General features: G+C 45.5%; 3 protein-coding genes across 13 annotated transcripts in view; all 3 read right to left on the reverse strand.

Moving 5' to 3' along the window:
* Positions 1 to 11218: 11218 nt before the first annotated feature.
* On the reverse strand, positions 11219 to 26280 carry uckl1b (uridine-cytidine kinase 1-like 1b). 5 transcript variants are annotated; one of them, XM_076166302.1, is made up of 16 exons: positions 26170 to 26280; positions 21242 to 21435; positions 20347 to 20453; positions 19086 to 19256; positions 18578 to 18649; positions 17869 to 18058; positions 17718 to 17779; positions 15578 to 15597; positions 14624 to 14722; positions 14123 to 14216; positions 13641 to 13703; positions 13407 to 13529; positions 13134 to 13241; positions 12891 to 13047; positions 12694 to 12796; positions 11219 to 12646 (listed from the first exon to the last, which is right to left on the reverse strand). In XM_076166302.1, the coding sequence occupies exons 1-15, from the start codon at positions 26241 to 26243 to the stop codon at positions 12717 to 12719; spliced, it is 1614 nt and encodes a 537-aa protein (XP_076022417.1). In that variant the 5' UTR covers positions 26244 to 26280; the 3' UTR covers positions 11219 to 12646; positions 12694 to 12716. The 5 variants fall into 5 exon arrangements, with proteins under 5 accessions (XP_076022417.1, XP_076022419.1, XP_076022416.1 ...); XM_076166304.1 differs by adding an exon at positions 23312 to 23381 and having other exon boundaries at positions 11219 to 12796; positions 26170 to 26243; XM_076166301.1 differs by having other exon boundaries at positions 11219 to 12796.
* Positions 26281 to 29006: 2726 nt separating this feature from the next.
* On the reverse strand, positions 29007 to 50478 carry znf512b (zinc finger protein 512B). 7 transcript variants are annotated; one of them, XM_076166530.1, is made up of 18 exons: positions 49514 to 50478; positions 47616 to 47750; positions 39635 to 39714; positions 39353 to 39481; positions 38889 to 39070; positions 38518 to 38792; positions 38349 to 38420; positions 37409 to 37543; positions 36860 to 36987; positions 35426 to 35518; positions 33253 to 33351; positions 32489 to 32719; positions 32074 to 32403; positions 31754 to 31855; positions 31613 to 31675; positions 30947 to 31045; positions 30705 to 30788; positions 29007 to 29688 (listed from the first exon to the last, which is right to left on the reverse strand). In XM_076166530.1, the coding sequence occupies exons 2-18, from the start codon at positions 47746 to 47748 to the stop codon at positions 29638 to 29640; spliced, it is 2286 nt and encodes a 761-aa protein (XP_076022645.1). In that variant the 5' UTR covers positions 47749 to 47750; positions 49514 to 50478; the 3' UTR covers positions 29007 to 29637. The 7 variants fall into 7 exon arrangements, with proteins under 7 accessions (XP_076022645.1, XP_076022643.1, XP_076022642.1 ...); XM_076166528.1 differs by having other exon boundaries at positions 29007 to 30788; positions 49514 to 49726; positions 50401 to 50471; XM_076166527.1 differs by having other exon boundaries at positions 29007 to 30788; positions 49514 to 50477.
* A 4017-nt stretch (positions 50479 to 54495) lies between these two features.
* The window catches only part of LOC143013425 (sterile alpha motif domain-containing protein 10-like), a 31304-nt gene continuing 14097 nt past the window's right edge, over positions 54496 to 71702 (reverse strand). Inside the window, exons 2-5 of the mRNA XM_076167048.1 lie at positions 70628 to 70812; positions 64564 to 64732; positions 60284 to 60424; positions 54496 to 55171 (exon numbers count right to left, since the gene is read on the reverse strand). Of these exons, the coding sequence (XP_076023163.1) occupies positions 55149 to 55171; positions 60284 to 60424; positions 64564 to 64732; positions 70628 to 70812 (518 nt within the window). The 3' untranslated portion in view covers positions 54496 to 55148. The remainder of the gene's footprint in view (positions 55172 to 60283; positions 60425 to 64563; positions 64733 to 70627; positions 70813 to 71702) is intronic.

The following is a 71702-nucleotide window of genomic DNA, read 5'->3' on the forward strand; positions in this document are numbered from 1 at the left end:
TGCCTGCCTCAACCCACACGGAAACCAGGGTTGCTATGCTACAATAATATGACCTCTCATCTCCTCTCCTCCGCCACATTTCCTCTCTCCCTTCTCCCTCTCTACGCTCCTGCCGGGAGGCGGAGGAAGGGGTTAACAGCATCCCCGTTCCGCCCCCAACCAGGCCTCTCTGTCTCTTTAATGACCTCTTTGGGCTCGGTGCCGCTGTTTGATTTGACCCCACTGACCGTGCGGGGTCACAACCCCATCCTACACCACAACAAATTATCTCTGACCCTTAAGGAAGGGATAGAATCTGAGTCACCATCCATCTTAGCTTATATCTTCTTATATATACACTACGATAATTGGAGAGAGCCGAGTGTGTGTTTGTATGTTTGTGTGGAGTTGCAATGAGCGCCATTCCTATAATTGCCTCCAGACTTAGCCAAAAACTTAAGTTGAGGGTATTTGCATAGGTGATGAAGAACACACACACACACACACACACACACACTCGAGTTATAGTGGAAAATAAGATAAGATATAATTAAACTTGTAAAACATTGAAAAGAAACTTAGCACAAATGGACCAAAATGAGTTCCTCCTCTTGTGCTGACGCACGAGGGTGAAGCCACGTTTAACGATGTCACAAATTAAAAACAAGCAGAATCTTGACACAAATATTTACGTCATTGATGATGTCATTAACAAGCGTCGCACGCTCGGCTGGTGCTCTTCGTGCCTCTAAAGAATAAAATCAAAATGTAAATGAAATGAAAAGCACCTGATGCAAATGCTGCTCGTTGTAACTCAGCTCAAACATACACACACACACACACACACGCATGCAGTCTGCAATTATATAAGTATATGATCTATCTATCTATCTATCTATCTATCTATCTATCTATCTATCTATCTATCTATCTATCTATCTATCTATCTATCTCTTTCTCCCTATCTATCTATCTATCTATCTATCTCTTTCTCCCTATCTATCTATCTATCTATCTATCTATCTATCTATCTATCTATCTATCTATCTATCTATCTATCTATCTATCTATCTATCTATCTATCTATCTATCTATCTACCTATCTATCTATCTATCTACTTATCTATCTATCTATCTATCTATCTATCTATCTATCTATCTATCTATCTATCTATCTATCTATCTATCTATCTATCTATCTCTCTCTCTCTCTCTCTCTCTCTCTAGCTCTCTATCTAAACAATAGAGATGTAGATGGACACACACTGATCTAAATCTCTGGCTGTTATGGTGAAAGCCTCTACCCAAATCACAATGCCCAGCCAACATCCACTGTTACATCATCCATCTCCAATCCTGCTGCCTTGCCTTGCCTTCCTCCTCCTCCTCCTCCCCCTCTCTCTCTCTCTCTCTTATCTCTGCTGGCCCTGTCTCTGGGGGATCGTTCGTTTTTGTCATAATCACCTTGGAGATTGGGGACCGGTGCCCATGGCAGAGCTGAGGATAGGAAAAGAGGATGGGGGGGCGGTGTGTTGAGATGAGCAGTGGTGGAGGACAGTAGAGAGTGGGGCGGGGGTGAGGGGGTTAGGGGGGGGGGGGGGCTTGATGGCTTGTCTGGCTCAGCCCTGGCTAATGTGAGGGGACATCCTTGGCGTCGCCTTAACCAAACTCGCGCCGCCGATGCCAGGCAGGGCGAGATGGAGAGAATAGACGGATAAAGCGCTCTCCCTTTCAGCGGCAGGCTTCTCCCGCCCGCACTGACAGCATTTGGATGCGCGTGGGGCCCACCGATGTCACACCCTGTAGGTGTTTAAGCTGCTTACTTGCACCAACCCGAGAGAAAGAGATGAGGCAAGAGGAGAGAGAGAGAGAGGGAGAGAGAGAGAGGAGAAGGCGACGGAGAGGGAAAACAGGCGGGAGTTAGAGAACGACGGGGGCGGAGGTCACGGTTGTAGGAGGTTGTAATGTGTGAGTATCCCAGTGTTTGTGGGGTTATTCATCGCTCGTTACTGCATCTCTGAGCGTCCGTCTGCGGCGAACGTGAGCGCGGCCGCTGGACGCTGCACCCACGACGGAAAACTGGAAGAGTCAGGAGTCATCCAGATGATCACATGATTACTTTATGTTCTCCTGCTCCACCCTGCTGACTCCCTCTCCTCTCAGGGTTCAGATAGACTTTTTCTATTCCTTTACTAGATTCTCAAACTCACTGACTGGGAAGGCGTGGGATGCGACAGTGAGGAAGACGTCGGAGGGAGGGGGTGATGAGGGCGGCGGCGGCGGCAGCGATGTTGCGAGAGTTTCAAAATCCCACCTCGCTGTCAGGCTTACGTGTGCTTTAGGCCCTGTGTTTGTCTCTCCCAGTGACAAGGGTGGTGTGAGGGGGTGATGATGACGTGTGTGTGCGTGTGTGTGTGTGTATGGGGGGGGGAGTTGGATGGGGGCAGGGAGTGATAAGACACGAGAAAGGCTTTTGTCAGGATCACTTAGGGCCAGTATGTGAGAATAGAAGCTTTTTCACACACGCACAAGGGAAGGGTCAGAGGGTGACGGCCGGACAAAGACGACTCATAACAACACACACGTTCTACACAGGGGCGTTATCTCAACCCCTCTCTCTCTCTCGTTTCTGTCCTCTCAGCAGCCTTCTTGTTGATGCACGCAGGGTAGGTTCTCAAAGACAGAGACACTCCCCTCCTCAGGTCACCGGCTCTGTTTGTCCTAACCCTCCTCTCGTCCACCCCTCCACCCACACACACACACACACACACACACACGCACACGCACACTCCACTCCTCTTCTCTCCCTCTCCTCCTCGCCTGACCAGCTCTTCTAATTTGGTTTCTAATTTTTTTTCTCTCTCTCTCTCCCTCTACCTCATCTCCTCTCCCTTCAGCTATGTGGGGGTAAAGTACAGCCCATCCCCACTGGCTGTGTTTGTATTTGCTCTGTGTGTGTGTGTGTGTGTGTGTCAGTGTGCGTGCGTGTGTGTGTGTGTGTGTATTTGCACGCCTTGTACTGTATGTAAATCCCCTAAAGTACCCGAGGTTTTTAGCTGCGCTGTCTTTCTTCAAAATGATGATTTAACACCAACGGCCTTTGGGAAAACACAGCCCACATTCTAGTTTACATGCAGAGAAACATATGGGCTTATGTCATGCGCACGTCCACGCACACACACACTCACACACTCACACACACGCACACACATACACAAACACTGGGATGAAAAAAGCTGAGCAGAAAAGATTTGACAGAGTTAAATGTGACTTTTCTTTTTTTGTCATGACATCTGAGGCACCCAGATTTTTTTAAAACGTCAACCTAATAATGTGTGTGTGTGTGTGTGTGTGTGTGTGTGTGTCAGAGAGAGACACAGACAAATTGAGCGCTGTGTGGTGGTAGAGCTTACGGTAAATGGAGACATTTAGGAAAGCAGTAGATAGACAGACACAAACACATGGATCAAAGAGGTTTGAGCATTACAGCACACAGGGGAACAAAAAGAATAGAGAGAGAGGGGTAGAGAGAGGGAGAGAGAGGGAGGGAGAGAGAGAGAGGGGGGAGAGGGAGGCAGAGAGAGAGAGAGAGAGAGAGAGAGAGAGAGAGCATGGGAGTGAAGGTGAATAGAAACCCCAATCAATACAGCATCTAAGAACAGCTTGAGCCAGTGAAGGAGCAGAAAGAGAGAGAGAGAAAGAGAAAGAAAGTGGGTCAAACAATGAGAGGAACGGATGAGTGTTTCCACCCAGGACGGAGAGAGAGTGAGAGAGTGAGAGAGAGACGGAGAGAGAGAGAGAGAGAGAGAGAGAGAGATGGAACAAGAGTGGGGGTCAAGAGAGGAAGGAGAAGAGCGCACCAGCTTCCGACCCCTGCTGACCCCTCAGCCTGGGGAGCACAGGGGGAGGGGAGTGAGGGGTCTTGAGGGAGAGAGAGGTGCTGATATCGATGTGGTCAAGAGATGTGTATGTGTGTGTGTGTGTGTGTGTGTGTGTGTGTGTGAGTTGAAGAGGGTGAGGAGGAGGAGGAGTGAGGGTGAGGGTCAAAGGGGGTGGGGGGTTATCTGAGCATCCAAGGACAGCAGAGAGGCCTTTCCTCCTCTCAGGGAGACGTTCTTCATCACCATAAATCATGTGTGTTTCACCTTCATACTCGTGCACCTGTTTACCTCCTCACACACACACACACACACACACACACACACACACACACAGGTACTCTTCCTCATAACCCAATGCCGGTCCATCGTCTTTTGCACGTTACACACTTTTGGTCCAGATAAAACACGGCAGCAGCTGCTTTACATTCCAGAGCAATTTACACCAAAATCCCCCAGAATTCCCTCTGCCAGGGAGGCGACGATCCGTCACTAACTGAAAGTTAGGAACAGATTGTGTGTGCAGGTGGGATGTGATCCAGGGAGGAACCCTTGGTACCAGTTTGCCCTGATGGTGGCGCTGTCATGTCCACTTTGACTTCTAAACCTCACTTTTTCCCCTCAAAACTGTTTATTTTCTACAATATTTTGGGGCCAATTGTCACCAAATGTTCCATGTAACATAACATGTGTGTGTGTGACAAAGAGAGAAAGAAAGAAACTCACCTATTCATCCATCAGTGTGCTATTCTTCTATAATACTCATCTGTGTAAGAACATATATAAAGGAATTGATCAGAACACATAAAACACCTTTAAATCACTAATAGCACACACACACACACACACACACACACGCGGGGCTCGTCCTCGTGTCCGTCTCGAGCGTCCGTGAGCTCTGGACACTGTAAACTTGACGGGGGCGATAGATTGCAGCTCTGTGCCTAATAAACTGGCACGCTGGTGTAAATCGCCGTCACTCACACACACACTTATCGTGTCTCTATCTGTGTGAAATCGATACATACACACGATGTTCAGTATTAGAAATGCTGAGCGTCGTGGCCGCGGGCAACGCTTCCTCCCTCTGTTGTTTTTCATGTACCTCCATCCTTTCTTACACACCCTCAAATTTGGCTCCCTCTCTCCTTCTCTCCCTCTCTCTCTCTCGCGCTCTCCCTCCCTCCCTCCTTCTTGCCGTCCCTCCTCTCACTCTCTCTCCCTTTCTTCAGCCTCCTCGCAGTCCAGATGGCCTAGCTGCCCCCACACACACACACACACGCACACTCCCCCACACACACTCACTCCATGCACTTCACTCCACCCCACTCCTCCTCTCCCCTACGGGAACAGCACTCCCTTTAGAGGAGAAGAACCCCCCCCCCCCACACACACACACACCACCACCACCACTGTGTTTGCATTTACACACAAACACACACACACACACCTCTCCATCTAATGCATGCGCACACACACACGCATGCACACACTTCACTGTCCCTCCACAGACCACACAGGCTTATGTACGCCCACTCACACACACAAACACACTCACACACACACATTGACACAGAGGAAGATCTCGTTCTGAATTCTCCTCTTCGGCGTCGTGCCTGATGGCAGCGTTGCGGGAATGTCGGCGCTGTAGGTAAAGCCGTGATGCGTGTTGTTGCAATATGTAGCCCGTGACGTTAGATCACAGCGTGACCGCTCGTATGCACAAACACACTCTGTGGATCATCGTCTCTACCTTCCTCTTCCTCCACTGCGCATTATTCACTGTCCTGTCTGGCTCCAACAACAGAGGATCCACCTTTCAGCCGGTGACTCAGCTGTTGCCACACACACGCATGAGCCCTATAGAGCGTCTTTCAAAAAGAGACACACGTGGAGGAAGAAATGCCACCGCCAACTGTCACCACAGAAGAAGAAGAAGACGTGGCGGCTACCTGCTCCTCAAACATGGCCGCCTGCAGGCACGCTAACTTATCTTTATAATTAGACAGGAGAGAGAGAGAGAGAGAGAGAGAGAGAGAGAGAGAGAGAGAGAGAGAGGGGTTGTTTTCAGGGTAGAGAGAGGTGTGACTACTATGAGGGAGCAGGACTATTGTTGGAGAGTGTGTGCGTGTGTGTGTCTGTGTGTGTGTGTGTTTGTGCGTGTGTGTGTGTGTGTGCATTGGCCAGGGAATAGAGGAGAAAGCAGGGAGAGGTTGTGTATGAGCAGGGGGTTTGGTGGTGGTGGTGGTGGTGTGTGTCGATGTGTATGTGTGTGTGTGTGTGTGTGTGTGTGAGGGGGGTATAGGCCAGGGGAGAAGGGTGTGGTTAACGGTTATAGCGCTCACAGGAAGCCGTGAGGCAGGGAAAGAGGAAGTGAACCACCCCCGCTCTGTTCCAAGGCCGCGGCGGCGGCAGCGGCAGCGGCTCTCTCTCCTCGGGCTGAAACATAACTGACCTCAGCACCACACCTTTTAACCCTCACACACACACACACACGCACGCGCACACACACACACACACACACACACACACACACACACACACACACACACACACACACACACACACACACACATGCTGCATTGTTGCCTCTGCTCTTGTACAGTCATTCCTCCTTGTGTGCATCCTGACATCGTAAAACGTGTTTACGGTGTGTGTCAAGCTGCACGTCATTCAGTGTTCAGATCAGTGTGTGTTTCACCTCATACACATCACACGGGTCATATTAACTCATACTTCCATATTTTCACAGCAGAGATACGAGTATTTAAACTTGATTCCTGTGGGTTTGTGTTCATGTCTGAACTGTGAGAGACGGCTCCAGACTCATGCGTCCATTTTTATTTTCAGTGTTGAGAAATGAGTTCAGTAGCTGAGCAGAGTGTTCTTAACTGCAACAAGGAAGAGATGATGATGGTGATGGTGATGATGGTGATGAGGATGATGATGGTGATGATGATGATGAACGCACTGAGGTGTAAAGGTGGAGAAATGTCTTGTGTAATCTTGCAAACAATACTGAAATTCATTTTGCGTTACGGGTGGAACCCAATTCTGACAGCTAGGTCGAGAAATCCAGGATCCAACTCTGCAACGAGTCGGCAGTAAATGTCAAGTGTTTTTGCGGTGAATGTGCACACACAGAACACACGCACACACACATAACACACACACATACAGACGCAAAGGAGCACTGCTTCACATCCACGTCATGTTACAAACATCCTCTAAAACTGTTTTATAATCAGGGTGCAAAAGAGGACAACTACCTGACAATCTGCTTTATTTTTACAATACAATAGGATAAACACACACACACACACATACCCAGGCGCAAACATACACACGCGCACACATACACACACACGCTCACACTCATTCATGCACAGCCCGCTGATCCCAGCCGACTCGGCCCCAAACAGTTCAACCCGAGTGGACTGATTCACAGATACGTCTCTCTCAACTAGCAAGGCAGCAAAGAACTGAAAGCTAGGAGGGCACACACACCATGCACACGCGCACACACACACACACACACACACACACACACACACACACACACACACGGTTAAAGAACAATCATAGGCATTTATATTATTGTTTATATTTTATTGGGTAGAGAATAATTCCAGTTGTCATGTTGTGAACAAATTGGTGCATTACAGTAAATCTCCCCTCCTGCAGCTTGAGTGTGTGATGTCACACGCATCAGCGTGACCGGTTGCCACTCTGACCCCCGTCACCATAGCTGCGCATAATGTTACCTTGGTGACCAGGTTTAATCTCTCCGCAGAGAGCTGGATCCCAATCTGACCTTTAACCCCCGACCAAAGAGGGGTCACAGGGGTCACACACTCCTCTGGTTCATTCCCCCGCACGTCCGTTTTCGCCTCCGTATGCGTTTGTCAAATGAGTCTTCACGGGTGACAGGATGATGATGTCACCGTCAATGATACATATTCACATATTTACAGAGAAACTGATCAGCTTATAACCAATCTGAATATCCTGGAGTGTGTGTGTGAGTGTCTGTGTGTGTGCGTGCATGTGTGTGTGTGTGTGAATACGAAGGGTATCCATCAGACGAGTCATTTCAGGAGAATCTGGATGTAATGGCGGTTAAGTGCTTTCTTATCTCGCAGGGAAACATTTGCTAGAACATTTTCTGGGGAAAAAATGAAACTGGAACCCGCTCACCAAATGAAGCACAAACTGAAGAAATGCACTTTTTCTCTGTGTTAGATTTGTGCCGTTTCACCTCGTGTTCGTTTTTATTTCTAAATTTGAGATTGAAGTACAAATGAATCTCAGTTAGAGGTCAGGTACGCAAGCGCGGCTCTACAGAATTATAGAAATGGAAATAACCTTTTGATATCTATTCGTATACATATATTACTAATGTCCTCCCTGAAACTGAGTGTCCCCGACCTCGCCTCTGCACAGTTAGTGAAAATATATTTTTTGTTATAGAATTATTAGACAATTCAGAACACAAAGTGATACAAAAATGTGTGTGTCTGCTTTTCTATCCTAATAATGACAACAAATCAAATCACGCACATCCAGTACACATGGAACCAAATCAGACATTCTTTGGATAAATGAATCTCCAGCTGCTAAAAGCAAAAAAAAAGGAGGATTTTTCAAGATGTTCAAAAATTATTTTTAAAACGAAGTGAAATCTGTTCATCGTGTTAAACCACAACATCTGGATGAGTGATTTACCGTTGAGATTAAAATTGAAATGATTGAGCTGCAGTCTGTGGTTAGTAGGAACATTGCTCCCTCTACTGGTGAGCAGGCAGAACTGTCATCTGAACCCGCGTGTGAACATCGCAGAGCTCCAAAACGACAAATGCAATCAAGGCAAATCAACAATAAAAAATAAATATGATTCACGCAAATGCACAACGGTGAAAATCCAACAAATATGAAACATCTCGACCTGCTGTCTGAAACGTGAGACCCAGGTCCAGACGGGCTGTGATGCTAAGATAAGATAGTTTATTTAAGTCATTTTTCATGCAACTGACAGCAATCACACACAATTGAAATTTGTCTTGCACCCCCTACATATCACACACACAAACACATGCACAGGCAGCCATTTTTCAGCGCCCGTGGAGCAGTTGGGGGTTCGGTGCCTTGCTCATGTGCACCTCCGCAGTGCTCTGGAGGCAAACTGGTAACTCACTAGCTACCAGTCTGCTTACTTGGTCTACACAGGGGACTTGAACCGGCGACCCTCCGGTTCCCAGCTGTCTGGCCCAGCGGACTGAGCTACTGCTGAGGCGAGTTGGTATTTCGTGGGCTGACGATCCTGAGATTGAGCCTCAAAATCACCATTCTCAGGTTGGACAGTCCATGAAAGAACCACTCAGGTCAACTCGGGTCAAAGCCGTACGGGTCCGTCTGTGTTCGGGCCTCAGCGCGCGCCGGACACGCTGACAAGAATCGGTTAAAGACACAAAAAAGACACAAAAAAAGACATGTTTCCTCTCTACATGTGGTCATATTTATACAAGAGGGTGTTACTGTCTTTACAATAAATGATTTAATGATACATTTCCACACGGGCCTGTATCACCTTCATAAATATACTCAGGAGAGGAACCAGGAGGGATTTGGCTTCACTTCAGACTGTAAGTTATCACCTTCTCAAATTATTCACTCTACTATTTTGTAGCAAAAAGGAGAGTTGAATAAATAACTGCATAAATCTGAATACTGAGGCCGGTCTTTAGGGCTTACATATTGCATTACACATTAAAATTTTGGCGCCAAGATCGGCCTTTCTGAATTGGAAGGAAGGAGAAAATCGTCCAAATCAGTGATGGACAAGATAAATAACAAAAAGAGGTTTTTGTTTGTATCATCAAATTTGAATCAGCCCATTGAAGACAAACAAAGGCATTAACACAAAGATATCTGCCTCGATTTTGTGCGGACTTCCCTCCAATCAGACATTTCCCGGCCTCATCCGCCCTCTGAGCTGCATGCCGGAGCCACTCAGAGGGCAATTAGACCCTCAGCACACCAGGCCTAATGCATCTCACGCCCCAAACACCTAAATCACCCGGCTGTGACTTTATGAGGACGGTCCGGTCTCAAACTGTTTTTCCCTCTTGTGATAAAGTGATAAAGTGATAAAGTGTGTGTGTGTGTGTGTGCGTGTGGAAAGAGAGAGAGAGGGAGGGAGAGAGAATACTTCACCCTCTCCAAACCCTCTTCTCTTGATTCCAAAGTATTCCTCCGTCTGAATTATTCATCCTCAACTATCTGCATCCACGGTCCAAACACACTCCCAGCCGCAGAGCGCATTAACCAAACAGAACAACAGCCATTAATATCAAGTCTCTCCCAGTGTTTCCTCCCCTCTCATCTCTGCCCTCCATCATCACACCAGCCGGAGAGAAACACTCTCAAAAGAACAGAGCCCCCTTCCTTACCCACACGGCAGACCTCCTCCTCCGGAGCGATGATGACACCTTCAGGGCCTCGTCGTCTTCGCGGAGAGTGGAAACCAGAGGAAGACGAGCAGAGAGCCCAGGAGCTAAAGCTGTAGTGAGACGAGGATGAGAAGCCACAGGTATGTGAGTTCTAAAGGCCACTCCTCGCCAGTCTTTGCTGAGCTGTGACCTCATCAGGCTCTGCGCACACACACTTACACATACACACACACAACCACACACTCATCACCTTCCTGTTTGTCGGCTCTGGCGGTAAAGTTTCCACTGACATCTCTATTCAAAGGACCAAGAGGATTTTTCTTACTAGATTTGATCCAGAGATATATATATATGATTATAAAGCAGAGATTTGCAAAATTTAAAAAGGATTTAATGCAAATCAATATTGCATTAATGTACATTTATACTAATCAAGTTTAAATACATTTAGATTTATGCTTTGACATTTCATCAGATAATGTAAAGTAGCACATAATACAAAAGCTGAGCTCCTCTATCTCCGTCTTCTGTTTGTCTCTCTGCCTCCTCTTCAAATCAATATCCGCCCGTCACATCTGTAACCGTCCGTCAGCTTCATTAAACGTCTGCCAATCAGGCTTCGGTGTGTCTGATGGTTTGACAGCCGTCTGCGTGATATTTATGGAAAGTGATGAAACATATCAAGGTTACTTTCCATGAAAAGAGGACAACCACAGCATCCTTCCTGTGTGTCGTTGGTTTGATAATGGCACAATATGTGTTCATCACACACCAGAGCTGTAATGCTGTGAAGTGAATCTTAATAAGTGGAGGAACAATGAGGAGGACGCTGGAGAGAGTCGGTGCTCAATTGGGACTGGGGAAGAAATCATTCAAAGTCTTCTATGACAGAAAGGGAATCAGGCATCACACTTCAATTCCACAACTTTATTGCACTTTATGTCTTAAAAAACACATGCAGCACGAGTCCTAAACACAACACAGCAGACAGCAGTGTGAGCACAGAGCCTGAGAACACCACCCGTGGATTTCAACCTGAAATACAAACTTCTGTATGTAGCAGGGAGCACATGGTGGGCGATGGTCTCCAGTAGATACAGCAGCTACAGCCCATAGAAACACACACACACTACCACCCGTTATGTTCATCCTCTCTCATCTGATACACAGTACAAACATTTAAATTGGAGCAAAATTGTAATACAGTTTTCATGGAGAATACAGAGAATATTCTAAACCAAAAGAATGTAATTGGATGTGATTTCAGATAATGAAGCATGTGGTGATATCAAGATGAGCTTTACACACTCTCAGCTCTTTTTGGTGACACTTTGCATAAACTCAAGTAGCGATAATATTGAATATTACAAACTGTGAATCCGTATCTAGCAGATGGCGACTGTCAACAAGGCGCTCATAATGAGGTGCCGCCGTTAAACCAGCCAGTCGCTCCAATTCAATACCATACCGTTTAGAAAATCAGGCACAAACAGCACTTCATGTCCTTCCTCGTCCTTGGTGGATCTTGTGACTTAATGTCTTTTTATGTACAATTTCCATCTAATCCATAAACACACAGGTACAGGTACACGCATACACGCATACACACACACACACAGGCTGAAACGCCCTGTGCAGCATTTCTTGCTGTGTGTGTTTGTTAAATGCCGGTGACCCATTTCCTCAGCAGCAGCAGAGATGTACGACTCGCTCAGGACCATCCATAGTAAAAATATGTAAATGAAGGCATGCTGCATAAATATACACACACAAGTGTATACTTAGGGCTGTATAATGAAATATGGTTCTCAACACCATGTTCACCTGGTTAAGTCAGCATCCACAGAGAGAAGGAAGTGGGCGAGGTGTAGAGCTAAAAAAGAGAGACTGATACACCTACGCATTTTCCGATTGAATAGTCCTTCAGAAAGAGCTCTCGGCGATGTAAGTGAGCGCATGTTCAGCTTTTACTTTGTGAAAGGTGTGTGTGTGTGTGTGTGTGTGTGTGTGGGGTAAAAACTTAAATTTACAGTGCGTGCAAAGTTCACATTCATTGGTGTCAGCCACAGTTCAGGGCTTAAGGCTGGATGTGTGGACTCCTCCAGAACAACGGCTCTGCAAGGTCCAATGTGGCGATTGTCAAAGATTTAAAACAAGAAAATAAACCGCTTGGACATTCAAAATATAAAAATATTTCAGGCATCATATTATATCTGTCATTAACAGCACATAGGTAAGGGAAGATAATTTTAAAGTGTACAACTGTGACGTTTTGTCTTGTGTTCAGTCGATGCTGCAGGTGGTTTCCTGCCTGGTGGCCCGGCAGAGGCAGAGAGTTAGTCCTCTTATTGTCCTCTGAGGGTCACCGCCCTCCATCGCCCAAAGATTGAGGGCGCTGGCAGTAATTGAATCAGTAACTGGGCTCATCTGTGTCTTCATCGCTCCAGTCAGGGGGCGCATCTGTTCCAAAGTACCGATCCCCGAAATTTCCTACCAGGACAAATATAACACAATGGAATGTCACAGCGGCATGAGCAATAAAGAGCCAATTCAAAGTTCCAATTGAAATGCCATACACACTCACCTATGCCAGGTATGATGTGGAACAGGTCATTGACCTTCTTATCCACAGCTGTGGTGATGATCTTGACCTGTGGGAAGGCGTAGGCCACAGAGTGGACGCCCATTTCTGCCATCAGCAGCGACACCAGCAGGATCTTATCCTCCTGGACATCGTGGTCCTGAAAATGAACGCAGCAGAGGAGTGAGAACAGGCGAGGCGATCCAGTTCGGTCGATGTAGATTGAGTGTGAACACACGTGCGTACCAGCAGGACTCGTACGGCCATCATGGCGGCAGCTCCTGTGGACACGGTGCAGTCCATCAGGATCACGTGATCTTCACTGATGTCTTTAGGCAGACGCAGGTAGTGGAGCTGTAGGTGGTGTGTCAGGATGTGGGTTAATACCAAAGCCTAAAACACATCACCCATGCTGGTATCCTGCAGCTTTAGGGGCCAGTTTGCATTAATGGCCCACATCAGTGAGGTGGAAACATCACGGTAATAACACTCTATCATCTGAATCATTCCTGTCTGCACCTCTGGCTCTCCCGTGTCCTGGTTGGTCTGGATGAGGATCTTCCCAATGCGGACGTCTTTGCACACGGCCCTCAGCGCGGGCTCCATGGTCTCCCCCGCCCGCAGGATGGACACACCGGTGATCTGTGGGGAAACACACACAGGAGAAAAAAGCAAAGTTAATGTGCTGCTGTTTCTGCAGTCGACACTCCAGAGACAAAACTCCTGAATGTTCAGCAAATGGAGTTCACGCACCCTCTTCCCATGGAAACTCCTGCCTTCGTAATCCTCTCCCTGGGGAGTCTGGACTACGTGGATCTGTGCAAAGATAAAACAGAAAACGGTTTGAGGATCATGGTGCTGCAGGTCAGCAGCAGAGTTTGAGACGAGCAGCGGTGAATTACAAAATATCATTCGGGTGAGACGGTTTGCGAGTGTGAATGTGTGTGTGAGTGTGTTGTGATGCAAACTTATATCTTGTTACCTCATGTCACAGTGCCACAGTGTGAGAACTTTCCACTGTGAACTACTGGTAAGTTTCCATTCACTCACCACACGACTTAGTGTCTCATCCTCTGTTCAGCCAAATCTAAACCTTCTGAGTCACATTTCTTTCCTTTTCCTCTCTGTAGCACTTTATCCATCTCACATCGCCTCCATCTCTGCCCGGCTATTCCATCAATGTCCTATTTACCCCGGACAATCTCTTTCATGCGGTGCTGGTGAGTGTGTTTCACCTGTGAGGGGAGGAAGGAGAGTGCTCGCTCGATCAGCAGACGCATCAGCCTCTTGGAGTAGAAGATGAACTCATCGCGGCTCGTCTCCTTGTTCCTAAATGTGGGGATCGGGTATCAGATCAGATGTTGGACACTTGTCAGGCGACAAGTTTGCATCCAAATCTGTTTGTGAAGATTCATCTCAGACACCCGGGTAAATGATGACAACAACAACAATCCATCCAAAAGTTACACAAGTGGATTTTCCAAATTGCAGCGGGGCCAAATAGTGACCGTGGTATCTCAGGTCATCTTCATGGCTGCTGGGCCGATATTATGAGGACGTTACAGGGAGATTACAGCAGATATGTTTCTATTTAAATACCATAGAATATGACATCTAATCCAGTAACCCACAGACTAAAAGTAGTGTCCTATATAAACACACAGATCAATAAGAGTATCATATTGGTGTTCAGCTCCTCTCAGGCTCAGATGACAGCAGAGGTGGGCGAGCTCTACCTGATGATGGTGTGCATGCCCCTGACCTGGGGGGTGCTCTCCAGGACGCTGAGGGTCTGGGGGAGCGGCTGGGCCTGGTGCGCCGAAGCCAAGGCCGCCCTGTAACCATGGTAATGAGGGAGGGAGGATGAGTGGGGGCGGAAAGTGGGTGGATGGACAGACGTGTCAGTACGCATGAAGACAGTGCTCTGTGTGACCCGCACACGCACACACACACACAGAGAGGAAGGCTAGTTCAGCAGTAGTAGTAGTAAAGTAGTAAGAATGGATAGTGGTGAAACACACACTGCGAGTGTATGATAGTGAAGCGTTACAGCGGCGCATAGATCATGCTGAGGGGAAACGAGGGGAGTTGAGTCATTCCTTAGAAATGCTAAAACATCAAACATCAACTCCAACATTTCAACATAGAAACATCTCTATGTGTGACGACATTAAATGCATGATGGTTATTTTCCATGAAGGGAATCTACCACTTCAAATAAACTCCCTGGGACCCCACACACATAAACACACACACATACGTCTAACCTGGTTACACTAGAAAAAACACGTACACACGCTGTGTCCCACATGCTCACTAAATACTAATACCGATACCATGTGGTCACCTTAGTCAGACTGCAGCACACTAGCTAGCATCCTTACGCACACTAGGGGTCTGTTTATGAGTGTGGTCATGATGGACGCTATTCCCTCCACAATGCAACACAGGAGCTACACACACACACTCGCTCTCTGTTGCTTAAAACACTTCAAAGTTTAGCTGTGTGCGTGGCTCATAGTCTTAGCGTGTAGAATACCTTTGGGACACAGCTGTGGTGTAAAATGCTCCGTGATGCCAACGCATTACCCGGCATCACGTTTATGAGTCCAAACATCGCAAATATCCACCATGTCACTAAGATACACACACGCCAGATGCAAAAGGAAAATCATAGCAAATCTGCTCACATATCCCAGCGGAGTTTCCTCTACGGAGAGAGAACAGGTTTTGGACATAAACACAAACACAGCGACGACGACAACGACCACAACAGAGGAGACAGGGAGAGACAACAGATAAGAGGAGGAGAAATGAGACACAACATCAGGTGGATGGAAGGATGAAGGGATTATCAGACACGGTGAAAAGAGTGTGACAGCTGTGACGTTCGCTTATCACACTCGTCTACTGACACTTTGAAGTCAAATTAGGTTTGCTGCTCATCAATTGTAAATATCCTGACTTTATGAAACAAGCCCAGGTGAGTCCATGGCTGAAGACATCTTCACTGAGGCAATGGGAGTCATTTGTTTTGGGTCAGAATCGGTTTACTGTTCTGTGTGTGTGTGTGTGTGTGTGTGTGTATACGTGTGTGAATGCGTAGGAGGTGCACAAGCGATGGTGCGGCTGTCACTCTTTCACTGCGTAGAACAGCAAAGCTTGAGTTGAGCTTACGGGCCCCAGCACATCCTGTGTCTAAAGACAGACGCCGAGCTCACTTCCTCTCGCTCTCTGTGGCCAAGACTCGATGGAAAAACTCAGAGTGCTTTGTAGTACCGTATTGGAAACTTTCTCTGCGGCTGATGCACGCGATCGGCAACAATAGCGCTTCATCTCTCTCTCTCTCTCGCGCTTTCTCTTATAAAGTCGCTCTTTGAGTAAGGGGTCAGGGACTCGACTCGGTGGTGTATTTATAGACACAGGAAGGAGGAAAAGTGCGAGCTGTCATTTCTCTAAGAAGGTAGAGAGAAGGAAAGCCAACGTCTCGCCTTCCAATGCTGGCTGCACACGCCCGCTTCCACTCTTTTCATACGGGCGCCACGTGCTAGAGTGGGCCTCCTACCGTGCAGGAAACAATGAGGTGAAGTGTCAGTCATTAGCTGTATTTGGTGTGCAGAGATAAGATAAGAGCGCCGCCTGGTCTCATGGCAGCCAGCGGGCCGGTGGAAGGCAGAGAGGTTGGCTTGGCGTTCCCCTACGTTTCTCTCTCCCTCCCGCCGAGGAGCCGGAGCGGCTTTAGGGAAAGTGGGCAGATGGTGAGGAGAGAATGACAGACAGTATTAAAGGCCACTCTACCTGACGCTGAGCTCACGCTGTGAGCCGTGGAGGGATTCGAGGTGGGTGGGGGGTGGGAGTGGGGGAGAGAAGGGGGAGGAGAGTGAGAGAGAGAGCAGTCTATGAGCAATACTGGTGTGTGTGTGTGTGTGTATATAAAGTCGGGGGGCAAAGCACACTGCACTGTGGCACGACATGCTCCGCCCCACAGACTGTAATGCTAAAATATACTTTGTCTTTAACAAAGTTGTGTTATTACGCCCCCTGTCTGCAATGACAATGAGTGCAGTCAGTGTCGGCGCTGGTGATGCTCATTCTGTATGATGAGCTCATCATTCTCCTGCTGTGAGCAGCATTATAAACCGTGGAACAAGGCTGCAAATTAACCACGTACAATTTTCTGTTACCAAATTGAGAATCAGGATGGGGAGGACAGTGTGGTACATTTCCACTATATAAGGTTCTATCTGGCATTTAGTCAAGCATTTGTTAAGCATATAATCTTCATCTGCGGAGGATGCTTTATGTTCTTGTGGGGTTAACTTTGTTTCATTCATTTGCAAATGTGTGGGTATTATATCTTAAAAAGTAAAGAATTGATGGAAATGGCCAAACATTACAGCCCAGTATCTGTGAACAGGTCTGTGGGGCAGATAGAACCTTATTATTCATACTATGGTTGACCTCAGCTGTCCAGCTCTAATTTCAAGCAGATGTCATATCTTGCATTCAGTCATACTAAATAACAGAGCGATGGCGCACGTTCATTCTTCCCTTATGTCTCACATATTATGCAATGCACTTTCAATCCACTAGAGGTAGTGTGTGAGCTAGTGTCTACACCCACACTGGCTGTGACTCCTCCACCACCCCACAGCAAACTGTGCTGAGTCACACCATCAAACATGAACAATCTCCATAAGAGCAAAGAAGGAAGGATGAAGGTCCACTGGGCTCTGCTGACGTGTTCTTCTTCATTAACGGACACGACACATTTCCTAGTGTATAAGTGTGCAGGTGTGTGTGTGTGTGTGTCTGGGTGTGAACACTCACCTCCTCCAGCTGGCTGTGGACATGCTGCACAATCAGATCAATAGCCACCATGTTGCCTCCACCTGACCGGAAAACAAAAGTGACACTTCAATATGTGTAATAAAGACTCACTCAGTATACACTGTGTGCGTTTGTGTGTGTGTGGACGCACCGCGCGGCACCACGATGTCGGCCAACCGCATGTGGGGCTCGATGTATTGCTCGAAGGCCGGCTTTACAAACTTGTGGTACTGCTTGATGACGCCCTCGATGTCTCGTCCTCTCTCGCTGATGTCCCTCCTCAGCCGGCGCACCAGGCGGATGTCAGAGTCGGTGTCAACAAAGAGCTTCATGTCCAGCATCTGGCCAGAGGACAGAGATTGGCAAGATATGTCATGGAAACAGATCCCTTACCACTACCATTCACAAATAGATAATGTAAGAGTAATAAGAAACTTTATATTCTTAGAGCAGTGCTGAGCGTCATGATTATGACATCATTAAACAAACCTATCTTGTCTTCATCATCAGCAAAATTCCAGTAACTGGCATGAAAAATTGTTTGACGTGAACATGTTACCTCAGACAAAGGCAGATTAGCTGCTGAAACAGTGTTTTCCTTTCTTAAAATAAATGATCACATATTGGAGCCGGGCGTCTGCAGTGACTCATTAATCATCGTTGTGCAGCTTCTGCCTGTTAATCAATCTTCATCCTGCGCCTCATTAAAACAGATGTCTCTCTCATCTACGTCCATCATGAATGCAAGATAAGGTCACTTCACATGCTCACAGTCAAGACAACTTTCGGCTGACCCTGTGCACAGGGCCGACACACACACACACACACACACACAACACAACAAGGCGACATCCTCCTACCTGTAAGAGCTGCTTATCCGCAAAGGACATGATTCCTTCGAAGATGATCACACTGGCTCCATATAATGTTTTCTGTGGAGGAAAGGATGTGATCAGCATCTTTAATTTTGTTTTTTTCAATATCCAACTGTAGTTAATTGGATGTTGGAAAAAAACAAAGACCTGGACAGGAATCATGATAATGGATTGTGACCATCTGGAGCAGCAGTCAGCGAGAAAAACTCGTCATCATTAGACCATCGGGAAATTGAGATTATATAGCACCGACCCTGACATAAAGCTCATTAGATCAGACTGGATTTAACATGGGTGCCATTGCATACAGCATAAGTACCATGAGAATGAAACTTACTGTAGTTTACAGCTATTGTCACTTTAAGAATGAACACTGGCTTAAAGTTAACTGTGTATGAAAGTGGAATGGAAACAGCATATGTGCATCAAGATGAATATGTACAGCAGGGTGACAGCAGTGTGTGTGATTTAAGGTGTGCGTATTTCAGCGTACCCACTCCTTCTGTCTCCCGTGGGTCGTAAAATCATAAACGGGGATTTTCACGCTCTTGCCCTGCTTGAGTTTGCGCACTATGTGTATCAGCAAATCAAAGTCGAAGGCGTCGGGGTGGTCGAAGTTGTAGTCGTTGCTGGAGGCCAGAATCTGCTGCTCTATGGTGAGGACCTGGGGACAAGATGGCAAACAACGCTCAAATGACATTACAGTACGCTTCCAAACACAACAAAGCTTCATTTCCTGCCTCCAGCTATTTTTCTCAGACATGAACATACAAAACTGACAAAATGATCATGCAAACTGATGTCTTATAGTCTGAATTCATTGAATAATAAAAAGTGACACAAGAAGGAAATCATCACATAACTTCCATAACCTCACCACACAAATCAAACGCAAACTCTATACACATCCACGGATCGCCATTTCTGAGAAGAGCTGGAAGTTAGACGACCTTAATTTAGGCGGGAGAACATTGTGCCAATGTGACGCGTGTGCCAGGTGGTGTGTGTGTGTGTGTGTGTGTGTGTGTGTGTGTGTGTGTGTGTGTGTGTGTGTGTGTGTGTGCGCCTGCGTGTGTGTGTGTGTGTGTGTGTGTTGTTGTCCCCAATCTCAAGAGAACCCACAACATAAGGTGATAAACCCGCTGGTCTCAGGACGCTTTGGGCTCAGTGAACGAACACAAACACACCGGTCAAACTCAGCTAAGTGTGCGGTTATTGTGACAGAAGAACAAGAAAAACTGAAATTTTGGATGAGTTGAAACTCCCGAGGCAGCGCTGGGGCGGTGCTTGTAGTGCGAGTGGTCGGCCGGTTGTAAATCCTCCTCTGCAGAGCCTGAACCACGGCTGTCACACTGTGACGGGGTTACATAACAACAGAGTGGGCACATGCGTAGAGGGGCAGGAATGACGGCTCTGGCTCGATCGCTCCCCGCCGCTCGTTCTCTCTCTCGCCCATCACGCTTGGGCTTTGACTCATCTTCTCTGTCCCTCTGCTGCTTGTCCTCGTTTTCCCTCGGGGATACAAATGTGTCTGCTATTCAATCTGTCTCTCTCCAGCCCTCCTCTCATGCTAATGTGTGTGTGTGTGTGTGTGTGTGTGTGTGTTTGTGTGTGTGTGTGTGTGTGTGTGTCTGGCGAGGGGGAGGAGTTGTTCAGTCAAACCAAAGTCTAATATCAAAATAATCCACAACACACAAACTTGGAAAATGTCAAATACATTCATAGCAACTGAACACAAACACACACACACACACCTTGTAAAAAGAATCCATTGAGAGCAGGACCACCCATGGGACATCCAGAGCTTCGATGATCTTTCGGGCGACGGTGGTCTTTCCTGAAGCACTGCCGCCACACAGACCTGCGGCAGATCGATGAAAGAAAGGTGAGAAAGAGACATTCTTGTTGTTGTTTACGTGTTCTGAGCAATAACGCGGCAACAGCCATAACTTTGCTCTTTGAGAATGCGGCGCTTCAAGTCAGACAAGAAGTCGTTATCAGTTTCCTCAAGGCTATAATCATGTAGGGGCAGGCGAGCGCATACACACACACACACCAGGGCTGCCGTGCTGGAGTTAAACGTCTCTGCTGACACAGAGCAGCCTTTCCGTGGATTCCTGTTGTCTTCACCAAAACACTACGTACAGCAGAGCGCCGCCTCCTCTGGCTCAGTGAAAATGTCAATAACCACACAGAACGAGCTTGTCAATAGCCATTAAGCGGAAAACAGCCACTGCTCATCTACACCTCTTATCTGCACATAGAGACGCTTCATTGTAACTGTTTTATATCCAACAGTGTTCCAATGCCCCAGTTACTTTAGTACTTTAGTGTAGTAGTTAAGTATTTGGTGGACAGCAGTTTGTGACGCCAACACACAACTATCTGGTGACGATACATTTGCTGACAGATTTTCTTTTCCATTAACAAACTAATCTTTCTTGTTTGTCAAGGATTCCTCAAACTTGGTCATTAAAGAGGTGTGAGCTCTGTCAGGAGGGAAGCAGAATACTTCACAGTAACAATCGAGGTTTATCAAGTCAAATACATGATGGCAAAATTATACTTGAACTATGAAAAGTATCTACACGTGCTGGTCACTTCACTGGTGCTGTCTAGTTGTGTGTGCTTCCATTTGAAGTGTCCTACCGATGACGAAGGCCTCTTTGGACTGTGTTCCGTGCTCGTTGTACCAGGGGGGGCGGCCGGCGGTGTAGATGGTTCTCTTGGAGGTGCGCAGGAGAGGAGGTTCAGACTTGCACTGGCTGGTGGTCCTCTTCCTGGGTGACGGGCCGGTGCTCACCGGGGGCAGGAGCCGGTCCAGTGACCCCTCGCCGCCTCCGCTGCGACACAGCAAACACAAGGCGCACAGACATTAGGGTACACACTACAACTCCGCGACCATCGTCGACGCACACGCGGACTTGGAACCACAGCACGGATCTGATACAGACGCTGACAGCAGACAAGACTGGTCTAGTCAGTGTTCCTGCCTGGTATGAAGTCAATGTTCTGACTTTTGGCATATATTTCAGTGACTCGGTGGCAGGTAGTAAAGTTTGGAGTATTCGCAAGAAAATATTGACAAGAGTCTCCCAGAAAGTGTGTACACCAGGTAATATAGTCATATGTATGGTTATATGTTTCAACATGCAGAGAGTTCGACTCATGACTAAGAACATTGCAATGCTGTTTGCTTTCTGTATTTAACCTAATAAACAAATTGAAACAAGTCCATTCAAAGCAGCACCAGCTCGGAGCGACTTCAGAGGTGCAGTCACTTAGTGTGGATTTGCATTTTTCCAAGCCATTCAAACTAAACCGTGCTGGTTAGTTTTTGTTTGAGAAACCTCTAAAGAAAAAGAAGTAGTAGTAGTAATACATTTCCTGCATTTTGACCTCATTGTTGCATCAGTTTGCCTCAGCGTCAGCATTATACAACAGGACATTCAGTATCTGTTTGAGGAGTGAAGTTATCAGACATTACAAGCTCGACGTGAAAAAGAGGAATCATTAAAATTCAGTTAATGGTTGTAGCCGATTGAGATTCAGAGCAGAACATGATAGGACAAAGAGCTGAGTCCATTGCTGGGCAACTGGTCTCAACCTTTATTCTCTTACCAGGACTCTGTCAAAGACGTGGTTGGATACACGGCATACAGGTTGCTCAAGTCAACACAGCCACACCTTGTTTTATATACCAACTCATATGTATGCACCTGGGTAACCCATTGCATGAGTACTTACTGAAGTATGCGAGCCATCCGAACTTCACCCAGTGATGACTGTAAAAAGCCACACGCCATTATTAGAGCAGGAACAATTCTACCACAGACGTTAAGCACTCAGAGGTCCTGGTCTCTAGGGGACCATTGCATTTACTTTGAGCCCACCAACCCAACTCACGTGGAGTGTCAGGGGGTCAAAGGTGATGCAAACAAGCGAGAGCAAGGATTTATCTCACGCTGCGGGGCAATCTGAGTTTGGCTGAGAGGGAGCGGGTGGGTGGGAGGGGAGGGAACCTATAGACCAGGCATGCAGCACAGGGAGGCTCAGCAGGGTTATCAGTTAAAGTTAAACCAGGGTGCCATAAAAGATAAGCCTGGCTGATTATGCTGAATCATGCCCTTGTTCAGTGGTTACAGAAACGGTACAGCGAGCTCCAGAAACATGACATGCACTAATAACACTCCGCTGTCGCTGAACGGCACCTGAGGCTAGACTTATGGAGCAGACACGGGATTCCTGCCCGACCCCCCGAGGTCAGCAGCCTCCACAGATAATAATAGTAAACAGTAAAGAAGACACGGCGGTCACAACAAACACGACATGTTGCTCTCCGCTTCAGCTAAACCTGATGATCCTCCTCAAAAAAAGATGGATTAGAGAGACACATACACAACCACTCACATGTGTGATCATCTGACAAAACCCCAAACCCATCAGGGGCAAAGATGGCGTTTCACTTCCTGCGTCGCGCCAAATTGCTGTTACTAAGTGACAAATGCAAACTTTCACAAATTGGGAACGATCGTGTCAACAAAAACACAGTGGCTACACATCAGACAGCTCTCAGTCGTCCCGCCTGTTCATCCAGTTCATACAGGGATAAGCGGATCTGTGTGTTACGACGGAGAGTGGTCGAGAAGGAAAGCGTTACACGGAATAGAAGTGAGGAAAAAAGAAAAGAATAAGAGAAGTAAATACAAAAACACTTACCCGCCATCAGCTCTGAGGTTCCAACAGCCAGATATTCTTGCTCCTGAGTAAGCTTGTAGAACGTTCATAACTGGAGAAAATACACGGGAGATTCCACTATGGGTGCTCCACTAGGTTGATTTAAATCTTATTTTACTGCTGTAGTTGCACTCAGCATACACACACACAAACACACACTGGAGCACAATACAGCCAGAGACACAGAGGGGGGAGCGAGAGAGGGGAATCGTCTGGAAACGAAACTTTAAACATGTGTTTTGCTTTCTATTTCCTCCATTCAGTAGAGCAAGAGACGAGGGTAACTGTATGGGTGTCGGTGTGTGTGTGTGTGTGAGAGTGACGCTGTAAGCTCTGTGAAACTGCTGCAAAGCTTTTCCCTCCTCTTTTGCTCGCTCTCCACTCCTCCCCTTAGTCATTCAGCCAACAAATGTAAGAGGATCACCTTCCCTCCAGATTATGTTCATTAGGTGGTATTAATAGCATCAGGTTAGAGTCGGACCTCCTCACTGCTGGCACATGCACGCACACACACATGCCAAACATGGGTCATCTGTCTTTGACAGTCACAGTTGCAACATTTCCCTTGACGTGAAAGAGAAGTACCAGAAGGAAGCAACAGAGACGCAAGACATACAAATACAGAAGCAAGAGGCAGCATGAATAGAGAGACGTCCAGGCGTTACTCTCTTCTGATGTAGATAGACAAGTCGTCTAAACCTTGAGGAGGTTGAGAGAGAGAGAGAGAAGACGACAGAGGGGAAGGGCAGGAGGAGGTGTGCTATTCCCCCAACAGGGAGTCGCCATGCCTCTGTGTGCCTGACACCAGGGTCTGGAGATGTCAACACAGCAGCGAAAACACATACACACAAACGCACGCACACACACACACACACAAACAAACACACACACTGCTGATCCCTCCTTCACTTAACTCACAGTGAAGAGCAGGGGATAAACAGCATGATGAAATACAACACTACCTCCACCGCTAGATCAGCTGACGCCTGACGGTGGAACAGACCTGGGCAATACATACATATACTCAAACAAACACACACACACACACACACACACCCCTAAAGTCCTCCTACATGCACAAACAAATCATTGTCCAAAACATTCTCAGACATCAGAGGAGAAAGTCTGTAAGGCCATGGAAGTGTCCAGGCCGCAGCTCAACCGCCGTTCTGCTGAGAGACACTATTAGATAGGGTTCAAACCCACACTTAAGCCTTTACCAATATTTGCAGCATTGACTTGACAAGCCCTCATTGCTGTTTACTGCCTCATTAAAACCACAGGGAGGAGCCACCAGGGAATTCCGACCTTTCCCAGTTATATTTTCCCATGTAGTTTTGGGGCTGTTGCTGTAGCTTTAAAAGTGCAGTCAAAAGACAGCTGCAAGGCAAGAAGCAGCATCTGAACAAGGAGCCTCCACCAGTTGCTATGCCAAACATTCACCCAGCTCTCCATGGCAACACGTAGCAGACACACACCAGGGTTACACACACACAGGGTTAAAGTGAAGTTGCTCTGCACTGCTGCTTAAACGGTTTAACGCAAGAAATGTTACTCAATATGCACTTAAGTTCTGCAAGTCATTATTATACTGGCAATATGACTTGGTACTGCTGTAAACAAAAATGGCTGCTTTCATTTTTGTTTTGACCTTAAAAATCCAGTATCAGGCAAGTAAACGCTGACAAAATGAATGGAGTTCACATTTAACAGAGGCCATAAAATATGTATGTATGACCCAAATTCCACACCTTTACTCTTATCTATGGTAAAAACTAGGACAGAGTTACGTAAGAGGACGTATAGAGGGGTTAGACAAAGTACCAGGTAGTAGTATCCTTCCACATTGTGTATTCTTTATTTTGACTATTTGTAATATTGCCAAACAAATACAAAATACAACCTAAATACTCTTTATATGCGATTCTAGCCCAAAATGTTGTCACTTTAAAACTTATAACTCTGCTATTGAGTGTATGTGACTGTTGATTTACATGTACTGTCTGTTTACATCTTTATTGATATGAGTATGTAGGAGTACAGCAGGTATATATTGTACATTAGATTTTATTCGTTTTGAGACAATTTGTATGAGTCTTAGGTGTACTTTAATTAATATCAAGAGTTGCATAGAGACGTTCATTGTACTTTGACTGTACACCAATGCAGTAACACCCTCTTGTGGCTCAATAGGCCAATGACGTGTGGCTTTACTATGCTTCCACGTAGAGATCAACAGGGACATTACACATGTATGACAGTATGTGTACACAGATGTGTGTGTGGCTCGGGTAACATCTTGGGGTATTACTTTCTTTAGGTATGTATTTGTCTTCAGAATTGGGTCGTCGTACTATTGTGATTAAAACCCAACATGTCATGATTCTTTCCTAAAACAGCTAATTTGAACCTAGTCGCGTTCTTCCTTTTATTACAGTATTATTGGTAGTAGTATCTTGATAGTGACATACTCTTGGTGTATTTGCCTGCTTTCCGTTTGACAGGATAGTACATCACGTCATCAGGGGACCTCGTGTCGTTTTCCTCGCAGCAACACTCTATAAACCAGGAGAAAAGCCTCCTAACCGGCGAGCTACACGTCAGTCAGAGTCCTGAGTGATACTAAATGTGTAAACACGCTGTAACGTCCCGTCCTCCATTACACTGACACATTACTTTTCACATTATCAACGGCGACTTCCTTTGTAGCCATGATGCAACATTTTGAGCCAGCTCGCACTTCTCAAGAGCTGTCTAAGGCCTCCTGCTAATTCATTTAAATTTAAACGTCCAAAACATAACGTCGACTCCGAATAAAAGCCACATTTAAAGTGTTTTACCTCATAGATACCGAGGAAGTTTTCTCCTCGTTCTCCATCTTTGAGCGCTCTCCTTCCCTGCTAGCGGCAGACATCAATGCTGTGCTATGTTGACAATAAGGTGTGGAGTACAGTTAGCGCTGGTGCATAATGGGAATTGTAGTTGTATGATATTTTAGCTTCGTAGGTCTACAGAGTCGTCCGCCCACACTAGACTACCACTCCCACAATGCACTTGGACATCCAAACAAGTCCCATAATCACACTGGGCCTTTCCCAAATATGAATATGGGTGAGGTCAACAGGCCACGTGGTGGTTAAAAGTTTGACCTTATATTGTAATGAGACATTTATAATGTAATAAAACCTTTTTGTAAATATATTTGCCAAGACCACTAAATATATTCTTTTCTACATTCTAAATCGTAATCTTATATAACAACAGAATAATCACCTGTAGATATATAAAATACATAGTAATATCATAAAAGATCCTCACATTGTTGTAACTCATGTTGACATATTACATCCATACTCTGAATTGTACACATTTTCCATCGATAGACACACAATTATACACAATCAAAGATCGAATTTTGTCAGATTTCCTGGACAAGACCTTGGTATATTTGAGTTCCAAAGTTCACTTTCCTGTTCTAGACCATGTCCTCAGTCTATAGTCTTTTAATTTAATTTCATGACTTGGTTTTTGCTTAACAAATGTACCATTAATTAAACTGACAGGGATGATTGATTGAAAATGATACATGTGAGCTCCAATTCTAGTTTCATAGGAATGGGTGTGGATGCTTATGCAAATGTTAAGGGGGGGAAATAATTTATTCTTTATTAGGTTATGACTGTGACATATCAAAATGGAGGCAATGCACTGAATACAGCAGTGTAATACAGATAACATTCAAGTTTGACACAGCTGACACGAATTTAGTCAACAACATTTTATTAATTAGTTAAGGGATACTAATGCACAGGTAATACAACAAGTTTGGGAAAATTCGTAACAGTTCAGACTCAAAGGAGGCATGATGCCGCCAGTGTTAGGTACTATACAGCCTAATTTCAGGGACCTGGAAACCATTAATACATCTTTAGTCTTATTTCACCTGCTACCTATCATACCATCACCAATTATGAGCTACAATGTTGTCTCTTAAAACACGCAATAGTTTCAAGAAGTCAGCAAAATACAAAACAAATCACTGTTGTCCAAATAAAAAGCGTAAACTGTCTTGGGGGCGGGGAGGGGCAATTTTAAGAATTAACCTTTGTTCAGGAAGTAACATTGCTGTCAAAAGGGAAGACACTTGAGCCTGCTGCTTCCCCAGGTACAAAAGTCACACCACACACAGTCCAGGTAACTAGAAAGCTCCAACAACACTCCTATTTCAAGCCTATTTCATGGTATAGTAAGTGCACTAAATACAGAAACAAACATACATACATATGCCTTGTTGTCCCATATTGAATAGATAATAATAAAGGACTCTCTCAATGTGTTTCTCATCGTGTACTGAAAAAGCTCAATTTATGTGCATCATCAAAATGGATAAAATAACAGTGTATGCCGACACTGGTCTACAAATTTTTTTTAAGGTTTTTAAAATATTTTGTAATATGTAAAAAGCATTTTCCAAAGCAAACAAACAAAAAAGTAGGGGAGTGAAAAAAAGCCATACAATTTTGAGAATACACATCGATATCAAAATATCAGCAAGCCAACAAAACCAGCTAAATATGGTGTATTGCTGTACTCTCTAAACATGTTGCAGTCAGCTCACACTGCGGGATAGATATGTGTTTTCCACATCATAGGAAGACAGATAGTAAAGGGTGTGATAAAATAGAAAATACTCACTGTTAAAAGCAGTGCTAAACTATCATATTGCAACACCAAAGCTTGTCAGGTAAACACGGTCAATGTGGCGTTATTAATCAAAGGGATAACAAGCAGCTGAAGAACTGATTCTGTGCCAAAGCATAACACTCAAACGGGGAAGTGTTACCATTTCTGACATCCAGTCATTACAAAGGTGCTCACTGTTCAACACACACACACACAACTTCCACTGAAAGGGTCAGGGGATCCATCAGTGCTTGTCTAACTTATGTTCTCCATCATCTGAACCTGGATTGAAGGGTCCATCCCATGCCCAGAGACAGACACATGCATAATCATCCCACCTGAATGTACTCCATCAGGTGATTAGAATGGAGCGACGCAAGCTCAAATCTTTGCTTTACAATAGAAAAGGTCAAGGTGTAGGGATGATACCACATGGGACATACAAATGTCAAAATCCAATGTTTCCTCGAAAATTCTCAGTTGACATCAGTGCTTGATTTTTAAATGATGACTTTGACATTTGTTGGTGCAAAATTCGGAGGACTTGCCAGAAGTGAGAGAGTGGCAGGATGGATTATTGGACGTACTGAGTCATATCAGGTCCTTAAGGTAGAATGGCAAGTAAAGCACCCATAGTATCTCATCAGAATATCCTCACGTCACTACTTCACCCAAAGCTATCAGATTGCTATCTAGGTTATACACACAATATAAAATAGCTTCGGGATCTTTCATTTCTAAGCCAGCGAGTCATTAATTATTATGGACAAACACTGCAAATACAGCATAAATCAAATAATTATGGATTTTTCATTTGCTCAAATCATGAATATAACTGTGAATTCAAGTATCTACTTTAAATGTTAGAGCGAAAATATTATTCTCTGATTGCACACATTTTGATTTGAAATGACAGTAACACGATAATATTGAATCTTTCTCATTTATTTATTTAAAATCTTAAGCTAAACTAAAGAGACTTTTTCGAGCAGCCTAGGATTCAACACGACCAGTTATGGCTTTGTGTGGTGAGTCATGTTGGATTATAGACACTAAATACAAAGCGTTAATCATGCTGCTCGTTACTCCTCTAAATTTAGTTTTTCCTCTAGTTTCAATGAGAGCCTCGGAATCTCATTTGTGTGCCTTACAGCAACTAGGTTAGGTTGAATATTCCTGGAGTGCAAAAATACAATAGGGGAGTGAGAAGGGTTACAAGTTAAAGTGCAAGGCAATAGCTTTGAGCGACCAGGAATTAATTCATATACATTATAAGTGAATTTTCCTTTGCAGGTTTTCTGCTTAATAAAAGATTCTCTCTCCTCAATTTCTCTACAAAAGATAGTATTTTTCCTCTCTTTTCAGCTCTTTGATTCAAGCTAAAGTAGTAGCCAAAGACCCATGGCCTCCTTTATACTGGTGTTATCGCATTTGATTGTGCAGCAATGGTGCAACAAGCTTCACATAAAATCCATACTTCTGTCCGACGCTTTGCATTCACAAGTCCTATTTTAGACAGAACACTTCAAGTTTTCTTTATCAATTAGATGCCTCATTAGGTGTTATTGTAGCTGAATAATACATCATGAACTTAGAAATTTACCGCTGGAAAGTTCAAAACATTGTCACTTTTTGTGGCGATTCTGCTTATTGACTTCAGCGTTGTCCAAGCAGAACTGTAGGGAAAACAGTGAAATGTGATTAACAACTGATCATTAACTAACATTTTAGCTTATAAGACATTTGCTTATTGAAATGTAAAAAAAAAATCAGGACTTTTAAAAAAGGGAAAAAAAACAAAAGAAAATGAAATGAAGTTCAAAACAACATTGCACTACAGCACACATTGCAAAAATTCTGATTGCTCATGATCCAATTTGAAGTGTCAGGTTTGAAAATGACAGATGGCATCATTGCTTTGAGTATATAGATATATAGATATAGATATTGTTTATGTACACAGTACAGTATATCAATGAGAAATGTGAAACACTAGCTATCTTTAAATGACTTCACCATGCTAATAGAATATCCTTTTTAAAACCTCTAAAACACAACATGGAACTTGTAGAGAGAAGTACACTCCATTTGTTTTGAATACTATATCAGCTGAGAAAACGCTATCCGTGTAGATATCAGTATTTTATCACTCATTACTTCTGACACCACTGTTGTGAGTACAGAAACTGAAATGTGTGCCTTGAAAAGGAGACAAAGGTGGAATGGAGAAATAAAGCACTACTGTTACACGGGTACAGTTTAGAACAGCAGAGATGTTAACTATGGGTTTCGAAATCTGTACTAAACGTTTCACTTCTCAATGATTAATTTCTCTTTCTTCTCAGTGCCAAGTCCTTGTGGGGTTAGAAAGGCCTTTTTTCTTACTACAGTTAGCATCCTCTCTGGCTCCTGGGTCGACAAAGCAGAGCTACTCTGACAGCGCCAGCCGACTGGGTTTGCTCCGTCTGGCGGCGGGCGCGCCTGGCTGTCTGTTTTGGCCTGAATTATCACTGTCTGTTGGGTCGGAGATCTGGATGGGGGTCTGTGTCGGGCTCGAGGACGGGATGGGGTCGGGGGCTGAGTTTTGAGTGGTGGCGGGTGAGGGAGTTTTTGTTTCGAGAGGGGCAATCACCAGGGGGCGCTCTTTCGGCTTGCGACCCCTCTTCTTGCCAGCGGTGGTGCCGTTCCTCACCTCAGCTTTGATGGTTTGATGGTTCTCCGGTGGTTTGGGTTTGCTGTTGCAGACCATGTGACTGGCTTCAGCACGGAACCAGTTCTATGATCAATCAGTCAAACACAGTTACTGCTAGACATTCGTGACAGAGAGAGAAATTACAAACGACTGCATTTTTTTTAAGTTGTCAAAGCAACGTTTAACTTTTAATAACAAGATACAGATATGGGGAAAACACTGTGACAGAATTCTGCGCCCACCTGCGAGTGTGTCTTGCTGATGTGGTACTTGACGCCGCTCTCGGAGCTGAACTCTTTCTGACAGATCAGACAGGTGTACTTCCCAAGTTCTCCCCCGCTCTGCAGCACGCGCACACACACACACACACACACACGAGCCCGCAAACACACACACACACATACACACACAGAGACTTAAATGCTTCTTATTCGGCTCGGCAACACAGTAAATTTGAAGCCGTGACAATAACCCTGACTTTACAGCGCTGTTAGATTCTTGTGAATAATGATCTTCCCGGGTTTTCAGGTACCAAAGCCATCATACGCCGATGTACAGACATATTCTTCAGCGTTGCTTTTGTTCCGCATCATCGCACCTCCTATTCCATAGTACTCTGTACACTATTACTATTGATTTAAAGAATTTGTACGTATAAAGACAAATAGGAAAAACATGTCATGGTCGCTGATTTTGCTGGGATTGTTTTTCTGTGCTTTGTTGTTTGTGTCGATTCATTCTGACTCCAGATCTCCACCTATCAAGCCAACATCTGTAATCTTTGTGTCTGCTCTCCATCCCGATGTTCATGTGTTTGTTGAACATTTTTCCTTAAATCGATGGGGCAAAGTGACTGGGTCAGAACCATGTTTACACTCAGCAATCAGGTTGGGTGTGTGTGTTTGTACCTGGCTGCAGTTGGCCAGGTGGGCTTTCAGTCCTGACACGCTGGAGTAGACGGCGTCACAGCTCTGAAACAAAGCAACAGATGATCTGAGTTCATGTATTCTTTCAATTGAGTCAACAATTTTTCCTTTCTGTGTTTGTACCTCATTGATGCAGCAGATGAAGCCCTTCTCCTTCACTTGGTTCTTCCAGGTCTCCAGCAGCTCGGGGCTGAAGTTTGGGAGGCCCGGCCGAGTGTAGTTCAACTAAACAGTAGCAAAAGGAACATCTGTATTAGTATTCTATGGACTGTCTATGCATTTTTTACATACAGATTGGGTTTGAAGGTGCCACCATACAGTATGTGTGAGTTTGAGTGTCGTACTTCCATAGATCTGTGTGTCTGTGTGAGTACTTCAATACACATTCTCCTGATGCCTGTGTGAGTGTGTTTGTGTGTGTGGTATCTGCGCTCTGTCCTCACCCTCTTGCTGTCGGGCACCAGGTCATCCTTGATGCGGCGTTTGGTGCCCCAGTCCTTGGCTAGCTCGTCCTCTGCGATCTCCTGAAGGTGGAACACGGCCACCTGAGCTGAGCGGCGCCTCACTCTGCCGCTGGGGGTCCGGTCAAAGTCCTCGCCCAGGCTCTCGCTCTGTGTTGTTTTCGCTCCGCCTCGCTCCATCTCTTTCTCCCTCTCCTTCTCTCTCGCCCTCTCCTTCTCCTTAGGCTGGCTGGGCAGCGCTTTCTCCTGCCACACCCTCTCTGGCTGGCTTTGCTCCCTCTTGCCTGCTGACGGAGACTCCTCAGGGGCCACCTGGAGGAAAGGTGAGACTCACGTGAGGCATTTGCGCAAATATTTGGCTCCTTATGTACTATTGCTCTCTTCCTAGTCGTCTCACCCTTTCTTTGCCTGTGTTGTTGGCGTCGGGGGCGTCCTTGCTGTCGTTGGTGGTGGTGTGGGTTGGTAAGTGTTCAGTACGTACATGGTAGTCTTTGCCAGCCTTGGAGCGGTACGACTTTCCACAGTGCTGGCACACAAACACAGGCTTGTCGTCATCGGAGAAGTCTCTGCCACATCGCTTCTGGTGGTATTGATAACCCATCAGACTGGAGAAGTGGGCCGAGCAGCCCTGTGTTAGCGTGTGTGTGAGTGTGAGTGTGTGTGTGTGTGTGTGAGTGTGTGTGTGTGGGACAGAAATAAGACAGAAAGAAAACACACATTAAAACAGGATAGCGGGTAAGTAGAGCAGCAGAGCAGTGGTGGCTTCAATGGAACACAATCATCACATTTGGTCAATACTTTGTGGCTCCTGTTAAGAAGACTGACGAAAGAGGAAACGCTGCTCATTTTTCAGCGTGAAGAAATGTCACTCTGACTCTTTTTTTTCCTTTCTTCTTCTCCCCCCGCTGCTGCCCTCTTCCTCCCTGCATTTTGCACTCCGGTGTGAGTAATGGGAAGTGGAGTGTTGATGTGGTTTTGGGCAACATGTCAAGAAACAAGGCGAAAAGTGGGAGGAAGAGAGTGTGTGAGAGAGAAAGAGAGAGAGGTAAAGGGAGAGGCAGAGTGACAATGGAAAATGTGAACCGAAAAACGGCAAAGTCGGATAGTAGGGAAAGACACAGGAAAGGGAGAGCGGCTCTGTGAGAGAGAAAGGGTGCATACCTCACTGGGACACTTGATTCGTCCCATCTGTTTGAGCACTCGGCGTAGCCTCTCTCTCTCCTCCTGCCCGTCCCCAATCTGGCCTTCGCTCCCCGAGGCCTGTGCGGGAACAAAACGTGGTGTGTGTCATGTAAGCGTGCCCCAATCACCCCTGCTTCCTCTCCTTTCAGTCTTGGAGAAATTGTGATTGAAATGTGATTTGCATCTCAGGGGGGGAGTGTGTGCGCGTGCGGTGCCAGGATCATTAAACGGTTATCGCGGCGTTGCTGTTACTCCAGGCATGTTTATGACAACTGTCAAACTCGTGTTTTCACTGGAGTGTCGAGTCGGTGCCAAACCCCAGCCCGAGACCAGAACAACAGATGGTCAGGCTGCCAGGGAGAAAGGGATGTGAAGCAGTGAGGACTGACTGTGTGCGTGTATGATCTTTATTGGGAATCTCCAAGGAGTGAGCTTCATGTATTTTTCCATGTGTTACACCGACAATGGATTGAGATGTCTGAGAACACGACCCCAGAGCTGTGTGAAGGTTATGATGAGATACCATCAGAGCGCTTCTCCAGACCGGAGTAAATCGCGTCACGCTCCAGCCTTCAGGCAGGAGAACAGACAGTAGCTCAGCCCTTTGATTTGCCCTGGCAGGGGGGAAGAATCCATGAGACTCTATCCACATGTATTCTTATTGCCTCTATCAGGGAGGAAACGCCAGTGAGAGAGAGAGAGAGAGAGAGAGAGAGAGAGAGAGAGAGAGAGAGTGAGAGAGAGAACATGGGGTCGTATCACAGCTGCAAGTGCGTCAATCAAGGTCAAAGTCAGCGTGTGACCTCTGGCCTTCTGTTGGCCCGACTGTGCTCTGTGGCGGTGCCAGGTGACCACAGTCGTAATAAACGCGACCTCTGGTTTGCACGAAGATCTGACAGACACAGCAAAATGAAATCTATGCTTTGAAATAAGAAAGTAATAATATAACAGAGCGGTTCAAATAATCATCCTGCTGGGAAACTCAAAAGCCTCTGTAAAGGTCAAATGTCTGGATAATAAATAACAATATAACTAATACTATTAGCTTGATAAATATTTGTAAAGTTTTGTTTAATTTAGAGCAAGACCACAGGGTCAAACACACTGTGCTGGTCAAGAAAGGAAACAGAGGCGGCTTTTTCCTTTCATCATACGGTTGTAGGGAAGCGGCTGAGGAGCAGGATCTGGTGAAAGGTTCTAACACTGTGGTTTAAAACACTGAGTGCGCTGTTTGTTGCTCTGCTGGACTGGACGGCTGCCAGAAGGTCACACTGGAGCACAACAACACGCCCAGACTGAAGACAAATGGCTGTGTCAAACAATTTAGCTCAGCTACCACAGGCGGCAGAATCAACCTCGGAAAACAAGTCTTGGCACGTGTACATACAGCATACATGTGCGCATTAATATAAATAAATATACACACACACACACACAGGCACAAAACCGCAAATGCACAAAACCGCAAATGCACGCGCGTACTGCATGCGACAATGTTCGGCGCACGTACGTTCATTAATCTTTTATGATACATTCTGAAACGGGCAGCGTTGAATTATTCAGCAAACTTGGTAGGCGCACCGACGGCCTAATGCAGGAGTGTGGCGATAACATCTTAATAAAGCTCTTTGTTGTCATAGTTAAAGCAACGGTAGAAAAGGAACGCCGGCACTTCCAAGGGCAAGGAATACTCTTAACGCGAGCGCTTCAAGGACGAGCGTAACGTCACCAACTCATCTGCGTTACGCCACAATCATCCATTCTGAAATTTGACAGAGCGAATAAGGACACGTATATAACATTCATGTATTTTCTTACGCTTGGGTTGCACATCATGTTCTATAAGGGTAAACTACCTCGGCGAGCAGCTCATCCCTCACCAGAGCTGACGGCGGCGGTGAAAGCGGACACTGCCGGCGGCGTATGGCAGAGATCCATACATAGAGTCACAAGTGCCACTCTGACCTCTCCTCTGGTGTCTAGTAACTACCCTGTTCAGTAGGTCAGTGTGACGCCGGTGTAACTCTAGCTCTCAAACGAAACCTCCCCACCTGATCTCTGACCCCCTGCTGGGCGGCGAGGGGGCGACTGTTAATTACTGAAAATAAGGACAAACCTTGGCAAGTGTGTATATGTGTGTGTGTGTGTGTACCTTTGTGCTGTGTTCTGCCATGACGTGGTAGTTGAGACCGGCCTTAGACCGGAACTGCTTGTGGCACTGCTGGCACTTCAGAGCATCCTGGAGCTGCAGGGGTTGAAGATCAAAATGAGGCTCAAATAACATTTCTATGAAAGGAAACCAACAAGGAGGCCATTACTGCTGCCTTTACTCTTTATTGAGTCTATCAATGCAGCAATATTTCATCTGTAACCTAATAGTCTGTGTTATTAGTGGGCAATTCTTGTAAAAATGATATCATTGTGAGTTTATGAAGGACAAAGGTGATATCAGGTAACTTTGGGCACCAGCAGAAGCCAATTTAATACAGTGTTCCCTGTTTTTGTAGAAAGCAGCCTCGCCTCGGTATCGATTTGGAAGCAGAGGTGTTTTGATGGTGACTGACCCGGTGGTAATGTGCTGATTCTGTCATTGCTTAATGGCAGGCTGTCACTTTAATAGAGTCACATGGACCACTGGGCCAAGGAGGCATTAAAGTGGCCGTGGAAAGACTCTCAGAGGACTCGGAGGACCTCGCTGCAAGTAGTTGGAATCACTATTTCTACGCCTCTCCCCCTAACTCGTTTATTACTAATATTGACCGCAATTGAGTGTGATGTAAACAAACTGCGGCAGGTATACAGTATCCTTTCCCGTGGTGCATTTCAGCCGATATTAGCTTTCATATCGAAGCAGGTGAAGTAAAAGAGGATCACTGGAATAAAAATAAAAATGGTTGAAGCTACTACACTGATATATTACTTCTACATCCCTCCTTCTGATCAATATCTTTACAGTAAAGGCTCCCAAGGATCGGCACAATGGGGTCCCAGGGGAGAGGTGTCTAATATCAGTGAAGTCATTTCCATCTCTAAGGGGCTCTTGTTGTTGGAATACAAACGTGGGAATAAGAGATCTGGGCTCAGTGACAGGACTTCATTCCCAACCTGAGACAGAATTGTGTTGCGAAATGAGTAAACTGGTTTATGTTGATGGAACAATCTTGGCTTCTGCGGAGACATTATGAAGAGCGTTACTGGAAATCCATTACCGTTCCATTCAACACTTTAATGTAGATTCCACACGCGGTGTTAATCCAACTGGAGTGAAAGCAGAGGTCAGATCAGTTTTCATTTCTCCCCAATAGCTTGAGTGCAGCTCAAATCCAAAACACATGTGCCACTCAACTGCAATGCTATACAAAAATGTGAGTGGAACATATGGCGTATGGTTTGTGTGTGTGTGTGTGTGTGTGTGTGTGTGTGTGTGGGTGGGTGCTAACAAGCTTATGGAGGTTTAAGAAAGTCAAAAACGAGCAACTAAGGCTTTCCACACCTGAACGATGGAAAAAAAAAGGTAGTTTACTTATCTGATCAATCAAACATATGATCCTTGGTGTCTAGTGGACGGCTGTTCCCTCAAACTGACCTTCTGGCAGATTTCCATGTGTTTCTTGAGGCCGTGGACCGTCTTCCTGGTGACGATGGAGCAGGTGGGACAGACGACTTCGCCTCGCTCTGTGATGGAGCGCTGCCACTGGGTGTCGACCACAGGACCTGAGAAAGTCAATCGAACATAAGTGGTGCGACCTACAACTGGATGAATGATTTTTCACTCATTCTATAGTACAACATTAGGAATAATGCACACTGAGAGACACGTATTGGCACTCCAAGGTATGACAAAGCAGTATTCATCGTTTCCAGATACTTATAGCTAGGAATCAAACCTCAATACACTTAAAGTACCAACTAAATTGTGTTTGTAGCACTGAGTAATGAGTGATATAGGACAAATGATCATTATGGCCCTCGTACCAAAATCAAGGTATCACATTGGGGCATATATTAGAAAATATCTCCCGTAGTAACACGATGTCACAGTTATTTTACAGCGTGTGCTAACGTTTACGATAGGTAAATAAATGCAGTTGAATTATGTGTGCGTATGTGTGTGTGTGTGTGTGTGTTCCTTCACCAGAGCTGGTGGTGGCTGGCTCCTTCTTGGAGGACTGACTTTGATTACTTCTTCTCTGTGGCTCCTCGCTGAAGCCTCCCCCGTCTTGTCTCTTGGCGCGGCCCGCCTTCAGCTTCTCCTCCACCTTGCTCATACCTTAGTCACAAACACACACACGCGCGCACAAAGACAAGACACACACACCAGAGTGATGATAGTAATGAATACTCCCTGTTGAAGTTATTCAAGGTAAAGTGAGAGACGCGGGGCAGAGAGGGACGCGTGGAGGACAATGCTGAATAAGAGAAATACTAAAAAGGGAAAGTTGATACTGGGTATAAACGAGAAAACAAGGAGGCTAGGAGGAGATATAAAGAGTTATAAAGACAGACGGAGAGCAAGAGAGACAAAAGGCTGGACAAGTGAATATAAGTAGTCTATATTTATATATGTGTGTGTGTGTGTGTGCTATATGACTCACATTTCCAGCACATGAATGATAGCGAGAGAGAGAGTGAGAGGCTGAAAGAGCTGCTGTAACAGTGTGTGTGAACGCCATGCGAGGTGTGAGTCACTGATTCATTTAGCAGGATATGAAACACCTCTCCAGTAGCCACATTAACACAGTTTAAAAGGCCAGACCCATTGATCAGGAGCAGTGGGCATTCACAAACATTCAATGGCCAATCACATGAACAAGCAGAGTTTGACTGAATAATCACACACACACGCTCCATATCTTAAAGGCAGTGGGGCATGTATCCTTCCAAGGTTTCCATTATTCTGTAAATCATCCGTAGAAACTGAAGGCTCGCTGTTTGGTCAGCAATCGATGACAGATCAGGCAGCACATCATAGCTATTCTCTTCTTCATTACATCATTTATCCGCTTATTGATATCGCAACCACGGGAGACTGCGAGGTTTGTTTCATTCCTATGGGTGAGTTTTCACAGGCCTACCTTTCAACCCAAACGTCCCGGAGATGGAGGGCTGCTCGCCGGTGAATTTCTTAGGGGTTTTCTGCTTCCGTCCTGGCTCAAGAGGAAAACAGAGGAGAGAGGATGGTGAAACACGTGCAGTAAGGGCCAAACATGAGATTATGGAGCCTACAAGATATACTAATCTTACTGTGCCTCATTCGCTCCGGGTCTTCGTCTGGAAAAGGCGGAGGTAGACTGCCGTCACTATCGCTGCCGCCGGCATCGGACGACGTGCTCTGGGCCCGCTGGGACAGCGTCTGGACGGGCTGCGAATGGTGGATCTGCGGCGGAGGCTGGCCGTGCATGTGCTGTTTCCTCTCGCTCTTTTGGTGGGCCAGCTCGCCGTTGTGCGAGGGCGTGGACATCTCATGGGTCTTTTTCACTTTGAAGAACACTGGGGACGGGGGGCTATTCTCCATGGGCCTGAATGCAAACACAGAGGGAGAGCAGTTTGGGACAGTCAGCATTACGTCGTGAAGGTCAATACGTGTTTGAACTGCAGCTCAGAGTCTCCGTCACCTTTTCTTAGTACTGGTGTGGTACTTGACGTGGGTCTTGTGTAGCTTGGACTGCTCGTCCTTGGGCTCCATACCGACTCTGTCTGGGTGGTTCCACAGTTTGTGCTTCTGCAGGCGCACCTTTGTGGCGAACACTGCCTCGCAGTACGGGCAGCCATGACTCAGCTTCTCTGCTAAAGTGGCCTGACAAAGACACACATGTACCCGAGAAGAGGGCAGTTAGGGTTAATTCTCTACATGGTATCGGATAACAGTGGGTGAAGCATTCAGGAGATGAATCATAGTTTCCCGAACCGGCTCAAATAACCGCTGATTTATCGTTAATAATAATTAAAGGTTTTGGCTGTGAGCATCAAAAATACTAAATACTAAATACTAGACTAGACTCCACCATGAGGCTGATTTATCTAAAGAACCAAGGATCAACAGCAGGAGAGTGAGAGAGCGTACGGGTTAGCGACTCACCCCCTGGCAGCGTTGATAGTGGTACTTGACGCCATAGATGCTGGGAAACTCTAACCAGCAGCCTGAACACGGACACTTAACCCTTGAGCGGCGTTTAAATTCTTCCTTCCATTGTACTATCATATGAGCCTGGGCAGGAGAGAAGGAATCGAATACATTCACACAAGATGGCTACACTTGCAGTATACGTAGTTTGCCTTATTTAAATGGGAAAGACGCCTCCACTGTGCTGGGAAAATGAGGCCTGCTTCAAAGACCCGCTCGGTTCAAAGAGCTACTCACCGGAATGCTCCTCAATTCCTGCACGTCTGCTTTGGGGCGGCCTTTCTTCTTCCCCTCGGCAGGCTCATCACACACGGGACCTTGCAAAAAAACCACACAAAAGCTTCACATGATCACATCCATGGAAGGGAATCACTACTACAGCGGGGATCTATGACCATGACCTCCAACAACAGCAGGAAGGGTCTGGAGCTGCCATCCTGGGAGATTTCAAGATGCGACACAAACATGAGTCACTGAGTGTCACTATGACTCTATGAGTCACAGAGTCACAGTAATGGAGACTGTGTGTGTGTGTGCGAGAGAGGGGGTGGGGGGAGATAGAGGCCTTCTGCTGAGCCAAGTAGATCAGCTATAAATCGAGAGTGCCTGTGTGAACCTCTGACACAGCACACAGCAGACAGACTGCCTCAGCTCTCCCTCTCTGCTCTCAATCGCTCCCTCCCTCCATCACTCATACTTCCACATTCCCCTTTTCTCACCCTATCTCAAGCTTTCTCACATTCCATCCCTTTTCCCGCCCCGCACCCTTCCCGGTCTCCCTCCGTGTGAACCTGCGAGGACAGGCAGTGTGCTGGCTCGTTACGGCTGTGCCACAGCCAGACCCCTGCACTACAAACCGCTACTGAGAGCAGAAGAGGGGGAGAGAGCTGGGTAGGAGTGTGTTCATCCGGGTGAGAGGCAGGGAGAGAGGAAAGGGAGGGGGTGAGGGGAGAGAGGAGAGGAGTGCGGAGGAGAGTGAGTGACAGTGCTGCAGGTATGGCGTCACACTTCAGAGGGATACACCTTCACATGTGCTGTCATCATGTGAACACACAAAGGGAGCGACGCTGTGAAAACCTTTTCAGTCATATCCGATGCCAAAGTGAAACCCAGAGTCAAGTGGCGGTGACGGCCCTTTGTTGTGAGCGCTGTGCGGCAGGGGCTGCGCACACACACACACACTCAGGATCTATTCTGCTTGCGTGTCGTGAAGAACATGGCATGGCGTCTAGCAGGCGTCTTTCTTCTCCTACACACATGAACGCATGCCCACCGCAGCCTGTGTGTGTGCTGCCTCCTAAACTGGATCAGAGCACTCTGTGCGCTTAGCAGGATTATCAAAAGGTTAGAGGGTTTTTCATCAAATAAATGAACTGACTTGGTGCCAACGTGATACAAAAAGAGCTCGTGTTGGCAAAAGGATTTCATGCGACCCGGAAAGCAGACAGCTATCGTTTTAACGTGCAGTGAAGTTTGTGCTCTGATCTACAGAAACTCATAACCTGCATTGGCTTCATTTTCATTTTTTCTGCATCTGTGTTTTTATGACACAGTAGCAAAACTCTTCTCCTTCTTCTCTCTTATTCATGTGTGTGTTTTGTTATGGGCAGGAGTAGCTCAGGCATTGGTTGTAATCTGTTACTTCAGACACAATAATGAGGTAGAAAGAAAATAAGGCAAGGCTGAATGAGACTGAATGAGAAGTATGTGTGTTTGGAAATAGTTCACGACACCGAGTGTGAACACGCACCCGCACACAAACAGGAAGAGCGAAACCATTACTAGTGTGTGTGTGTGTGTGTGTTTGTGTGTGTGTGTGTGCTGCGTGTGCATGTATATGAGTGTATTAATATTCTCCAGGCGATGTAGTATTTCTCTATTAGCTGTCTGGGTAGCAGCTGGAGAGGTGATGCAGTTGGCGGCGCAGCTCCTGTGCTGAGGAGGAAATTGAGCATGCATTCTAATTCCTGTCTTAGAAAATAAAGGTCTCGTAAAAGGAAGGCATAATTAATGAATTCTGCTCTTGGGAAAGATATGTTCTTGTTGCTATGGGAATAAGATCCACTTGTCTTAGTTACCACTATCTGAGGCCTTTTTTCTCCTCCAGCAGGCAGAACAATTAAGCCCACATACGTTTGACTACGATACGAATAAGCATGTAAACACACAAGCCCAGACGATGAAGGTGCAGGTGTGAAAATGAATTTAGACAGCACAGCTCAATGCCTGATCTGCGGGAAAAACACACAAACACTCTTACACATTGCTTTGCTTTGAATGCTTGGATATGGGTCGTACACTGTGGCGCTTTGTGTACTTTGTACAACTTTAATGGCTGTGATTGTTCCAGCAATCACAGCCATTGTCTTGGTATGAAACAAGCGGAGCCATTGTGTCAAATCTCAACCGCAGCGCTCATGCACAGGCCTAGGGGACACAACAGCTGCTCAACTAATGTCCGAGTATGACAGCCGCCCAGCTGTCTGTGCAACTGTTGCTTCACAAGGGTTAATGAAGAGAGGAGAGGAGAGGAGAGGAGAGGAGAGGAGAGAAGAGAAGAGAAGAGAAGAGAAGAGAAGAGAAGAGAAGAGAAGAGAAGAGTGAGGAAGACCCAGGAGTGCTGGCAGCTGCCTGATGATCTCAAATAACCCCTAAGCTCTCCTAGCTACGCTTGCAACTGCTCCCCCTGAGTGCAAGGGCACACACATTGCGCACACCCAAACAGACACACACACACACACTTGTTAGAACAGAGAACAGTCATTTGTTTTCCTCGAAAAACACTCACACAGGATCCTTTGTCTCTGTCTGCACAGTATGGTTTGGACACCCTTTAGAAAGACGCCACACAAATACTAAGATGACATAGTATCCCTATTTCCTTCGATCAAGTGGCTTCATCTGGACGCGGGTCAGAGTAACACTAACAGTAACAGTAGCAGCGTCTCACTATCTGTTTAGGTGAGCTGGGTTCACTCACAGAGTCTGCAGCCACCGGGCTTCACCGTCGGCTCAATACCTCAATGCCTCTCACTTCACGGACTGAACTCTCTCCTTCCTCTTCCCTCTTTCAGATCTTCTCCTCTTTGGTGGCACGGCGGCTCACATGCAGATCCTGCGCTCATATTTCCTCTCTCTCTTACCCCTAAAACACACACACATACACACACCGTTGTACAAACCTCCCCCGTGGTATACGCACCTCTCTTCGAAGATGTCCCCATAATCCCCTGCCAGTCAGGCCCGACTCCAGACAGCGAGTAAGAGGAGGGAAAGTGGAGCAGCAGCGGCACACACACACACACTCTCACTACCCAGACACCGAAGGAAAACCAGACACTCACTGACTGAGGCTGCTTCTCACTCGACCCGACGCTCTTTGTTTTTCCTCTTCCCTCTCTCTCTTGCTCTCACTGCCCCCCCCCCCCCCCCCCCCCCCACCCCTTCTCACTTTCACTCCGTCTTTCCTCGCGTCTCTGAAACTTTGCTAGGTTTACATACACAGATGCAGAAGAATTACAGAGTAGTTTGTTGTGTGTCTATATTAGGGGTTCACAAGTAGACAAGCCTTTGTGTTTGGGGGTCTAAGCCAAGAAAACAGCCACAGCAACCACAGCTGTTATCCAAGTCTGAAGAAGACAATGGGAACTATTGCTACTATCATTTGTTACATATTTAATTATATATATTATAAATGACATCCTGAGCTTTCTTCAGATGAACATGAATAAAATAAACTGCCCGTCTCGATTTGCAGTGACTGGGAGAGTGAGCAGCCAAAACAAGGACTTTTCCTTTCATGGCACTGAGGAATCTGCACTGAAGGGCTGAATTCCCCACACAGATCTGTGGTGAAGTATCACTTTGCCAGCTCCATTAAACCACACTTAAACCAGTCAAATCAACAGACAGAGCCCGGACGCAGAGGAACCGGCTGTATAATCGGGTGACTCACAATACCTCAACAGTCTCTTTGGACCAGCATTGATTTTACAGCCTTCCACATCAGCTGCATGCTTGATATTATTGGAAACCTAATCTATCGCCTGATGCCCATTGGGCTTATAGCCGACGGTGTGTTTGGTGCCATCCAATCACAATAGCTTCGGATGACTGACCACATATGTGGCCAGTGAATTCTTGTGGGACCGGCCAGACTGGGCGAAAGCAAATCAAACGTTTTTTCAAATGTACTCAAGACTCACAAGACAGGAAATGAGAAAAAACATAAACTATTTACAGAGGAAGAAACATTGAGGAATACATATAAAGACGGTATATAAAGACATTTGTTTATGCAAGACTCCATCTACGTGTATATGAGCCAGACAGACAATGCCTGCTACAGACTGTTTGCAGCCTGCTCCTTATGGACAGTGACTCATCAAGACAATCTCCCTTTTCCCTTTCCTCCCTCTCATCTGCTATCCTCAAGCCTGCCAAATAAAGGTGTGACAAACATGACAAAGGACTCTCCTAAAACTAGATGCAGCATCAGGCAGAGAAAAGCACCAGGATTCAATTTCATCTCCAAAACAAACATTCTGTCATCGATTGCTCTTTATCAATCCCACCTTTTGGTATTTTGCCACTTTGTGAGACGAAGCGTCAGCAGGTGAGAAGTTGAAAATCGGGGGATCGATACGAGACACGGACAGAGAGAGGAGAGAGGTGCTGGGGGTACCGAGTGGGTTGGAGTAGGGAGGGGTGATGAGGCTGGAATGGAAGGTAGCATGAATAGTGAGGCCCAATGAATCACCGCTGCTGATAATACCGCCTAAAGAGTAAGGGATGGAGCATTACGGAGGAGGGAGGACGGGATGGAAAGGAGCAGCAGTATGCATACTGAATAAGAGACGGCGTGGGGAAGAGGGAAAGTGCAAGAAAGCACTCCGACGAGAGGAAGAGCGGTGGCTGGCCGAGAAACGCTGGGTCAGCAGATGGCATCGCGGGCAAGGGATGACGGCCCATGCTGTCACACTCGGGCTACGTCGCGGGAGAACACGTGAAGATGAAAGCAGAGCACAGTCGCACATTCTGTATTCACGCAGGGTCACATGCCGACAAACCTATGTGGACGGACAGAACCATCTGACCCACCCGCCCTGCGCTCAGACACTGCGGCAACTCCCTCCCCTTACACAGGGGGCGCCCGTGGGTCCTGGGAGCAGAGAGGATGCTGACACACACTTTCACACACGCAGCTAGACTCTAGAAATGTAAGCTTGTATCAGTGTTTTTTAACTGATACTGATACACTTTTAAATCTAAGTTTTGCGATGAGTCACTGGGCTCCAGCACTCTACAGACTACATACTGTACATATAAATACATCCCTATCTTTCTCTATAGCTTCATGACATAACAGTGGACACAGAAGGTGAAAAAAGAGCCTAATCAAGACGTCAACGTGAAAACAAGAAAGGGAGACAGCAAGAAAGTAACAGAGAGAAAAAGAGAACAAGTTCCCCATACGGACCACATGCTTTCCTGTGAGTTGTCTGGTGTGGCAGCCTGGCAGCTCAACCACACCACTTACAGAGCAGCTGAGACAGCCAATAAACCCAATTCACAGTCCTTGTTTCCATGTAGAAAAGCAAAGAGAAAACCACTGGTGAGGAACCAGTCCGGGCAGAAAACCTTCAAACGGGGATGTCGATCAATTAATGCGCCGATTGATGACACAAGCGGGGATCACGGAGTTAGAGCAAATGTTGAGAGTTAGGGAGTTTAGATGATGTGGTACCTGCTCGTCTGAGAGGGAGTGTTTGTATAATGGACACAGCCTGCACAGTAAAAGAGCTCCGCAGGGAGCCTTAGATATTGATGCCTTTGTTTGCTCAAACCCAGACTCGCGGCCCCCGTGGGAAGGCCGGCTAGCTCCAGGCTAATTATGATTAGCATCGGCGTATTTCTCCTCATCATTAGCCGTGGAGAGCTCAAGGAGGAACAGGCTAAAGATGCAAAATACAAGAAGAGGGCTCTGTAGATGGGAGTGTGAAACCCAGACAAGCGCTTTGTGAATATTCCACATTCTGCGTAGGAACTAGAGATTTGATGTGATTGTTTCCCTTTACAACATCGTCACACCAATTGCTCTGAAATGAAAATTCCTCATATATTTGTAGGCTCTATGTCATCTAAATGACTTCCTACTGTTGGTTCAGCCCAACATTTTCCTTAAAAGGGGTCTGAATGTTCTTAGGCAATCTTCAGACCTCATGATCACATAACCTCAGCCCACAATGTTACCAACTAAGCCTCTGTAAAGACGAGGGAAACCCCTGGTAATGTTCCAGATAATAGCGACGTTCCCGCCAAGCAAGACAATTCTTCAAGTACTACCTAACGGAATGTAGATTCTTATCCCGCGCAATCAAATCATGCTGGAAGCTGTCTGCAGCACAAAATCGTTTCCTGAGCCCAAACTTATACTGATTCTACGGAGACCGTTTAGTATAATGAGACGAGAACAGATGCAGAGCTAGAGAGAGAAAGCGAAACAGACACGGAAGGGTCTAATGTTACCAGAAAAAGCCCCGGAAAAACCAGCACCAAGCCACAACCTATATGGTAGACTTACCTCAACACACACTCACACGCATACACACACATCTCACCTGCATTACTCATTAGTGAACCTGATGGTGAGTTCCAAAGCTCTTTACCTCCATTGTAGACTTCAGTCTGAAAGGTTACAATCAACCCAGCACTCGTTTAAGGTGGAATGATTTATAAACACGTCTTCTTCTTTTTTTTAATCAAGCAATAATGTGTCAAAACCTATAAAACATCAGGCAGCCGCTGAGAAAAGCCTGTCACTCAAACGCTTTAGGCTCTGCTACAATAAATACATACCAGCTGGCAGGCGGTGAGTCTGTGCGGAGCTGCCGACCATCATAAGGTTCGGCAGATAATCATAAATTGGCGCAGAAATTAAAGCACTTTAATAAACGGCTTCAACTGTGAGGAAAGCTGTTCCACACGCGCCTCCACTGTCAGCTCTATATCGCTAAATAAGTGCTAAGTTTCTAGCCGCAGAAGTAAAAGTTAATGAGAAGCAAGGACATAGGCCCACGCTTAAGTACACACACACACACACACACACACACACACCAGAGGATTGAATATTAACATAGAGAGAAGGAGTGAAGCGCCTGAGTCCAGCAGCTATTTTGTAGCAACCAAAACAACTGGGTCATATGAGAACTGCACATTTCCAAGTCTGTCTGACTCTATTAACAAAGTCATAACGATGGGCCGCTTATTGGATTGAAACACAATTCCCAAGTCCAGCACTTTTCCATCTAGAATCTTCTGTCTCTCCGACCAGATGGCTTGGGTTTTCACTCATGTCGGTACTTGGTGCTGCTTGTCTGTTTGGTTGTCTCCCTGTAATGCAGTCGGAGGGGAAACCTTGTCGTTTCCAGGCCCTTCTGCGGGGACAGGGGGAGACTTGCATAGAGGCTGTGACTCCCAATAAACCAGGGCTCATTCAGAAAAGCAGCAGGGGAAGTTCACACATCTGACGTGACTGAATTGACTTCTGGCTACTTTATCCGTCACCATTTAGCCCACGAACGTAAGCAGCTAAAGCACAAAGGTCAAACTGCTGTGCACTGGGCACGTTTGAACAGCGCCCTGACAGTCGCAGACTCATAATAACACTCAGTCTACCCATTAAAGAAACAAACTGCACGAACTGTGCAAATATTTGTATAGCAACACGCATGCAAACAAGAGCTTAGTCTTAAACTGCAGCACCAACGGAGCTCATCCTGGAGTTATTAGTTGAGCATAAACAACATTATTCCACATTGAAAACAATTCCGCAGGATCACTCAGGACATTTAGATGCATGTTGACTCCCCATTCTACTCCATAAATCATTTTTTTCAAACATCATATGCACGTGTTGTAGTATGATGTACAGGAAAAGTGATTTTAAGTCAATTTGCTATTGGCTTAAAAAGAAAATCTCTTCCTGCATTGTCCTCAACTGTGATGGCTCCTAATCAGATTAAGTAATATGTGTATTTGCTGAACATAACCCTATTAATTCCATCCTCGTATCTGTTGGACCCCTCATATTAGCCTTAATCTGAGCGCAGAGAAGAATCTGTGTGTGGCGTGCATATGTAGACTTCCTGACTGCGTGTGTAGACGTGAAATCACACTCTTGTTTCCATCTAATGAAGTGTGGCGGCTAGTCACTCACCATGTTTGTTGTTGCTTTCAGGGCTTGGCGTGGTTTTGACAACCTCCTGGGGATGTCCATGTTTGGGGGTCCGGCCCCTTGGCAGTCCCGAAGAGGACAGCTTCCCAAGCCTGGGGCCACTTGGGCTCTCCATGCCTGCAGTGGAAGTGGAGTGGAGTGAGGGGGGGCAAACACACACAGGAGACATTGATAGCCAAAGGCAACATTAGGATGCTTTGTGCTGCTCATGAATCCTGTTCCATTGCTTGTCAAAACATTATTAGCAATGTCCACTGCATCGATAGCCTATGATGGCGTTCTCTCATTGTTGTACAATATGCTTTCTTCATGTGGGCCTCTGGTGGTATTGAACTGGAGGTTATTTGAGTTGAGGCCCACACATCATCTGGAGTGGTAATGAGGGTGCGACCTTCCATGTTTCATTTGAAAATCAATACCCTCACTTACACACTAAGTCCATGCTCTGGCCATTAGACTAAAGGTGAATCAAAGAGAGGGGAAGTGGCAGCGTAAAGCCATTACTTTTGGCCGATCGGCCTTCTGTCTATATTGGGAAAACCAGGGATGCATCTTACGATCGGGTCACGTGGCCAAAAGTGGAAATGTGTTCTCCAAATCAAAAGCGCATCCTCGTTTTCTTTGACGCCAAGGTTACAAAGCCCAGCCGCACACATACTCATCCTCAGCTCCATGCCTCCACTGACAGCAAGCCTATATATCAGAGATGCGCTCTGGGCATTAGGCCTCATTCCCCAACAGCATGGGACAGTCTAACGAATGAAGCCTGACAATCGCTAATTATGCTAAGTGGGACTGATTACGATCCAACATGCTTTCTCTTAGCACACATTCATGTCACTCTTCTAATGAATTACAACAGCACACAAAGGGTCACTCAGTGGAGGCCTCTCAGTATCCGTTTACACGCCATGCTATCCATCCCATACTGTGCAATGATGGCTCCTTCGTCACGGTGATAGTGCGCTCACACTGTGTCTTGTGATGTTGTTGTTAACATGTCGTAAATGAGCAGCCCTTTGGTTAAGAATGTAGAGGAAGTACAGGTTGTGGAAATGTAGCACACACACATTAGATGGCTTCCCTTCACCTACATGTCAAGTGGAGGGGATTGTTTACGTTGAGGGCTGAAACTAAAGACTTTCATTATCAGTTAATGAAATGCTGCCCAATGCGTAACATGCACATGTGAATGTTATGTGTAAGAAATGTTCTTAAAAAGTGTGAAATGCCTGTCATGACATTCTTGACTGAGAAGTAATTTGGTATCAAACTGAAGATATGAAACTGAGACGAAAATTTTCAATAAAAATACACCGAAACTGAAATAATTGATCATTAAAATAGCTGTCAAAAAATTATCTGTTGAGGGAGAAATCAATTAATTGTTTCGGCACTATTTCCACTCCTCAGCAAACAGTGTGTGTGAGTCTAAGGAGAAGTGTTTGAGAGGAGATTGGCACTTAACCACTTAAAATAGACGGATATAAAACAAATAGAGATATAAACACACAACTTCATGCTTAACGTCCCTTTGCATTAGTAACACACAACACTGAGGGATCCTTGTACATTTTCCTGTATCATGAATTTTAAAAAGATGACTACACACTTATAGAGCCAAACACAACACAAACTGATGATACCCACTCACACTAAACATCTTCTCCCAATCTGGTGCCAGATCAGCCTGGAAATAAGTGTTCAGCTCCACACGTGGCTCACTGCCATTGTGTGTGTTTGTGTGCGTGTGTATGTGTATGTGTGTGTGTGTGTCTGTCAACTAAACCGAGGTGACACACTTTACACTTTCCTGCTATATGACCAACATAACACACATATTAGTGGTCCACTTCTCGCTCCCGGTGGGCCACACCTACCTTAAGTGTGGAGCAGTCACCCCGCACCGGGGGGCCGGGTGGCCCCGGGTCACCCACGTGTGTGTCGGCTGGATGTCAGCAGACAGGCACCTTAGTGGGCGTTTTTCCCTCAAATGTTTATGTTACATGGCAGTCAACCTGCGGTGCGTCAAAGAGCGGTCAGCCCGGGGTCGGGGGCGGCCTGGGAGGCAGCGGGCAGCCGTCACCGTCGTCCTTCGCCCCGACGAGGTGGAGGAAAAAGCGGCGGAACCACAATTTAGTCCGACATGAAAAGGAATCCTGGAGACTTTCACCTTATTCCCAGTTTGCAGCCGCCTTGCCCCCCTCCTCTCCCGCATTAATATGTACACCACGAGGCACTTCTTCTTTCCACCGCCGTCTTCTCGCTAAGCACTCCAGAAATAGCACAAATAGCCACCAAACATATGTACGTCCCCGACTCCTTGAGGAGAAATATTAGAATACGGGATGGTTTATATAGGCAGTGAAGCAAAATGGCGACTTTATTACGAAGGAGGAGTAAAAAAAATCCCTGCGCTGGCTGGAGCTAAAGGGAGGCACAAAAATATGTTTAGTGCAGTAATTTCGACGACGGAGAGACAGTTGGTTAGAGTAAAAGAAGACGAAGCGACGGAAAATAAGATGAAGCTCCAAATGTCCGTCGGGTTCGCTCCTGTCCGCGGCTCCTCGCCTCGGGATTATTTCGCTTTTTTATACGGATATTATCTTGGCGGCCGTGTACAGTATTACAGTAATGTGTGTTGGGTCATGCGCGTATCCACTCCACCTTTGACAGTTGCAACTACAGTCTTGAGGCAACTTGCAAACTCTCGCGTTGTTATTATTATCATTATCGATATCGAGCGGATAATAATGGGGTTTCTCACCGATCAACTCGCCGCAAAGAAGATAAACAAAGAAGAAGAAGAAAAGAAATCGTCTCCTGCTGCTCTTCTTCCTACGTAGCGCCGCTCAGCCCTGACGAAAGGGGGTCAGGGTTTAAAATCCTTAAATCAACCTTAAGCCTTTTAATATTCATATTCTAACGCTAATTACAAATCCGGAGCATCATCTCACAAATATAAACACTGAATATTATTGTATTCCAGTTGTCATTGCCTCTCTGAAGGACTGTTAGTCAATATGCTTATAATGTGCTATTACAGCTGAACTATAAAAAAAAAATACTCATACACGACAACTATATTTAACAGATTTACATAGAATTAGATTTTTCATTTTCAAATTTGTAGTTGTAAACAAGGCTTTTGTAATCAACTACACCACCATCCCCAAATCCAAGATCAATAACAACTAAAGCTATTAAACCTATTGATGTGAATGGCAGCTGAACAACACATGTGACTACTCTGACATAATCAATACATTATTTGACGTTTAAATTACTGTTATTGCTGCATATCACCATATGTGCACACTTGGTAATGCATGTATCTATTTAAGGCGGCTAATAATAAACACTGTATATAAACACGGATGCAAGTATTCCTTGACACTCGTGCATGACGTCACTGCCACTGTCACAGCTGGTTTCAGTAAAACAACAAGGAGAGTCTGGGTTTGATTGGTGCCAGTCATCATGACCTAATATTCCCCATTAGTGGGATCAGAAACCATGATGTAATCTACCTCACGTATAGATAGTGTCTTCAATTTTGCCAGTGGGGGGCAGAATAGCATCATTTTTCAATCAAGCTTAATGTGGTAACCCACACATTATAGGAGGTTAAATGGTGGTTAAAGTCTATTTTGATTGATGGCTGCAAGAACACTTATTTTCAATTTATTTAGTGCTGTACCCATAACAACATTATGGACACTGAACTCCTCAAACTGCTTTGCCTGTACTCTTAATTTATCTCATCTTTAAAAGGTGTTTTAGTCTGTAGGTAACCCTAACCCTAACACATCACAAAAAGTTGCACAATTAAGTGTTTTAACATAATTACTGCACAACTAACTTTATACTAAAACCATGCAGTGCTGAGTGCAGAGTACATGTTTTGTCAAATTGTAGTCTTAGATTAGATGCAATCTTCTGGTTAACAATTGATGTAAATTAAGAGCCACACCTCCACATTAATTTGATAAAAGACTGGAAATAAGATAAGACCATATAATGACAAGTAAAGGATTTTTATGGCTCCAACATACAATGAATTTGAATCATTTCCAGGTTCCTTACAGTATGATGAACCCGGTGAACCTGTGTTTGTCGGTCGTAATATTCCACTAGGGGGCAGTGCTGTCTAATGATATGTCAGGGGGGAAGTGAGGAGGCTGTCTGCTGTTCTTATTTGGAATGTCAAATTTGTTTGAATTTACAATGTGTAATCTAAATGTAAACAAAAAAAGGTCACCTCATAAACCACATGTGTCAACTTATGATCAAGAATAAAGGATTGGGACATTGAAGTAGGACAAACACGTCTCAGGACTCTGTGCTCTGGCCTCCCAGCTTTTCACCTGTCCACATGTTGAGTCCATGATGAGCCTGTGGGTTTTTTACTTTCCTCAGACTGATAGCTGTCACTCTCCTGCAGAGACTGTCTCTGTGATAAAGTAAAATCTGCCTCCCACTGCTCTTTTTAATGTCTGCTAATGAATTTGTTCATGCAGGGCCTTGTTTGACCGGTGATTAATCCTTTTACAGTGGCAGTGATTTATGTCCCCATTCCTCTGCTGCTGAGTGAGCAAAAGGCTACTGAATGGTTTACACTGAACTGGTCCGGTGGCTGCGTCGGTGACCTAAATGGCTCTCATGGAGTCCATCCAGAGGTACGTTGTGTTATTTATCTTTTTACCTTTATTTGTCCAGGAGAAGTTTTAAGCACACAGGCTCTTTTTGCACACCGACTTGCCTTACAGAACAACTAACATTTTGATGTGGCCCTGAAGAAATTCTGGGTGCAGTTTTGAGTACTCTGAGTACTCAAAACTATTTGAAGACTCCTCTTCAGTGCTTGATAAGAGCAATTGGAGAGTTTCTCACTCACTTTCAGTGCTGTCAGAGGACGAAGATCCAGCTGATCAAAGTTATAAGCGATAACGATAAACAAGCAGGAAGGAGTCTCTTAGTGTTTGAGTGTTAATGAAAGACAGGCCTCCAGAATTTTAACACATATTTCAAAACGTCATGCAGAGAAAGATAAGACACTTAGTAGTAAACATCACCCAATTAACTCCGCAGTGCTCACTATCTAACCATCTGCTCCACGGATTTATCCTCTGTCAGGGATGAGAAGGCTACTGTTCACTGAATCTGTTTATCATAGATATGCCTTGTTATTAACAGGTGAGATGCTTCATGTCCCACAGTAATTGGATCCCGGTGTCCCTGTGCGTGCGTGTGTGTGTGTGTGTGTGTGTGTGTGTGTGTATGTGTGTGTGTGTGTGTGTGTGTGTGTGTGTGTGTGTGAGAAGAAACAGAGAGAGAGAGAGTCTCTGAAGACTGACTGGGCTGTTTTGCATTCAGAGTCGTGACTCATGGATCCTGAATGACAGGTCAAAGCACAGGTGCAAGTACCAGACACACTCAGTCTGTATTAATATAATGTTCAGTCGTTGTCATCTGGCTTTTTGTACAGCTTGACGTCCACTTTGTCCTGGTGTGAGTTTTCCAAGCTAGACATATGCACATATGCATCCCACCTTAGAATGAAACTTAATGCAGGATTAACTGATGGGATGGGTGATGGGAGGAAGGAAAAACAAGAACAAAGACGGAGAGAGAGAGAGAGAGAGAGAGAGAGAGAGAGAGAGAGAGAGAGAGAGAGAGAGATGGAGAGTGAGAGCAAAGTAGATGTGAGTATCCAGGCAGATCCTCAGATATTCCCTTGCCGTGACCGGAGCAGTTTATCTGAAAGCGCTGTGGGAATTTGAGGAGACAACCACTGAAGTGAATCAGTTTTTGCCACTTGAATAAAAGCAGCTTATGTGAGAGCACTGTGGAAGTTCTGAGGTCTCCTAGTATCTCTAAAAGTTGCGTGGTCTAATTATAATTGTGAAAATCAAGGGCAACACGTCTCAATTTGTGTATTAGTTTATTCTAAAAAGACAGCTTTCATCACTTCTCACACGTCTACATCTGTGCGGCAGAGACACATGTCCACATTTGTTTTGCATTTCAAACAATTCGCCAGACAAATAAAACAGAAAGTTTCAATATTTACAAATTCATAATGTAATCCAAAAATGAAACACTTTCCCCCTTTTAACAGTTGCTTGTTTACATTATCCAAAGATTCCTTGGGGGCGGGGCCTCTATTTTCCAGTTTATTTATTTGTTTGTATGGCCAAGCATGGCAGATAGCCCGTCTGCTGCCGTCTCCAGTGAGATTAAGTGTTCTTGTTCAACAGCCGCGTTGGGAATATCACATGGCCGGCCGACACATTGCTGATTTCACTTTACATTTTACTGTTACATTGAAATCACAGTGTCACACAGAAGGGAAATGGGTAAGAATGTCTGCGTGTACTAGATGGCACGTGGCACACACACACACACACACACACACACACACACACACACACACACACACACACACACACACACACACACACCAGAGACAGAAGCTGTGAATTCTGACCGTCCGTAGCATGACAGGCTTGCAAATGCTTCCCATTGCGAGAGGGGAAATTGTATCTGGCATTCCTACACTATGCATCCCAACTCCTTATGCATCCTACTCATGCTCACCCAATAACCTTTACATAATTGCTTTATTAAGCACAGACAAACAAGGATTATCCACTTCATCTCTATGCGTCTTGGATCCATTCCCTTAATAAAAGACAAAAGTTACAGTATACACAGATCTACAGTATAGGTTAATTCATACAACTCTCTCTCTCTCTCTCTCTCTCTCTCTCTCTCTCTCTCTCTCTCTCTCTCTCTCTCTTCTCTCTCTCTCTCTCTCTCTCTCTTTCTTTCTATCTCTCTCTCTATATAAAGATTCCACTCACATACTGCAGATAAGTCAAATTACAAACGATCGATTGTGGGAATGACATTCAGTTTAAGAATTGTTCACTGGTTGTATTTGTATTAATACAACACTATGCATATTCCAAAACTAATGTCCTGAGGTGAGAATACGATTCTTACAATTGAACAACAAAACGACCCCGTTAGCCAATTAGTTCCAGTGGCCAAATGATGGCACTTGTCAATCAATTTCAACCGTAATTCAAGTATGTTTTCAGCATCACTGGGTTCAAAGGTTCAGCTCGCAACATAACACGGACTTCTCAAACTCAATCAGCGCGTTTGAAACGAGACTTTAAACCAAAAAGGAGATTTGCTGTGACGCCGGCGACCAGGCTGTCGTCCTGTGAATCTTTCTTCTTATCACTATGTTACAGTGGGTGCCCCCGCCTCGGGCAGGGCTTTGTCTCTGTCTCAATGTCTGTAAACCAGATTGGCCACGTTGAAAGAGAATCATCCAGACTGGTTGGCATGTCGTCTATAGACTTGTCCTCCAGCCCCCTGGCCTTTCTCTCGTTCAAATCTCTGCTCACATATCTGGAGACGGCAGCTCCTCCATGGCTCCTGGAGACGGTATTGTGACAGGGGATGAGGAAGAGGGGGCTGCCAAGTGGTTCCAGGGATGAGCTAAGAGAAGTTTCCAAAAGAGGCTGCGGAGAGGGGAGAGAAAGAAGAAGAGAATGAAGGAGGGGGTGCATAATTAAGATTCTGATGGACAGAAGAAGGAGAAGTTAAACTGCAGCATTAGTTTGCTTTCACATCATGTTCTATTGTAACCCAAAATCCTTGTGTATCCACAGTGCACCGTCAAACCCCCCCTCTCTCTTAAACTGTTTGTCAGTCTGTGCTAAGCCTCTCTCTCGCTCTTGCTCGCCTGCCTTGTCAATCTCATCTAAGTGCCAAGAGCTTTCCCGCAGCACAAATATTGGCCTTATAACCTCTCAGACATGTATCACGTCACACCCCAATCTCCAGTGAATTATCAACTAACTAACAAATGAGTCCGGCACCCTAACAAACTGCACTAAATCACAGAGCAACAAACTCCACCAGACCTAATTAGGAGAACATAGGAGAGGTATTAACGGCGGCACAGAGATACTGCATTGTCAGAGACAAAATGACTGATATTACACACTAATTGTGCCGAGACAGGCTGAGAAAATAAATATCTGCAAAATGGTCATTGATAATCAAGTCTACAGACAGCTCGTGAATCAATATCATTAAAATACTAAGATTGCACGACAGCCATGCAGTTTGATTAACAGCAGACACAAATCAAAGTCTTCATTGTTCTAGATTGCAGTCTCAAATGCACAATTTGTCATTGACCTTATGCGGCTCAAGGGACTAATCAATGAACGAGAGAATACATCATAAGGACTAAGGACAGAATGTGTAGACATTTGGCAAATCAGCGAGTTATACCACCCAGATGCCTTTGTGAATTCTCTCTCACACACTCACGCTCTGTTTCTCAAATTAACAGATGCAGCCAGGTGGTTTCCCTGACAAATAGCCATTCGTCCCATCCTGAAATGACACCGAGTGTCAGCGGGAAGGCAGACTTTCCTCTCCCAGAGCCCTCCCTCTCCACGTGGCAGGAGGAAGATGCACCACCTGCCTGCTAGACGTCGACAGATGCAACGTGGCAGTGAGTGAACCTGGACCAGGGAAAGGACGCGAGGAAGAGAGAGAGAGAGAGAGAGAGAGAGAGAGAGAGAGAGAGAGAGAGAGAGAGAGAGAGAGAGAGAGAGAGAGAGAGGAGAGACGTGACAGAAGACAGAGAGAGAGCGCTGCTTCTCTTTCTTTAAAAACCCGTTTTAAATGAGCTCCCAGTGGAATCGTGGGAGCTGAGGTGTAGCAGGGCGAGGAGGAGAGGCGGGTGAAGAGTATGAAGAGCAACCAGACAAAATTTGCGTTGAAGAAATATGTCACATTCCTCCTTTGTCCATGTCTGTCACGCTTAGACTATGCTTCATATTGTAATTCATAGCTACAGTTCAGCTTGCAGGCGCCGCATGGAAGTCTCACGGCAGGGGATACTATACCGGTCTCCCATGGCAACCAGGGTGCTGCCAACACCCATTGTCTTAGTTATGAGGTGAGGAAGAGATTTGTGTGTCAGATACCCCAGTTTTCTACAAAGACATGATACAAAGGAGTTGAGAGGAAGAGGACAGATCTCCTGCTGCGCTCTGATCTGAATCCTCCTCTCTCTAAAAAGCTGCCCAGATGTTACAGCAAGGGCCTGTATGGCTCACACCACCCAAGGACAGCTGAGGCAGTCGAAAGCAGATGAGATCAGCGTCACATTCCAGGACGAGCGACTCCTGAGTCATGGCGATCCGATCTGCCCCGAACACAAACGATTGTATTGTGAAATAAAATTGGACTTCAAAATCGACTGATTTTCCACATTTTCTCTGGACTCCGTGACAGAGTGGTGGGCATTATGATTCTGTGTCGAGTGTGAAACGCCGTTATTAAGTGTGTCTGAGGCAGATTAGCACAGAGGGGAAAGAGAACCAGGCAGTAAAACAGCCACCACAGCGTTTCTTCGCACACTATCCACGTTCCTTCATTAATCTATTCATCTGTCGTATTTCTCCATCAGAAATTTAATCCTCAAATCTGTTCTCAATCTGTCCAACATCTTGGCTTTACCTCACTTGTTCAAGTTTCCGTCCCCATTTAAAACAAAAAAAGTCATCCCAGGATCAATATTTAATTTTTGGTAAATCCATGGGAGATGAATGGGACCTGGCAGTTTGTGTGACGGGAGGCTCAAGCAAATCACACCTGGATTGTAAATGTATGCAGGCGGGGGGGACGGCGGTGGTGGGAGGACAAAGTCATTTGGGTTGAATGGTTGCTGGAAGTGTGTGTTAGGTTGTGTGGAGGTCTGTCTATTAGTCCGTTGTCTGGGCGTTTGGTGGGTGTACGAACTTTATCACAATGCAATTTGACACTTGGGTGAGTGCTGAGCATAAGGAGGGAGGTTGGCTTCGACCTTCCAGTTCATACCCTGACCATCTTCCTCTCGGCCTTGACCCAACTCTTTGCTCTTTTCCTCACACTTCTCCTTCCACATTCAGCGCTCCAGCAGTCCCATTATCACCCCCTGCAAAGTTCACCACACCAACCTACTTTTATCACCTCTGTACAGGCCTCAGGTGTTTTACGAGGCTACCATAATAACTTAACGCTCAAAACGCTGAGGGGCAAAAGAGAGGCGGTGGAGTGCTCTTCCCTTTTTGTTCTGGAAAGTTACACAAACTGCCTGATGCGGACCACCCTTTGGAAAATTGTCCAGGAGCTCTTCCCTGCTTTCAGAAAAGTTTGAAGAACACGTCTTTACATTTTACATCAGCCTTTAGAGTCTGAGCCTGCTCAACTGGCAAATTACTCCTGTATCACTCTATTCCTAAATGTCCTATAGCATTTTAATTCCCTCACCTTACCTTTTAATTCTGTTCAATCTCTTTTCTTAGCTGAAAGCAGCCTTGGCTTGTTCCGCATAAGCGCGTCAGTATATTTCTCTCTGGTCTGTAAATAGAATTTGTGACGTTTGTTGGGTGTCAATCTGTTTTGGGTGGGTGTTGACAGTATGCAAATGAGCCAAGGCGCTGATTGGTTGTCTCTAAATGACTGCCGCCTGCAAGGGACCGTCTTGAAGGTTGCACTCACAGTAACGTGGTGTCCAAGCAACGAGTCAAGTAGGAGATATACTAGAAAGCTTTTCCTCATTGCGGGTTGTGGCTCTTGATCCTGACTGGATGATGTTTCAAAAACAGTTACAGGCGAGTTATTTAATGGGTGTTTGGACAAAGCGAGTGTAACTTTGAGACGGTCCCTTGCACACAGCACAGAGTTGAGGTAGAGTTTAGCAAATAATGATGCAATACTTTGCTCCAATCCAAAACCTACTGTAGCAAGAAGGTTTTATCATTTCACATTCTTTCTTTGGTATAAGGAAGACCAACTTCTGTGCAGAAGGGCAAGAGGAACACCACTGACTGACGCGGTATAAACAAAAAGATTAACGAGCTTAAAAAGGAACAATTCTTCACACAAAGGGTAAAGCTGAATATATTAGCTCGCAAAAATCTGATTTAAATGCAATAAGACTCAATTTGGAACTAATGCATTCCTAATCAGACTGAATAATAAGGAGAAAAGTCCTTTTTAAATGTTATTATCAGTGGATTGCAGTCTAATTTAGCCCCCTGTGCCTTGGTTGTGGTTTTCCTGTGGATGTTCTTCGATTTCTTTCACCGTATATGTGCAGTCACGTTTGTTCTGCTGTTAACTCAAGTATTCTGCACTTATCTCTGCTCTGATGGGATTTTCAATCAGTAATTACATTCTGTCTGCACCGTCATTCTAATCGTTGATTGCTTAGATTTTTTTGTTTGCATCTCTTCATTTTCATTTTTGTGTCATCCGTATCGTCTGCATTTAAAAACAAATCTCCATGAAAGGCCTTGCAAACTAGTTTAATTGAGTGTTAGTTTCATTTCGGACAGCATCGCCACATGTAATCTCAGAGGTCAGGATCCCTTTTATATGTTTAGTCTCTAGTTTCTCTCATGTCCACATTGCTGATGAGGTTGTGGGGTTCTCACAAGGTCCAGACAGCTCCTTTCACACAAAAACACTTCAAGGTCTCAAAGGTTGTGAGCAGACGGAACGAACCACAAAACTATTTGTATCATTTCAGTCAGAAATTCCACATCAAAGCGGTACATTTATATCAACGAATGGATGCAGATTTTACGAGGCACAAAAGGCTCTCGAGGTGCTGCCCTCATCAGAAAAGCAGCATGATGCCACAGAGGGCGCAATAAACCCCTCCGGGGGGATAACAAAAAGCGAGAGGTGACACACACACATCACAGAGATGTGAGACATACATAATGCACGAGGCAAGAGCTTCTATCGCGAGTATGATTAATAAGAAAGCAGAACAGGAGGAGGCACAGGGCGAGTGGAGCAGAGGAGCAGAGCGTGGGCGGAAGAAATAAGCAGATGAACAGTGAAAGTACAACTGATGGGAAATAGAGTGTCAGATACAAAGACCACTTTACTGACTTGATTGAATACCCTGTAATTGATGATTGTAAGAGCTGTTGCGCCATCAGCTAATCAGTGCTCTGCAGTTTCCCTAGAGCCCATTCAAAACACAATTTGACATCAAATATGCCAAACTCCAATATGTATATATAGAAGTTTTCCAAAGTAAGTTTGAACTTAGTTATCCAGGTCGCAACAGGGTATGTTTAGTAATGAAAGATGGATCAATAAATAACTGCAGAGGCAAAAACAATAAGCGTTTGACTACAGGAGGAAAACTGTTGTGGACGTCTAAATTTGATGAGTCACAGCCTTCAGGTTGACACAGAAAAGAAGAAGCAGGCGTCAAAACTGCTGAATCCAGGTCAGTGGTTATTGATCGAGTCGGGTTATCGATGGCCCGGATAATAAAGGTGTTTACACCGGCCGTCATTCAGGGGCGGTGCAGCAAATCAACAGCCCTCCATCAATAAAACCACACGCCAGCAGATATAAATGTGCCTCAGCGTCCACCTCCATGTATGTCACAGCAGGCACGCGTGGTCTCTGCTCGCCACCTCTCAATTTAGCCAAAATCCAGCTGCTCTGTGTTTGTCACTTTCTTTGTTTCGCCCTCTTTTGCAAACACACACACACACACACACACACACACACACACACACACACGCCCTCTTCTTACTTACTTCTACTAAGGAGCTGAAGGTTGCGGACTTCTTCTCTAACCTGCAGCTGGAGGACTTGCTGCAGGACCTCCTGCCTCAGCGTCTCCTGGACGATGCCCATCCTCTCCAGCTTCTCTCCGTTCAGACGCAGCAACGCCCGTCCTGCCAAAGAGGAGGGGTGGGATTGCTTTTAATCAAAGTTTCCCGTACAGTTTCAGATCATTTCAGGGGGAAAAAAGGCCGCTCATGATTTCCTTCCAAGCCTTTAAGTGTATTTTGTGATTGACTGAAATCCATTGAGCTCATCCAAATGAGGCTCCAGTTTCCCTGAGACAGTGAATGTGTCATGTGCATGTGTGTATTTATGTTATAGCTTGTCGATTTGGTGAGATGTTTATTTCTTGGTCCCCCCTTGCAACCCTTTAGTTAGTGGCAGTAAACAGGGCTGTTTTCTGGGCCCCAGTTTTATTCCAGCGCTTGCCGGTTCACCCTGGGGACACACACATTTAACAAGTCATTACCCACAGTAAACATCTCTGCTTTAACAACCAAGCGGCAATCGCACACACGGACATGGAGGCAGGATAACAAAACCAAAGGCGTGTTGCAGACGTACACATAGTTCCAATTCACTACTCATTTCCTCTCTCTGGACGTCACCACATCCTGTCTGCCCCTCTCAAGCTTTCTCGCTTCGTTTTTGAGCGTTGATTTCCACGAGTGACACAAGGAAGCAATATCATTTCTACAGTGAATGTAGCCTTGAACAGACTGGACCGATTTACTTTCAACCTTTTCCTATTTCACTCAACCACGTTTGGTCTCAGATGATTGCAGGCAAGGAACGTTTGAGGGTTAATAAAATGGACTTCTGTGAACACCTGGACAGAAAGAAAATTCCCTCCAGCATCACTGCGGCAGAAATGAAGTGAAGAGAAGAGAAGAGAAGAGAAGAGAAGAGAAGAGAAGAGAAGAGAAGAGAAGAGAAGAGAAGAGAAGAGAAGAGAAGAGAAGAGAAGAGAAGGATTTGTCCTGTGCCCTTTCCTTTTCTCCAAGCCCATGACAAATAAATGTGTTTAATAAAGAGTCAGTGGTCATATTTCATCAGACGGGCTGAAGGCTGGCAGGCAGATTCCTGAGGCAGAGTGAGGAAGATTTGCTGCAATTTCTCAGTAAAGATGAGCACCAGTCTGGCCTGAGGGGGGAGTTACTAAACAACAGCGGTTACTTACCTGACCCCACCACATCTACAATAGGCAAAAATAAGACTAAAAACATCTTTCAATAGCAGGAATAATTACTTTTTTTTTTTCAACAGTATGAGTTTGTTGAATTCCCAGCTGATATTTCTGCAGCTTCATCAATTCCAATCCTCCACTTTCTCCTCATAAACACCTCAGTGGCCATACGCCGGCATATATGCAGCCTCTGGAGATACAAATCAAATGAGATCTCAGCCTGAAGAACATATCTGATGAAAGTATTGGACATGTAGAAAATTCTGTATTGATTTTAATCTCAAAGAGCAGCGGTGGAGTTGAATTTCATATTTGATGTATCACGACAACACCCGCCTGTACTTTGACCTTTAGCGCCTATCTGAAGGGAGGCGACGCTGAGGAAAGTTAAGCTTCGTTCCTATTAAGCGACCGATAGTTGGTTGGCAGCAGACTGATGCATGAAGAGGTGGCAGCAATAACGTTGATTACTTCAAAAGCAGCTCTAGTGAGATACAGTGTGATAAGTACCGTCGCTCTCTGTGGAGCTCATGAAAGCCAAACGAGGACAGAGCTGTCGGCGAGTGGTTGCCTTAAAAGCCAGACGGGCACACAATGGATACAGTCAAAAAAACTGTTTGCTCTGATAATGTGTTTAATGGACAGACGAGTGTGTGTGTGTCTGCATCTGTGTACATGTACAGGCAGATTATTATCATCTCCTCTGAGTCCAGGTGTTTTACATTTTCACACACATTGAATGGAGCAACTGCTTTGGGGACACAACAACACAGCACTTTGCTTTCATATTCTGCAAAGAATAGCATCAGTAATTTGTCACCGAGACACTTTGGTGCATACACTCACACACATACACACACACAAACTTTGCCACCCCATCTCCCCTAAGGCTCTCCTGAGTTTGCCTCCCGACGGCAGTAACAGTGTGTCCTAGAAAACCACTGCCCTTGGTCTCTGCGTGTGTGTGTGTGTATGTGTGTGTGTGTGTGTGTGTGTGTGTGTGCGCGCGTGTGTGTGTGTGCGTGTGTGTGAGCACTAGACAGACAAAGCAGATAAATAGAGCACAAATCAATTCCCTTTACACAGACTTAATACAGCTCCTAATAATTGCCTGCAGATAGGGAAAGTAGTGCTGTCAAAGGGAGAAAAGAGACACAAAACAAAAGCAGTGTGACTGGAGATCGCTTTTCTCCATTTGGCTCCAAAATAAATTGCTTATTAACAATGTCTCTGGGCAAATGGGAGGCATTTCTGCCTTGGCGGGGACGATAATGACTCTTAAGACAGTCTGAAAGCAATCCAGTGGGGACAAAGGTGAAGACTTCTCTATTAAAGGACAGCGGTTTCGATTAATCCTTTGATAGCAGAGCAGTTCAGTCTATACAGTCCGTCCCCTGAAGGTCCATAGACTGTTTTACAGTCATCTTGTCTGTGGCTGTACAGATGGGTTCATAGCCCCATAGTCAGAGTCAATATCTGCATATCATTGACTTTTCTTCCTCTTTTAGTGTGTTTTCTCCCACCCCTCGCTCCGTCGCTCCCTCCGTCGCCCTGACCCCATTTCTTCCTGGTATTAACATACAATCTCTATCTGGTTTTGTGAGCAGGAAAAGTAAAATTGCATGTCAATACATGCGAAACACACGAGACGCAACGGGATCCAATCTGCCAGAGCGCGCCTTGCTCGCCCTGTGATCTTGTCTCTCGGGCTCAGTCGGATATGTGTAAATGGAATCTGCACGGGTCACTGTGAGTGTGAAAGTGTCCACGCACAAGCCGAGGATCATAGATTGTAGATGATGGCAACAAAATTATAATGTAAAATCTACATACCATAGATCTACGTATATGCAGCAAAAGCTATTTCATACAGACGATTAACAGCCGAAGAAAACAAAGAGAGACGACAGAGCAAAGATGGACAAAAAACAAAGACGAATCTATCCTGATCACCTCAGGCAAAGAGCGAGAGAGGGACTGAGAGAGCAAGAAAGAGGGAGAGAGGGAGAGAGAAACTATTACATTGGGGTCAGTGGGCAGAGATAATGTAGACATAACATCCATTCCTCTGATGCTGGGATCCTGCATCCTCTTGTGCATGACCACCCACAGCCATTTACTGGGATGATTCTTTGATACCAAGCATATGCATCAACAACACACACACACAAACACATACACACACACCTGACATTTGCACAAGAAAACATCTGAGGTAATAACCCAAGCAAACTGAAATCCAGCAGGACATCAGTGAGTGAATGCATGACAATCATCGCACTCTATTTTTGGGAAAACATAAATTAAAAATGTCTGTTCTGATCTGAGCTGCTGCACAACAGGGACTTCCGATGAGGGATTGTTAACCCTGAGGCAGACAGACACGTGTGTGTGTGTGTGCCTGTTCATGCATGTCTGTGTAATATAAGTGACTGCAGACTGACCTCGTGGCTTAGAACAACAATCCTCCCCCCTTTTCTCCTCCACTGTCTGTTCTTTCAAGGTTGGAGATGTGTGTGTGTGTGACAAATGAACGTGAACGTGTGTGTCGGTGTGCATGCGGCAGGGAGCGTTGTTTGAACTACAAACACGATAACCCGCCATTGTTTCTGCAGTTTCTCCTCTTTTCTCCAAAAATAGGCTGCGGTCCTTTGGTTGAACATGAACGCTTTCAAATCTGCTTTGGGGGGATTTTCGTTGTAAACCTGTTTCCAGCTGAAAAGGCTAAGCTGTGGAAAGTACAAACCTAGAAATGAAACTCGCACAAGATTCCGTACGCGTGTGTGTGTGTGCAAAATCTAATCGTAACACTAATTCTCCACGGCGTTTCGATTGTTTTCACTTTCATAAACCTTTTCTCCAAGGTGTTCCCGGGAAAGTGACATGACGTGAAGCCACATCTGTCATCTGCACACTACAATCAATGTCATAGAGGAGGGAGGGGAAGAAGAAGAAGAAGGAGAAGGGTGGAGAAAGCGATGAAAGAGAAAGCGAGAAATCGTATGTATTGGTTGTCAGTGAATGTGGGCGTGTGTCATGCTGTGCTGGGGGCGTGTGCTATACCTGTGATGGCGTGATGGGAGAAGGCCTCGACGTAGGTCAGGTAGTTGTGAGGACAGTGTTTCTTAAGCCACTTGCAGACATCCTGCTGGGTCCACAGCACCACAGGTTTGGACAGACTGGACAGCGTAGGACTGGTGTGGTACACAGTGAAGGCTTCACCCGGACGCAGCTACAATACACAGAAAGCACAGGAGTGTGTGTGTTATAACAGGTGCAGGGGTGTGGATGAATGTGCAAGTGTGTCCATTTGTGTTTTATGATTACTTTTACTTAAACTTTAATCTGTTCTTTTATCACAATTGCGCTATAATTGCTTTGGATTAATTGAATATGCAACAAGCTGGATTTTCTTATTATTGCAGAATTAAACTATCCGCAGTTTGCAAACAAAATTGCTTCTGGTTGTCTGGTAAACAATAAATACATAAACAACACAAACTGTAGTGCAAAACCATGAGAATCACATAATGAGCTTGTAATGTAAACTAATTACCAAAAGCTTGCAGGCATCAGATGCTGTGTGTGTGTGTGTGATCATAAAGACACACTCTGTTTCTCATCCTTTACATCCTTACTTACATTTAGTGCATCAATCAATCACATTTCATTTGCACCAACATTGGTAGAGGTAAAATAAAAAGGAAAACAAAGGAAAAACTGCCAATAAAACAGAATAAAACAATAATTTACACACATTTTTACAAGAATAATAAAAAATACAAACTGTAACATTGTATAGTGTGTTGACTGTGATATAAACAATGTTGACGCCTCTGTCAGCAGTGTATTGTCATATAGTATTTCCATGTATTCCATCTTTTCTGTCAGTGTGGTTATTGGCTTTGTGTCATCTTCTTCTTGACATTTTTGCTGACAGTGATGTTTTCAGCACAGCATTAAAATGAGGCCATGCCAAGAGAGGGACAGAGGACTCACATGGACATTAATAGTGGCTATGAACAGAAACAACAGCCATCGCCTCATTCCCACAATCCTCCATTGTGACTTTCTCTCACTTATCTAATTCCTTCATTCATGCTCTGACTGAACCAGCTGTACCACAAAGAGGCTCTGGCTCCTTTTCAAAACGGCAAGAACACAGAGGTGCTGCCAAATATTCTCCTCCATAAGTGAGTGTGTTTAATGGGATTATGCATGCTGACATGTCACACACACAAAGTGTCCTGTGTGATTTTTATCTGATGGTCTCGCTGCCACTTTCTCTGCACCGACACAGAGCCCGGCCGTCCCAAAACACCTTGATATCTCAATATAGGATAACTGCAGGTAGGCTGACCAAGATGGCGCTGTATCCTCTGCCATCCTTTCTTATGTCCATGATCTTTGACCCCAATGACTGAGTATTGCAGTAGTTTTAAGGATCGTGTCGATTTAAATGGACACAATGTTTCAAAGTCAAATGTAGGTGTGCTGATCTAAAATAGGTTATGGTGATAAATAACTCCAATATACTGTGGTTGCGTCGCTGTAAATTTTACGTGACGCTGCTAATGTTCGGTTATGGTTGACTTCGTGTCGGAGAGGAGGGTTACATAAAGGGCTAAAAACGCTGCAAAGCTGAGGAAGCCACGGAAGCTTTTAAATGCATTTTATCGATTCCCTTCAAACAGGCTGCATTTCAAAGACAACACTTCACAGGTCTAAACACGTCTTAGGCAGAGACTGAGAACATTCGACACAGAGCTGATACACGAAAAAGTTCTGGACAACAGGCAAACTCTCTCTCTCTCTCTCTCGTTTCTGTTTTTCTTTGTTATCCTTTCAAATTGTTGGAGAATTACTCGAAGTTATTGAACTTCACAGCATGATCGCTCCAAAAAACCCCAGAATAAATCCTAATTCAAAGTGTTGTTGTGAAATGATTAATGGATTGGACGGCAAAACAAAGACAAAGGTAAGAGCAAGTCTTTCATATGGGGCAGAAGTGACAGACAGGAGGAGACGACAGAAGGAGGCGTGGCTGTGTGTCGGGTGAGGGGGGGGCAGGCGTGGGTCGGAACAATGCAATCAATAATTTGACGGCGGATCACATCTCTGCCTGAGTAATGGCCTTCATCATCAAGAAGCCAGACAGAAGAGAAATAGAATGATAGCTCCACATCACCCGCCCCCACCCCCCCTTCTTTCTCTCTTTTCCCCTTCCTCCCTCGCTCTCCATCCATCAGGCTGTATCTCCTCTAGCCAGCACTCACATTGCCCCCTCAGCCCCAACCCCCTCGCCCCCCGCCCCCCTCCGGAGGCCTACTTCTGTCCGGCAGGAGGTGCTCCCTCATTCATTACGTCGAGGAGAGAAAGAGGTGGAACAGGAGGATGAAGGAGGACGAGAGAGGCTGAGATAGAGGGATGGGGGAGGAGAGTAAGGGTCAGAAGGAGGAGGAAGAGGAGGCTGAATATGGAGCAGAAGTCTAATGAGATATGTGGAGGGAGTTAGAGGAGGCAGGAGTCATGGCCCCACTGCTGAGAATCTGTCTGGGTGGAAATGAAAAAAGTACTTTTACTCAAGTACTTCAGTACAACATGAAGGTGCTTGAGTTTACTCTCTACATCTACAGCGGATTACAATTGACTTCGGTGTATATTTGAGGTTTGAAAAATCTGATCTATTGACTAAATCGGAGTGTAATCGCAGATCACTTTTATCATCATGTGGCAAAGAAAAGTGTTTAAGTTGAAAGTTGAATGTTAGCGTTATTGTGAGCTCGTCTTAATGAAAACCCTCACAAAAACACTTCCTTTAAGTGACACTGTAGATCCAGCCAACACACACAGACACACACACGCACGCTTGATTGGTGTCTGTGTTGTTGTTGTTGTTGTTGTTGACACTTTGTCTTTCCTCACTGGACTCCTCTATTGATCATTTTGTTTGTACCTCTCTCTCAGCTCATTTATTCTCCCCTGCTCGCTTTGTTCTCTCGTCCTTCTTCATAAATCCTCCATTTGTCCTCTCTTCTCTTCTTCTCAATCTTCTCCTTAGCTAATTCTTTATTAAAATAGAGACGGATGCATAACTCTTAACTTTTTTTGGCAGCATTTTTTGACATCCAAGCCTCATTTTGTCCGTTTAAATGAGCCTGTTTGTTCCTGCTGCTCTGTATTCTGGAGTCCAGAGCTGAAACATAACTAAGAACCATGTTAATGTACTTGTATATATACATTAAAGTACTTATACTCTGTCTGAATCATTCAAATGTAGTACCTTTAGTTGTGATACTGTAGTAGTTTTTGTATCACAAATATTTTGTCAATGATTTCAGTTCCTCTCTATCTCTACCATGATGTCATTATTAACCCAGATCTTGAATCTTTCCCCTCAGACCCCCTTTGACCCTGACAGATGCAATCCTCCACCTCTCCTCTGATCTCGTCCTTCATCCCTCCCACTCATCCCTGGCAGCCTCTCGTTGCATCATTTAGCGCCCACGGCGTCTCACCGCTGCTCGATCTTTATCCAGCCTCGCGCACATTACGTGTGTTTGAGTGTGTCGCTATGAATCTCGAAACATTTACGCCTATGATTATTCGTCAAACCATTTGTAAACCGATTCGCCGAGTGTGTAAATGTCTTCCAGTCTCTTAGAGGGAGGAGAAGGGGATCAGATGGGACTGACGCAAAGCTCTTTTACTGCCTATGAGTCAAACATGTGTCCTGGACAGAGAGACACGTCCCAGACTGTCAGGACGGCTACAGGAACAGTCTGTCTCGTGTCTGCGTCTGTGTTTTCACTCTGACATCAGGCATCAGCGGGTAAAACAGCAACATACGTAAGTGCTCATACACTCACTCACACGGGAAATGGCACAACATCAGAGTGTGTGTCTGTGTTGTGTGTGTGTGTGTGTGTGTGTGTGTGTGTGTGGATTGCTTGTTATCACTTATGGCCAAATGAAAGGGAAAATGGAGTGAAATGCTACATACTATATTACTATGGACAATAAGTTAGCATTAAACACATTAAAAAAGCAGGAGAATCTAACTTTTCGGTGTGTTTCAAAGCTCTATTTTCTCCCTGTCAGACTGCATTGTGTGTGTGTGTGTGTGTGTGTGTTTGTGTGTGGGTGTGTGGGTGGGTGTGTGTGTCAGCTGAGAAGGTCAGAGACTGTGTTCTGTAATGAGGAAGACGAAATAATCACTGCCTGGTCTTTGTCATACACTCACCCAGCACGGCAATTTGGAGAGGGCACTTCCTGTTAGTCACACACAGACACACACACACACACACACACACACACACACACACACACACACACACACACACACACACACACACACACACACACACACACACACACACACACACACACACACACACACACACACACACACACACACACACACACACACACACACACACACACACACACAGTGACGTCTGCTCATGCTTACAACAGCCTCTGTTCTGTCCTAATATAGAAAGAGAAGCCATGTTGACTTCCCCCTTATCTAGACGTACACCCGCAAGCTGTGTGTGAGACGGAAAATTAGCAACAGCACCCAGACACATACACACACACACATCCCTCCAACCATCCAAATCCACTGATGCGCCCCGACCCTTCCCCTCGTCCCCTCTTCCCCTCTTCCCATCTGGCGATCCAGACTGAGCGATGGCACAGAATGCGAGCCAAGCACACGCTGACTCATGATTTGAGATAATCATATTGGTAGATCAGTGTTGCAGGTCTGCACACACATACACATTCCACTCCACACAAAACGACATATAGCACAGGATCACACACACACCGATCAATGTACAGATACAAAACCTGGTTCTTCAATCAAAACTCATTCATTGATCAGATCAAACATTTAGCAGCGTTATTGCGTCCATGTATATTCTGTTCTCTCTGTGTCTGGGTTGCACTTTGTTTCTAACTTTTTATGCCACGTCAGGTTACAGAACAGCGTGTGTGTGTGTGTGTGTGTGTGTGTGTGTGTGTGTGTGTGTGTGTGTGTGTGTGTGTGTGTGTGGAAGGAAGGAAGGAAGGAAGGAAGGATGGTGGCGCATAATAGCTTTATTAAATTGCTGAGGAAGGTGAGCTGTGCTTTTTTTAGTTATTAACTGACTCCCTCATTAGTGCTGTGTGTGTGTGTGTGTGTGTGTGTGTGTGTGTGTGTGTGTGTGTGTGTGTGTATGTGTGTGTGTGTGTGTGTGTGTGTGTGTGCGTGTGCGTGTGTGTGTTTGTGTGTGTAAGCAATTTAATGGTGAATAATGTAATGATCACCACTGAACCAACTGGACGAACACACACATACACACACACACCCCACAACCCCACAGATATGCATACTGGAACCTGTAGACACCCAAATCACACACACACACACACAAACGCACACACACGCACACACAAACAAGGAGCTGGCCTGATCTTCTGTTTGTTGAATAATGCATTAAGGGGCTTGTTGCCACGAGGAAATGATAAGACAGTGTTCTCATGCTATAGAGGAGGTTTAATTATCCGCTCTGTGTGTAATCACATGGAAGCAGCTTCCTATTCGTCTTTTATTAAGCCTTTTTATAGCCGTTACAGCTGAGGGGGCATTCTGTGATGAATTATTGAACAATCCGGCTGTGCGTATATGTGCATTTCACTGTCACACAGTTGCAAACTTCCTTAAAGGCAATTTGGACAAATGAAACAAACACTGGAAGCAGGATGTTGCCATGTTTCAGCTTAAACTCGGGAGAGAACCTCTTAAAATAGATTTGTTTGTTTTGTGTTTGCTGGTGAGTTTCATTACACTGCCGAGGCCTCGTGTTACCCGGCAAACTACCTGCATCCCCTCGCAGAAACTCTCACACACGGAGCTTAAATCAGTTCGGTTTATGCTGCTGGAGGGAAAAACCTGGGAGGAGATTTAGTTTTCTGGACCAAAAAAAAGAAAACCAGAGCTTGAAACTGAGCACAAATCCATTTTTATGTGCTTCTCCTCTGTATAAACACCACTAATTCTCCTCGCCAACCTCTGTAGATGTAAGTTTCTTCTTCTATGCAAGTGAGAGAAAGCGAGTGAGTCAGCTGGCTGGCGCTCTACCTGGACGCCCTCGGTTCCGGGCTGCTGCAGCAGTTTGACGGTGCGTGTGTGCGCCGCTCTCTGGCCGCGGCCATCGTGCCAGGTCAGGTTGCTGCCTCCGGCGCGGCGCGGCAGCTGGTAGCTCAGCTCTTCGGCAGATAACGTGTGCTCCAGGGAGGCACGGCAGAAGCTGAAGCTGGACGCCGCTGTGGGGGGAAAGAAGAGAGAGGGAAAGAAGGAGAGAGAAGAAGAAGAGAGAAGGGATAAGAAGGAACTCGGATAAGTACTCGGTTTGTATTGTTCCTGATCCTGAGATATCACTGCAAGATTCAAGTAAGAGCCAGAGGGGAACAGCTGAAGGTGACAATCTTTTCATTTCAAAATGGATCTATGCACCCTCAGGCGCGCGCACGCACACACACACACACACACACACACACACACACACACACACACACACACACACACACACACACACACACACACACACACACACACACACACACACACACACACACACACACACACACACACACACACACACACACACAGGATGATACGAGTGCTCATCTGCCAGACACAATAGAGGAGAAACGGTAAACAAGGACCGACGTGAGTGAGATGAAGAGACGGAGAGATGGAGAAAGAGAGAGAGACTGTGGACGGGAACACAGACTCCATTCATCAGTTTTTTAATATGAAAACTCTCTTTACAACAGCAAAAATGACTCGCAGTCTTTGGGGAACGAGGCTTAAAACAAGGACACATTTCATTTGTTTGAACACAGAATGTAAAATCACCAATGAACTTGTAAACATGTCAGTTTATAATATTGCTCTGTCTGCTTTTATTTTCGGAGGAGAACATACAGGTGGATTACTGCAGCCTGGATCCATTTGTCTTTATACTGAAACAATAAGGGACCAAGCTGACGTGTCCCAGGTGGCAAGAAACAAAACAACGCAGACTTGAGACCTTGTTTACATTGAGGATTTCATGCATCTCACATCTGGACTGTGTCCTCACGGTGTAATCGCAGGGTTTCGATTAGTGTGTATCTGTTTGGAGAGCGTCTTGAGTGCATTTACGCCTGCG

Source organism: Genypterus blacodes, unplaced genomic scaffold (genome assembly GCF_046128005.1).
Source record: "Genypterus blacodes isolate CSIRO-AG114 ecotype Tasmania unplaced genomic scaffold, CSIRO-AGI_Gbla_v1 ptg000156l_1, whole genome shotgun sequence".
Classification (NCBI taxonomy): Eukaryota; Metazoa; Chordata; class Actinopteri; order Ophidiiformes; family Ophidiidae; genus Genypterus; species Genypterus blacodes.

What these genes read in the sequence shown, in the direction of transcription:
- uckl1b (XM_076166302.1), bottom strand. Translation starts at nt 26,243, where the DNA reads ATGTCTGCCGCTAGCAGGGAAGGAGAGCGCTCAAAGATGGAGAACGAG. An exon ending in AGGAAACTCCGCTGGGATAT is followed by an intron (nt 14,723 to 15,577) that starts GTGAGCAGATTT and finishes CCATGGTTACAG; the next exon opens with GGCGGCCTTGGCTTCGGCGC. An exon ending in TGGCCGTACGAGTCCTGCTG is followed by an intron (nt 13,048 to 13,133) that starts GTACGCACGTGT and finishes GTTCATTTTCAG; the next exon opens with GACCACGATGTCCAGGAGGA.
- znf512b (XM_076166527.1), bottom strand. Translation starts at nt 47,748, where the DNA reads ATGGAGAGCCCAAGTGGCCCCAGGCTTGGGAAGCTGTCCTCTTCGGGA. An exon ending in CACACCAGTACTAAGAAAAG is followed by an intron (nt 38,793 to 38,888) that starts GTGACGGAGACT and finishes GTTTGCATTCAG; the next exon opens with GCCCATGGAGAATAGCCCCC. An exon ending in GAATCAAGTGTCCCAGTGAG is followed by an intron (nt 32,720 to 33,252) that starts GTATGCACCCTT and finishes ACGCTAACACAG; the next exon opens with GGCTGCTCGGCCCACTTCTC.